This window comes from Ornithorhynchus anatinus, chromosome 3 (assembly GCF_004115215.2).
Source record: "Ornithorhynchus anatinus isolate Pmale09 chromosome 3, mOrnAna1.pri.v4, whole genome shotgun sequence".
In the NCBI taxonomy this organism is placed as follows: Eukaryota; Metazoa; Chordata; class Mammalia; order Monotremata; family Ornithorhynchidae; genus Ornithorhynchus; species Ornithorhynchus anatinus.
Window position 1 is genome coordinate 85,324,820 of NC_041730.1, and position 60,194 is coordinate 85,385,013.

General features: G+C 47.8%; 1 protein-coding gene and 1 non-coding gene across 2 annotated transcripts; both read right to left on the reverse strand.

Annotated features, from left to right (window-relative positions):
* Positions 1-289: 289 nt before the first annotated feature.
* Positions 290-54,872, reverse strand: CHST3 (carbohydrate sulfotransferase 3). The gene is made up of 3 exons (XM_029060996.2): positions 54,572-54,872; positions 7,335-7,588; positions 290-4,136 (listed from the first exon to the last, which is right to left on the reverse strand). The coding sequence occupies exons 2-3, from the start codon at positions 7,469-7,471 to the stop codon at positions 2,897-2,899; spliced, it is 1,377 nt and encodes a 458-aa protein (XP_028916829.1). The 5' UTR covers positions 7,472-7,588; positions 54,572-54,872; the 3' UTR covers positions 290-2,896.
* LOC114810910 lies at positions 14,317-14,454 on the reverse strand. The gene has a single exon (XR_003758600.1). It is a non-coding gene; the product is annotated as a small nucleolar RNA SNORA7 (small nucleolar RNA).
* Positions 54,873-60,194: the final 5,322 nt, after the last annotated feature.

A 60,194-nucleotide genomic window follows, 5' to 3' on the forward strand; every position in this document is an offset into this window, starting at 1 on the left:
AGCACTTAGTACAGTGCTCTGCACATAGTAAGCGCTCAATAAATACTATTGAATGAATGAATATAGAAGATGCTTAATGGGTGTTTTAAGACACCTAAAACCAAATTCAATACTACATTTGGGGAAGGTTTGAGGTGCTGTGTAGGTGAAATAAAAAGTTCTTGTGATGACACATGATTTCACATTTGATTACTGAAGGTTCATTGTTTGATGATGACTTCCAGACAAACAGACGGAAACAAAATAGAATGTCTCAAAATGATTCCACAATTCATTTTTTTTTTTACTAAATTATTGGCTTTGCTTTTATTTTTACCTCTTTTTTCACGTCTTTGTTTTTGGTACAGCTTTGAATCCCTGCAAATAAAAATTTTCTCTTCATAAAATAAATAAGTTAATTCCCCTCATTTACAATTTTTTTTAAGAGGTAACATTACTTCTCCAAAAGGCCCAAGGAAGGGGCTACAGCCCTTGGGACTTCTAGAAGCAGACACATAAACTGTATCCATGGAGAAAGTAGGCAACAGCAAAAGAGGGAAAAAGGGGCCAGGGACCAGCCTGCCACCCCTTGGTGCCATGGTCAGAATGGTGCTGGCTGGAGCTGCTATAGCCCGGGCATCTCCTGGGGAAGAATTCCTCAAGGGGCACCATTTCCCTTTTGAGTTCGAGCATTCCTGGGCCTGCCAGACACGACTCCGAGACGACCCCTGAATCTTGGACGTGGGGAGCAAATACAGGCAAGCTTCCCGGCTCAATGACTTACATCTTTGGACCGAAAGTTTTCATACTTTAGACAAACCTGGCCCAACTCTTCACGCCCCCCATATCTGGGGTGCCATGACATCCTCAAATGAAAGAACGTCAATCTGCAATGGAAACAATGTAGTAGAGAACTTCAGTTTCTTAAAAAAATACAGTCTTATATAGTGCATCAGGTAACAGCTCGCAAGCTCCATGAGGACCCAGGTACCTTCAAAAATAAACCTCCCCTCCTACTCTTTGTCTCTCTCTTCCTCTCAAGGTGACACTACTGTTTCTAATCAAGAACTTATCTGCTCTGGGCCTAGCCTGGAGATCATGCCGTGCAGGTGTGGGGGGAGGGGATGAAGAGGGAGGGGAGGATGGCAGGTAGGAAGGGAGGTAAGGTGGGGGACATGGGTCTTGGGTGTCAAACAGGACAGTTACAGCTGATTTTAGGCCTCTACTGGGCATGCTGCACAAACTGCTCTCAGCTGCATTGGTGGGTTGCTGCTTCCCCACACAAGTGAGTACCTCGTGGGTAGGGAATGTGTCTGTTTATTGTTATATTGTATTCTCCCAAGCACTCAGTACACTGCTCTGCACTCAGTAAGCGCTCAATAAATATGATTGAAATGAATGAATGAATAAATACCTGGGTGGTATTTTCTGGGTCTAGGACTGGCTAGGAAGAATTTCTTGGACTTTCTGCTGAGCTTGAGACCAGGGTAGATTTCTAGGAAATTGGGGAGGCAAAAAGGGAAAGGATGGGGTACTTCGGGGGTGGAATGAAACTAGTTCTATCGAACCCAAACTGAGGCAGAGGAGAGTGTATTCCAGCCTCCGTCTGCCCTGTCTCTGGTTCCCAGGGCAGCTCTGCTTGGGTTAACTCCCCCTTCTTTTTCCTGAACAAGCTGGTCGCCTCTGGCCACATACACTGCCCTTAAAGTCCTCCCCCTTCCCCCCTTTGAGTCAGGGCTCCTGCTGAGATAAAAGCAGAACAACAACAAGAGAAAAAAAATGCCATAAATTATTCTCCAGCCATAAAGAAGTTTTGCTGGAGGTGCTGGAAGCAGGCACTGGAAGGAGGGGAGTAAAGAGGTTGCCATAGAAACTAGTATTCAGCCAGCCTGCAGCATGGGGCCTGGGGCAGGGGAGGGAGAGAGGAGGATGGATAAGGACTGGGATTAGGTCTCAGGGGTGAAGGACTGTGTGTGTATGGGGGTGTTGGGCGGGGTGGGGGTCCTCTCCGGATGATCCTGTGGGCTTCTTCCTGGACTGAGGAAGCCTTCATCTGTCTCTCTGGGGCCCAGCTGCCTAAAGTTCCTCACAGAGCCAAATCTGAGGGGGCTCTGGAGGAGGAAGATGCTCTCTAGGTTTGGCACAGGCTAGAGGCTTCGGGGAAAGGCCCATATGATACCAGCCTGGGATCGGTTGGTTGGCCACCGAGGGAGGCGGCAGGCAGTCAGATTAAAGGTAGTCATCTCTGGAGGTTGGATTGTCTTATGGCTTCTGATTCAACTTTCCAGAGACCCTCAGGGTGGTCTCAAATGAGCATGGGACAATTCCAGGCATTTCATCCACTTTGGGTCATCTAGGGTTCAGCTTGGGCAGCAGGGTTGGGGAGGGAATTCTTGTGGGAGGTTTAGTGCAGAAAAACCATGAGCTTGGAAAGGCACAGAGATTTGGGGAGTAGGGGAAGACCCTGTGGAGTTGAAACAGTTATAGGCAGGCCCACACCAGCCCTGATTTGTTGGGGGAGAGGGATGGGGGAGGGTCTCACTCTGCCCTGTCAAGTTGGTGTCTGCAATGGCCACATTTGTCCCCTTGCAAGACACTGGGGAGCCTAGTGTGTGTGTGTTGTGTGTGTTGGGGTCGGGGGGGGGAGGACGGGGGCGGGTGTGACCCCAGCTACACTGCTATAGAGGAAAAGGATGTCACCCTGCACTAACCTCTTCTTGCCTAGCGACCCACTATCTCCTTATCCTTGCAGTTTGGATTTTCTTCCCTTGTCTCCAGGCTACCGCACCCTCAGAGAGGAGGTCAGGGGGATGGTGGGGAGTTGTATTTTTAAGGGGATCGCTTTGGGGGGTCTCCCCTCCAGTCCTTCCTTCCTACTCCCCTGTCCCCCTTCCCTCCATCCATCCTCACCACTCCACTACGTAACCCAGAAGGTGCCCCGCTCCTCCAGCAAGCTGACAGAGCGGTTGGTGAGGGTGGCCGGGGCCAGAGCCAGCTTGTAGCCGAAGAGGCGCATGGCCGGCCCACACGCGCTCTGCACCACCTGGGCCAGCTTGAAGGGGATGCCGAAGCGCCACTTCTCGAACTGCTCGGAGGAGTTCTTCTGGGTGGAGTAGATGCCGCTGCCGTCCCTGGCGGCCTGTGTGTTCCGCACGATCCAGTCCTCCACTTGGGGTGTGAGGGCGATTCCGGCAAAGCGGTACATCTCCCGCACCCACTGTAGCGGCTGGCGGGCCACGTCCTCGTAGCGCACCAGCATGTAGCGGCCGCGTAGCCAGGCCGGCCGGCTCAGGCCCAGCTCGGCCGAAAGCCGGATGCTCTCGCAGTTGCCCCGCAGCCTCTGCACCTCGTCCTCCCGCAGGCGGGCCTCCCCCTCCGCCGCCCACCTCTTCCAGGTCTCGTACTTGCCCGCGAAGGCCACCATGCGCGAGGCGAGCACCGCCCGGGGGTCCCGCACCAGCTGGATGATGCGCAGGTCCAGGCGGGGGTCCTCCACCAGGGGCCGCAGGAAGTCCAGCTGTCGGACGCGCACGGCCTTGAGCGCCATGTGTTCCTTGCGGCGGCAGGCTTCGGCCGCCAGGGTCAGGTTGAGGGGGCCGCAGCGGCGGTCCCTGCAGTGGTACTTCTCGAAGACCTTCTTGACGAAGGGCGTGCAGACGGGATCCTCACAGAGGGAGCGGCTGGACCCCCGGCGGAACAGGAACTGGGTCAGGTGGTCCTCGGGCGGCGGGGCGATGAAGGGCTCCAGCACGGACAGGTCGCAGAGGAACAGCTGCTTCAGGACGTCCCGGTAGACCAGGGCTGAGCCGGCCGCGTTGGCGCCTCCGGGCTCGAAGGTCACCGTGCGCTCGATGTGCCACAGCGGCTCGAAGAGGTAGAAGATGTTGCCCTGCTGGTTGAAGAACTCGCCCACGAAGGAGGAGCCCGTCCGCGTGGTGGCCATGAGGAGCACGTGGCGCCGGGGCCCCGGGGTCGGACCCCCGGCCTCGCCGCCCAGCTGCAGGCTCACGTTGCGGAGTTGCTGCTGAATCTGGGAGAAGGCAGAGTCCAGCTCGCTGAGGGACAGGAGGGATCCATTCTCTGGGAGGGCCAGGACCGGGTCGGTGCCGTTGGCATCCGCCAGGGGCTGGGGGACCTGCTTCAGCTTGTCCGAGACTCTGGAAGCACAAAGGTAGGTGGCGTGTCACTGCGTGGGCCGGAGGGGAGCCCTCCTCCCTCTGGGGAACCCACCAACCGGACTAGAAAAGAACTAGTCCTGTGGGAGCGCGGCGGCTGGAGGGGGCAGCGGGGCCTAGTGGAAAGGGTACGGGGCTGGCGGGGTGGATGGTTGGGTCCCAGCCCCGGCTCTGGCCCTTGCTCGATGCTGAGGGACCTTGGGCAAGTCATTTAACCTCTCTGAGCCTTGGTTTCCTCATCTTTAAAATGGGTACCAAATACCTGTTCTCCCTCCCTCTTAGAGATGAGGGGAGGATGTGGGAAAGGGGTCGGGTGCAAGATTAGATCAGGGCATAGTGAGTAACCTGGCTCTAAAGGAGTCAAGTGTGTGGGCTGGACTGTAGTAGGAGATTAGGGAAGTAAGATAAGAGGCGGTGAACTGTTTGAGTGCTTTACAGCCAACGGTAAGGAGTTTCTGTTTGTTGCAGAGGTGAACAGGCAACCACTGGAGGTTCTTGAAGAGTGGGAAGACATGGACTGACCATTTCTTTAGAAAAATGATCCACTCAACAGAGTGAAGTATAGACTGAAGTAGGGAGAGACGGGAGTCAGGGAGGTTAGCAAGAAGACTGCTGCAGTCGTCAAATCAGGATAGGATAAGTGCTTGAATCAGGGTAGTAGCAGTTTTGGTGGAGAAGAAAGGGTGGATTTTAGCAGTGCTGTGAAGGTAGAATAGGCAGGATTTGGTGACAGATGGAATACGTGGTTTGAATGAGAGAGATGAATCAAGGACAACACCATGGTTATGAGCTTGTGAGATAGAGGGGATACTGGTAGTGTCTACAGCAATGGGAAGGACAGTGGCTTGAAGAGGTAGAAGATGTTGCCCTGCTGGTTGAAGAACTCGCCTATGAAGGAGGAACTCGTTCGCATGGTAGCCATGAGGAGCATGTGGCTCCTCATAAATATGGTTTATGAATCGATTCATATGATTCATAAATCCAATAAATATGACTGAATAAATATGATTGAATGAAAGGGGGAGGAGAGGATTTGGGTGGGAAGATGAGGAATTCTGTTTTGGACATGTTATGTTTGACGTGTCAGCAGAACACCCAAATAGAGATGTCCTGAAGGCAGGAGGAAATGCGAGACCTCAGAGAAGGAGAGAGATCAGGGCTGGAGATGTAGATTGGAAATCATACACATAGCCATGGTAGTTGACGCCCTGGGACTGAATGAATTCTCCAAGGGAGTGTTTGTATATGGAGAATAGAAGTGGACCCAAAACTGAACCTTGAGGGATCCCCCTAACTGTCAGAGAGTGGGAAGAAGAAGAGTACTCTCTCTCACTTCTTAACTGATTTTTAAATTTTTATTTATTTATTTTAAAGCATTTGCTGAGCTCTTACTATGTGGCAGGCACTGTACTTAGCTTAGATGCACATTAATCAGGTTGGACACAGTCCATATGCCATGTGGGGCTCAGTCCTAATCCCCATTTTAACAATGAGGTAACTGAGGCACAGAGAAGTTAAGTGACTTGCCCATGGTCACACAGCAGACAAGTGGAGTAGCTGGGATTAGAACTCAGGTCCTCTGTCTGCCAGCCCCACACTCTAGTCATTCATTAGGTGATGCTGCTTATAATAATAATAATAATAATGTTGGTATTTGTTAAGCACTTACTATGTGCAGAGCACTGTTCTAAGTGCTGGGGTAGATACAGGGTCATCAGGTTGTCCCACGTGAGGCTCACAGTTAACCCCCAGATTAGGTACAGATGAGGTAACTGAGGCACAGAGAAGTTAAGTGACTTGCCCACAGTCACACAGCTGACCAATGGCAGGGCTGCGATTCGAACCCATGACCTCCGACTCCCAAGCCCGGGCTCTTTCCACTGAGCCATACTGCTTATTGTAGCGGATGCTCTTCCTTTTAATATTCTTGGGCAGAAGGGGAGGACAGCATGGAAAGGGGAATTTCAGCTGAGAAAGTGTGAGATCACAGGGAGAGAGTTTCTCACAGAGGAGGAAGCTCTTTGCTCTGCCATTGTATCCTGCCCACAGGCAGCCTGCACCAAAAGAACCCAGACACCAGATAATTTCTTCAGGGACAGATTCCTCCCCACCCAGCTCTGCAGGATTCTCCAAGAGCCAATTCCCTGAGGGGAACCGGGTTGGGGGATAGAAAACCAGCAGCTTCCCAGTTTTAGTTTGTGAAAAAGTTTCTCCCATTCCCCTTTTCCCCAGGCACCCCATTTGCCAAGAGACCAAGAGTGCATACAGGGAAGCAGTCTGGCCTAGTGGAAAGAGCACAGACCTGGAAGTCAGAAGACCTGGGTTCTAAACCTGGCTCTGCCACGTAACCGTTGTGAGACCTTGGGCAAATCAGTTAACTTCTCTGCGTCTCAGTTAACTCATCTGTAAAATGGGGATTAAACCCTACTCCTGTCTACTTAGACTGTGAGCCCCGTGTTAGACAGGGACTGTCTCCAACCTGATGAAATTGTAACCCCAGTGTTTAGAACAGTGCTTGTTACATAACACTTAACAAATACTATAATTATTACATAAGACCCTATCCTTGCCTTGGGCCATTCTCATGGCTCTGGGTAATTTCTGAAGACCTGGGGCATCCTGCCTGGACCTGTTAGGCTCAAACAAAGAATGAGAGAAGCCGACAGCTGAGGACATTTTTCACCCTTCCACCCAATCAATCAATCATATTTATTGATCCCTTACTGTTTGCAGGGCACTGTACTAATTGCTTGAGAGAGTACAAAACAACAATATAACGAACACATTCCTTGCCCACAACGAGCTCACAGTCTAGATGGGGAGACAGACATTGATATAAATAAATAAATTATGGATATGTGGGGCTGGAAGGTGGTAAATAAAGGGAGCAAGTCAGGGTGACGCAGAAGGGAGTGAAAGAAAAGGAAAAAAAGGGCTTAGTCAGGGAAGACCTCTTGGAGGAGATGGGCATTCAATAAGCTTTTGAAGGAGGGGAGAGTAATTGTTTGACTGATATGAGGAGGGAGAGAGTTCCAGGTCAGAGGCAGGACATGGGCGAGAGGTTACCGGCGAGATAGGTGAGATCGAGGTACGGCGAGTAGGTTAGCACTAGAAAGCGATAAGTCGGCGGCGAGACAGACATCCCCAAAAGTAAGGATAACTGGCGCTCTCATTTCCTACCTTGATATGATGTTGTTTTCCTTCTCAATGATGACAAATGCTACTACCACAACCAGGAGAATGGCATATTTGCTCCTCATTCTCATGCAGTGGAGAAGTTCCCAGAAATAGCGGGACCACCTGTGTCCTTTGTCCATGGGGAGAGGTGGAGTGACCCTCGGAGAGCTCCTCCCAGGTGAGGAGCCCCGGGAGGCTATGGGGAAGGCATCGCTCAGGACTTAGCTCGTCATTTACTGAAGGATGTCACTCTTGACCTGGAGAGAGAAAGGGAGGGCCGGTCAAGCCAGTCTTGTCCATTCACACAAAGAAATACGGCACACTGGAATCTGCCCAAGACACTATCCTTCCAATGATTTGCTAGAACCCTGGTTCCTTTCTATCTGGGACTGAGACAAATCTACCAATGGGAAAGATCTCTCTGATAGATTGAAGGATAGCAATAATAAAGTTTTGTTAATCGTATTTATTAAGCACTTACTTTGTGTCAGGCACTGTTCTAAGTGCTGGGTAAATAAAAGGCAATCAGGTTGGCCACAGTTCCTGTCCCACATAATAATAATAATAATGATTGTGGTATTTGTTAAGCACCTACTATGTGCCAGGCAATGTTCTAAGCACTGGAATGGATACGAGCAAATCGATTTGGACCCAGTCTCTGTCCCATGTAGGGCTCACAGTGTCAATCCCCATTTTACAGATGAGGTAACAGAGGCACGGAGAAGTGAAGTGATCTGCCCAAGGGCACATAACAGACACAGAGAAGCAGCTGGAGAAGCAGCATGTCCTACTGCATAGAGTACAAGCCTGAGAGTCAGAAGGACCTGGGCTCTAACCCCAGCTCTGCCACTTGTCTGATAATAATACCACATTGAATTTAGACCATCCTTTACTTTTCCAAAGCACACTAACAACACTGCTAATCATTCTTTCACAGTATCCCAGTGATGTAGGGAGAAACGAGCATTTTAATGCCCACCCCTCAGATGAGGAAACAGAGGCCCAGAGAGAAGCAGCATGGCCTAGTGGATAGAGCATGGGCCTGGGTGTCAGAAGGACCTGGATTCTAAACCTAGCTCTGCCACTTGTCTGCTGTGTGTCCTTGGCAAGTCACTTCACTTCTCTGTGCCTCAGTTATTTCATCTGTAAAATGGCAATCAAGACTCTGAGACCCATGTGGGACTTGGACTGTTTCCAACCTGACTAGCTTGTAGCTAGTAAGCACAACCCCAGCACAACTTAGTACAGTGCCTGGCACGTAGTAAGCACTTAACAAATACCATAAAAAAGTGACTTCCCCAGGGTCATATAGCACACCAGTGGCAGAGCTGGGGCTAGAACCCTGGTCTCCTTTTTTTCAGCCCCTGACTCTTCCCACATCATCTTTTAAGTCCAGACTTCTCTGAAATCCCAGGCTCCAGAGGCCAGATTGGGCTAAAAAAAATGGATCAGAGCAGGCCCTGGAGGGAGGAGAATAGGGAACAAGAGAATTAAAGAAAAACATGCTCAAATGGGTCCAAGAACTATTTTGCAATTCCACACCCCTCCTTCAGCCAGCCTCCCCCTGGGTCTTACTACAGAGACAAGTGAAAACCAGGACCTTAACTCTGAGCAAATTTCCCCACTTAAACTGACACAAATGGTTCCCCCTCTAGATTGTAAGCTTGGTGTGGGCCAGGAATGAGTGTGTTATATTGTTATACTGTACTCTCACAAGCTTTTAATACAGTTCTCCGAGCACAGTAAGTGCTCAACAAATACGATTGACTAACTGACAAATGGCCTGAGACTCAGTGTGTTTCTTGCATGCAGCTATCAGGCTAACTCCCCAAAATACTCCATCCTAGCTGCCAGAGCAATCTGCTCTGCTGTACATATGGAAGGCTGGTGAGCTCTGCACCCTGGCTCTATCTTAGAAGACATGGATTTCCTAGCTTCATTGCACATCACCCAGGAGAAACTACTTCTGCAAGTCCTCTCTGACTTCCTTCCATAAATAGGGCACGGGCTTGGGAGTCAGAAGGACCTAGGTTCTAATCGCAGCTCTACCACTTGTCTGCTGATAGACCTTGGGCAAGTCACTTCATTTCTCTGTGCCTCATTTACCTAATCTGTTAAATGGGGATTGAGACTGTGAGCCTCACGTGAGCCTGTATCTACCCCAGCGCTTAGAACAGTGCTCTGCACATAGTAAGCGCTTAACAAATACTAACATTATTATTCATGTTCCACATGGGGCTCACAGCCTTAAGCCCCCTTTTACAGATGAGGTAACTGAAGCACAGAGGAAGTGAAGTGACTTGCCCAAGGTCTCACAGCAGACAAGTGGTGAAGCTGGGACTAGAACCAAGTTCCTTTTAATTCCCAGACCTGTGCTCTATCCACTAGGCCATGCTGTTTCCCTATTACCCGTCTCCCCTTGTCCCCACCTCTCAGAGGCGACAGGCAGAGGGGAGAGATGAAAGAGGCGTCAGTGGAGGTCGGGAGGACCTGCGTTGTCCTATTAAGTTTTGTGCCCTGGTCTGAGGGCCCCAAAGCTCTCCCATCCCAAGGACAATCTGCTCATCTGAGTGGGCCTCCCTTGCCCTTGGAAGTAACAAGCTAATTGTGGGTACGGAATGTGTCTGTGTATTGTTATACTGCACTCTCCCAAGCACTTAGTATAGTGCTCTGCGCATAGCAAATGCTCAATAAATACGACTAATTACATTTCCCTTCTAGGTCCCTATTCATGGAGGCACCACTTTCATCATGGACTGGGCTCTTTTACATTTCTAGCCACCAACGCCCTAGCTGACTCACACCTCACTGGAGTACTATCTGAAGCCAGCCCTGAATGGCTGCCTGGTGGAAAACTGAACAAATTGGACTCACTGATCATCTACTCTACTGCACTCTCCCACGTGCTTAGTACAATGTTCTGCACACAATTGGTGCTCAATATATACTACTGATGGATCGATGTTTCCACCTATATTTCCCCCCCAAAAAACTGCTAACTCTCTCCAACACTGTTTTGTTCTACCTCTCCTGTTAAAACATCAGTCTTCTGGCCTAGAATGTTTCCTCCTATCTTTTTTGCAGTCCCTATCTACATTACTGCTGTTGGATAAATTTTAATGATAATGACACCAATGACCACCCAAGTGAGCCTAAAGCTGTCTGGAGGACAGTGGCACTATGACTCCATATAAAAGGGAGTTCTCTAGAAGTGGGCTACCCACACTTGAACTTCAGGGTCAAGGAAGAATTTCAAGTGGGACTAGGTAGAGGCAGAAAAATGAATATGGCATGTAGTTTTGAAATGCTTTTCTTATTTCCCGAAACACCAGAAGAGCTTTGTCCTTTCTGAAGAAATGTAGCTGGCTTATCGCTTGCTATGAGCCAGAATCCCTGTGGGGATTTGACTCTCTCACTATTAAAACAGCTTATTAGCATTTGCAAGGCTGTGCATGGCTCAAACACACACACACACACTCTCTCTCTCTCTCTCTCTCTCACACACACACACACACACCACACACACACCCCCTCCCCCCCACCTTGCATATTTGCAGGGGGATTTTACACCCGAAGCTCCAGGGGTTGTGTTTGGAGGCCAACGGGTAGGAGCAGGGGGAGGGGAGGGACAGCATGGATGGCAGGAAAGTCTAACAAAGGGCTGAGAGCTATGGGAGTGGGAGAAAACACACGACTGAAGGCCAAAACAGAACGAGTTCCTGGAGGTTTTTTGTTGTTGTTGTTGTTGTCAAACGCTTACTATGCATCAAGCACTGTTCTAAGCATTGGGGTAGATACATGTTAATCACGTCAGACAGTCCCTGTCCTGCATGGAGTTCACAGTAGGATGGAGAACAGGTACTGAATGTCCATTTTGCAGATAAGGGAACTGAGGTGCAGAGAAGTTAAGTGACTTGCTCGAGATCACGCAACAGAACTGCCTCTGACTCCCAGGCAGTACTCTTTCCATTAGGCCATGCTGCTACTCTGGGCAAGGGTTGACCTGGGGTTGGACATGCTGGCCTGCCTTTTGGAGCTGGGGTGGAACCCAAGCATCCAGCACAGCTCAGGATGTACTTCACCATTTCCTTTTGGAAGAACTGGCAGCCTCTCTAGTGGGAGGCCGAGAGGGTGGCCAAGAGCAGATTAAGAAGTGTAGGGACACACGTCTGATTTAGGAAAGTTCCTAAAGGGTGGATCCTGCAGAGTCCCCCAAGCCATCCCAAAATGATTCTTAAAGCAGGTGCCATTTATAAAGACTCCTTCCTGACTGGCTGTAGAATTTCTGGGCTCATTAAAGAGCCCAGTTGCTGAGAAGCGGTTTGCTCCAGATCATGCCAGGAACAGATCCTGAGACTAAGCTTACAAAGCTTACTCCTGTGGCCTCTTACTCTGGAGTTCCAACCCATCACTTGGGCTGAGAAGACTTGGAAAGTTGCAGTGGAAGAAGAAAATCTCTCCCCGCCCCCACGTAGGACATGCTTTGAAGAGATTTCTGTCCTAGCACAGGCCCTTCCCACTCAGGGACTGTTTCTATTTTAATAATTATGGTACTTCTTAAGCACTTATTATGTACCGAGTACTATTCTAAGCACTGGGATAGATACAAGTTAAATAGGTTGGACAGAGTCCCTGTCCCACATGGGGTTCATGCTCTTAACCCCGATTTTGCAGATTAGGTAACTGAGGCCCCGAGAAGTTAAGTGGCTTGCTCAGGGTCATAAAACACACATGTGGCAAGCCGGGATTAGAACCCAGGTCCTTTTGACTCCCAGGCTGGTGCTGTATCCACTAAGATGAAGCCTAACAGCAGAACTCCCAATAGTCTTTTCCTCTCTGACTTCCAACCAAGAGTTAATAAGTTATTTCCCAGGACTGCCAAAAGAAGTAAAAAGATTCCATTCAGCAACACACACACACACACACACAGATGCAGTTCTCACTTTTGTCTGGGGCACACTGCCCTTATATGTTTAGCTGGGTTTCTAACTGAAAGGGAAGTAGAACTGAAAGAGTCAAAGGTCACAGACCTGAGGCATTTGGAATTTAGAATCCCCACTTCCAGAGTCTGGCATCTGCAGCATGGGAGCTGAGTGTGGGGTGAGGCTTGGGGCAGGATAGGGAAGGAGGCAGTCTGGGGCTGTTCTGTTTCCTTATTATTTAACCCTCTCTCTCTCTCTCTCTCTGTGGTATTTGTTAACCACTTACTATGTGTCAGGCACTGTGCACTTGGGGCTCAGTCTTAATCTCTAGAGGTAACTGAGGCACAGAGAAGTTAAATGACTTGTCCAAAGTCACATGACAGACGAGTGGCAGGTATTAGAACCCAGGTCCTCTAACTCCCAGGTCTGTGCTCTTTCTACTAGGCCCATGGTTTCTCTCTCTCGCCCCTAAATTCCAGACAGGTGTTGTTTCCTCTCCTATCTCCCAAGACCTCACCCACTGAGCACCTTTGCATTCTCCCAAACAATCCCCACCATGAATGGACATTTTCCTCTAAACCGTAAGTTCGCTTTGGGCAGGGAACATTTTTGTTATATTGTATTCTCTCAAGCACTTTGTACAGTGCTCTGCACACAGTAAGTGCTCAATAAATACGATTGACTGACTGTTCTTCATCAGTTTCCTCTTCCTACTCTTCCCTCTTTCCTAGAAATCATGGACTCAGGACCCACGTCTGAACCTGCCTACTTGTTTGCTGTTGGATGAAGAGTCCAGCAAGCTTTCCCCAATTAATTCCCAGTACTCCAGTCATGTCAAGCCAACACCCACTCTTAACACTTCTACGTTTAATTCTGATCTTCAGGACTTACTATTTTTTATAAATTCAGTTATATATCCATCCCGACATACTCAAACAACTACTATGTCATTGTTGTTCCTCCTGCTTCCTCTGTTTGTACATCATTTTTGAAATGCCTCTCCCATTAGATTGTAAACTCCTTGAGGATAGGGACTGAATGTCTTGCTTCTTTTGTATAATAATAATTGTGGTATTCATTAAGCACTTGCTGTGTGCCAGGCATTTTACTAAGCGCTGGGGTGGATACAAGCAAATCGTTTTGGCCCGGTCCCTGCCCCACATGGGGCTCACAGTCCCAATTCCCATTTTACAGATGAGATAACTAGGGCACCAAGAAGTTAAGTGACTTGCCCAAGGTCACAGATCAGACAAGGGGTGGAGCTGGAATTAGCTCCCATGACCTTCTGACTCCCAAGCCCATGCTGTATCCACTAGGCCATGCTGTTTCTCTGACCTCTAATGCAGAGTTGGGCACTTGGTGAGTGCTCAATGAATGCCAGTGATTGACTGATTCAGTATCCCTCAGGCAATTTCTACAGCTCTGTACTTCAGCAGCTCCAAGAAAAGGTGACTGAGTTGGCTGGCCTGTGAGAATCTGTAGGACAGAGCTAGCAGTCATTTTGATGGTGGGTTTGTAGCCCATGGGACTCATCCACCCATCAGAAAGAGAAAGATTAGCCAGGAAGTGCTGAGCCCAATTTTTTATCCTTAATAAATTCAATCCTGTCCCCCTGTCTCTTCTCTCTGTTCCCCAGACCTGCTAGATGTCCCTCTGGACAGCTGCACTGCCTTGCTGGTACCCGAAATGGGCCATTCCCTGTCATTCTAGGGCTGCTTTCCCATCCTGCCTTACTCCATGATGGGCAAAACACAAGCAGTGAATGTCAACCTCCACAAAATATAGGACATGGGGAAGGCTGTGGTGGCTGCTCCAGCTGTGCCTGTAGCCATGACTGTTGGACTCTTATGCCGTCGAGTCGACTCTGACCCATTGCCACCCCATGGACCCATCTCTCCCAGAACGCCCCACTTCCATCTGCAATCGTTCTGGTAGTGGAGCCATAGAGTTTTCTTAGTAAAAATACGGAAGTGGTTTACCATTGTCTCCTTCCGCGCAGTAAACTTGAGTCTCCGCCCTCGACTCTCTCCCATGCTGCTGCTGCCCAGCACAGGTGAATCTTGACTTGTAACAGATTGCCTTCCACTCACTAGCCACTGGCCAAGCTAGGAATGGTATGGAAATGCCTCTGCTTGACTCTCCCTCCCGTAGTCGAGACTGGTAGAGCACTGGAAACCCTCCAGGTGCGACCTGGAGAGGCATCTGAGCCATGAGGAGCCCGGAATTCCACTCCTCTTGCCCGAGAACCCAACTGCTTTTATTTCATTTTGTGTACTTATCCTGGCCTTCTATGTTGTTTTAGTGTTTTGTTTTATGTCTCTTTATGTGTCCACAGAGGGACTGGGTATATGAAATGATACAGATCAGAAGACACCCAATGAATAATTAAAAAAAAAATGATTGAAAGAATATTAACCTTCCAACCGATAGGTGGGTGAGAGGGGAGGAGATGGTGGATGAGGGCCAAATTATCCTGGGAGTTCAAATGAGGAAGAATTCAAGAAGCAGTTAAGGGCATTCCCTTGCCCAGTGTGGGGAAGTAACTTGGGCAATGGATGACAGACAAAAGTCAAACATAAAATTCACCGATCTGATGATTACAGATTTGAATTAGTGCAGTGTTCTAGATTACTTCTCATTTTGTTTTCACAACAACCTTGTGAAATAGAGGGCATTAATATTTCCAATTTACAGCTAAAGAAATTGAGACTCAGAGCTACAAGTGTTTTGTGCACATCTCACTGCCTACTAGGGGCAGCATTAGGACTAGAACCCAGGTCTTCTGACTCCCAGACCTGAACTTTTTTTCTTCTAATGGTATTTATTTACTGCTTACTATGTGCCAGGCACTGTACTAGGTACTGGGGTAGATACAAGCTAATCAGGTTGGACACAGTCCATGTCCCACAGGGGGCTCACAGTCTTCATCCCCGTTTAACAGATGAGGTAACTGAGGTACAGATAAATTAAGTGACTTTCCCAAGGTCACACAGCAGACAAGTGGTAGAACTGGAGTTAGAACCCAGGTCCAGCTCTTTTCACTAAACCATGCTGCCTCCAGTTTCAGGTCAGTGAGGGGAGAGAGGCAAGATCAGGAAGGAAGGAAAACAAACCATTGAGCATTAAGAGGGAGGGATTTTAGTCCCAGAGGAAGACAGGAAGGGTTCTGAGCCTTCATCCCGGCTTCGCTCCTCTGGTCTCTCGTCCCAGCTTGGGTTGTACATCTCAACAGGCTGCCACCAGAACCTCCGTTAAAAAGTCACTTTTTCATTTATGAGCTCTCCTAAGGGGCCACTGAAAGCCAGTTGTGGCTCTCAAGGCAGTCTGCGCTGCATTTGAGTCTCCAGCCTCTTTTAAAGTTGTTTCTCACTTTCCCATTTCACTTCCCTCCAACACCTTCTGCTGGCACTGTCACCCAACAACAGACGAATGCCGAAGATAACTGGCCCACCGGGACCCCCTGGGCCTCATTGGGAACCTTTTTCCCAATTTATGGTTCTTCCCAAGAACAGCTGCATTTGATACAGCCTCAGATTTGTTCTATTCGTGCTCTCCTACAAAAAAGCAAATTCCACACCCTAAGCACTTCTCCATTATCTCCCACCCAAAGGCCTTTGCACTCTTTCTACTCCTCTGGTACTGTTGAACTGGGATTCTTTACTTTGGGAATATAGATGCCTGGGTAGAGAGTCCATGGCTGTTTTTTCCCTCGGTGAGCCGGGAGCCCAAGTGGCTTGGGGTTGCCGTGGCTGAGAGGAGACTAGTCCTGTGGAAATGCATTCAGGGAGAGTAAGACGGATATGCTGAAGAAACAGCTGCATTGGCAAGGGTGGGAGCTGTCTAGTCAGGCCTCGATCCCCTTGCAGCTTCAGAGAAGGGGTGTAATAATAATAATGATAATAATACTGATGGTATTTGTTAAGCACTTACTACGTGCCAAGCACTGTTCTAAGCACTGGGGTACATTCAAGTAATCAGGTTGTCCCATGTGGGGCTCACAGTCTTAATCCCCATTTTACAGATGAGGTAACTGAGGCCCAGAGAAGTTAAGTAACTTGCCCAAAGTCACATAGTTGACAAGTGGCGGAGCTGGGATTAGAAACCACCACCTCTGACTCCCAAGCCCGTGCTCTTTCCACTGAGCCACGCTGCTTCTCTATGCAATGTGGGCAGACTGTAAGCACCCCATAGGCAGAAGCACCGTGGACTAGTGGAAAGGGCACGGGCCTGGGAGTCAGGGGAACTGGGTTCTAATCCTGCCAATTGTCTGTAGTGGGACCTAGGGCAAGTCAGTTAACTTCTCTATGTCTATGCCTCATTGACCCCATCTGTAAAATGGGGATTATAACTTTGAGCCCCATTTGGGACATGAACTGTGTCCAACCTGATTAGCTTGGATCTACAGTCCCCTAGACTGAAAGCTCGTTGTGGGCAGGGAATGTGTCTGCCAACTCTGCTGTATTCTACTCTACCAAGCCCTTAGTACAATGGACTGAACACAGTAAGCACCCAATAAAAACCATTGATCCTAATAAAGTGCCTGGCATATAGTAAGTGCTAAACAAACACCATTAAAAAAAAGTATCGCATCTATCAACTCTGCTGTATTGTACTTTCCCAAGCACTTAGTACAGTGCTCTGCACACAGTAGGTACTTAATAAATACTATTGATTGATTGATTCTTTGGCTTTGGGTGGATCTCCCAAAGGCGCAAGAGATACTAATACCCTCCTTCCTCTGAAACCGGCCCACCTAGGAGAGGTAAGGGCTGGGTACAGATGAATCTACATATTTTTAGTAAGAAAGAGGCAAAATGGAAAGAGAAAGCACCACATAGCACATTAATGCATGAACCATAGAAATGCAGGAAGAAAGGTCATTGTCCACAGAGGAGAACAAAGGGGAAATGTAGAGAGAAGGAATTCCTCAAGCTTCTTCTCAGGGAACCTGAGTCCTTTCCCCTTTCTTCCTCCAAATGCTGGCGGGGGCCGATTTCCAGCTTAACTTTCCAGTCCAAGCCTCCCTTTGTGAACTGGCATTCTCCTGTTGGTAAGGAGAGCCTTAATTGCACTGTGCTTCAGAACGACAAGGGCTCTTAAATCTAAACTGCTTGCGGTCCGCAACTGGCACCTGCAAGCTCGCTTTCAGGCTCTTGAGCCCTCAAAGCCACTGCCTAAAATATAAGGCCTCTGGCTTATCTCTCGGGATCTGGATGGTTCAGGCCTTTTGCTTGCAGGGTTTATATTGGTTATATACCAAATACCAGTTCTTTCACCGTTCAGATGGGTGCAGTTTGAGTCTCTCTGCAAGTGGCTGAGACGGGAAGTTAGAGGTTTTTTAACTATTATTGTTTGAACACGTCCCAAAGCAGAACACGGAGTCCGATAAAACCAGAGGAACTCTGCCAGACGTTGCATCAGGCGAGAAAATTCTTGAACTTCGAATGAAAGCCAAGAAATACATCTTGGATTTCTGTGTATCAGCAGTCGCTTGCTATGTACATTCCCCTTGGGTGTGGGAAAAATAGTGCAGAGAACAAAGGGTTGGGAAGAAGGTAGAAGTGATGGAAGAGGAGAGGTTTAACAGATGTAGAAGGAAGCGAGAAAAGCTCCCAACATACAGAAATTGAGAAAGGCAACAACAGAACCATCTCACAGCACTGAGAGCCACAGATGGGGAAGGTGGGGAGAGAGTCATTACCCTATTGGCTCCATCTCAAAGGAGCTGTGAAGAATCGATTTCCCTAGTTGTGAGAAGGAGACAAGTTAATGAGCATTTTCAAGATCACCATGTCAAAAGCTGAGTGGATGGAAAACAATGTGTGACCAGGTGGCTTGCAAACGGGAATGGAAAATGGTGTCCCAGAATCCAAATCCTGTCTCTGCTTCGCTTTTCTAGGAAGGCGGGAAGCAGCGTAGCACAGTGGATAGAGCACGGGCCTGGTAGTCAGAAGAACCTACGTTCTAATCCACCGGGTCTGCTGTGTGACCTTGGGCAAGTCACTTCACCTCTCTGTACCTCAGTTGCCTCATCTGTAAAATGGGGATTCAGACTGTGAGGTCCATGTGGGACAGGGACTGTGTCCAACCTCACTACCTTGTACCTACCCCAGAGTTTAGTAAAGTGTCTGGCACTTACTACATAAAAAAAGAAAGGTCGGGGCCAGATCCCTCCTGGGCCTCAGTTTCTTCATCTGAAAAATGGAGATAATCTCTGGAGGACCTCAATGTTTGTGGGGGAAAAAGCAACGACTGACAGCTCAGCAACCATCTAGTACAATTGCACAATCTGCTGCAAGTAGGCCTTCCAGGCAACTCTGTAGGAATCCCAAGAACTTTAAAGATAGGGCCATCACCATCAGCCCCAAAGCAAAGCTGGGCAGAGGTTAAGTTACAGGCCTCCAAAGTTGAAAGTTAGGGTTGTGTTAAGAATGTCAGAGAAGCAGTGTGGCCAAGTGGACAGAGCACGGGCTTGGAAGTCAGAAGGACCTGGTTCTAATCCCGGCTCCAGCACTGATCTGCTCTGAGACCTTGGGCAAGTCACTTCACTTCTCTGTGTCTCAATTACTTCATAATAATAATAACTGGTATTTGTTAAGCACTCACTAGGTGCCAGGCAGTGTACTAAGTCCGGGGTAGATACAAGATAAACGGGTTGGACACAGTCCCTGCCCCACATAGGGCTCACAGTCCTGATTCCCATTTTACAGATGAAAGAACAGAGGCACAGACACAGACACAATTCTTGCCCATGTTATGTGCTAAGCAATGTACTAAGCACTGGAGTAGTTATAAGATAATAACAACTGTAATAATTGTGGTATTTGTTAAGCGCTATGTGCCAGGCACTGTATTAAGTCTGGGATGGATACAAGGAAATTGGATTAGATACAGTTGCTGTCCCATGTGGAGTTCACAGTCTCAATCCCCATTTTACAGATGAAGTAACAGGCACAGGAGTTAAATGACTCGCCCAAGGTCACACCGCCAACAAGTGGCAAGGCCAGGATTAGAGCCCATGACCTCCTGACTCCCAGGCCTGTGCTCTATCCTCTACTCCAACCCCCACATGGGGCTCAAAGTCTAAGTAGGAGGAAGAACAGGAGGTACTGAATCCCCATTTTGCAGGTGAGGGAACTGAGGCACAGAGAAATTGAGTCATTTGCCCAAGGTCACACAGCAGGTAAACGGAGGAGAATCTGGCTCCTCTGACTCCCAGGCACTTGGACAATGCGCTAAACTGCTTCCCAGTCTTACTTGACTCTTCACCACACAGGGTCAATTCCCTTTGTCCCCAAACCCTCAGAGTGATGGGCCAGAAAGAGTCTTGAGTTCCCTAGAAGAAAGGGGCTAGACAACAACCTCCAACACTGCATTCTCAATCATACATCCTCTAGTTTATTCAAGTCTTTCTGGAGGCTACTGACTGCTTACTCCAAAAACATCATCACCAAGGAACATTCATTAAGCACACCCTGTTCACATAGCACTGTTTAAGAATGATAAGAACAATTGTGGTATTTGTTATATACTTATTATTATCTTTCACTGTACTATATGCTGGGGTAGATAAAAGATAACCAGGTCAGATATAGTCCCTGTCCCTCATAGTGTAAGTAGACAATTAATCCCCACTGTACAGATAAGGACATTGAGGCAGAGAAGTTTAATGGCTTGCCCAAAGTCACACCGTAGACTAGACAAGTGATAGAACCAAGATTAGAATGCAGGTTTTCTGATCCCCAGGCCCATGTTTCCCTGAAACCTCCTAGAAAGCAAGATTGCAAGCTCCTTGAGGGAAGGGTTTATGTCTACCTACTCAACAGTAATCTCTCAGGTGTTAAATACAGCACTCAGTGTAAGTGCTCAATAAATATCACTGACTGGTGGACCAGGGCTTTATTTTTTTTCATGGTATTTGTTATTTACTATATGTCAAAAACTGTTCTAAGCACCGGGTAGGTACAAGCCACTCAGGCTGGACACAGCCTATGTCCCGCATGGGGTTCACAGTCTTAATCCCCATTTTACAGATGATGTAATTGAGACAAGGAAAATTTACGTGACTCACCCACGGTCCCACAACAGATGAGTGGTGGAACTGGAATTAGAACCCAGATCCTTCTGACTCCCAGGCCATGCGTCCTTCTGACTCCCAAGCCATGCTGCTTCTCTACATTTTAGCTGTGCATGGCTTCCTGCCCAGAATACAGCAGTCCCGGTGGACAATGAATGCTATCTGAAGATGAGCAGGGCAGTTCTGTTCCTTGAACGGTGAGCAGAGAGAACTCCTTCGGGGATATGAGAATGTCAGGACCAAGATTTTGGGAGCTTGTGCTCAGACTCTGTCACATAGCTTGAATTCCCTCCATACTACTCCCCCCTCCCTGTCTCCAACTCTACCTTATTCTTTCAACTTTGGTGTTGCTCTGTACTGAAAGAGCCATGCAGTGGTTTGTGTTTCTTGGGTTTATGTTAGTTTAATTTGTCAGCAGATCTTTAGATGGCATGTGTGTCCTAGGACAGCTGTCTTTCCTTCTGTGGGCCTCTGGGGATGCTGCATTTTGGCATTCAATCTGGGCAGTCCAGCATTTCACAGCACGGCGCAGTGTTTGCAAACTGACAGCTGAGATTCAGAGTTTTTACAGATCCAGGTAGAGGGAAAAAAAAATCAGTAAGACAAAGCAACCTTATAAATCCCTTCTTTATATCCTTGCAACTACCACTTCCTTCCTGCCCTGATCTTTTTGACAATGCTTTTCCTTTGAGCCTCCTCTGGAAGGAAAGGAGGAAGAGGAATTGGGGGGGGGGGCGGGGGAATCAGTGGCAGGAAGGAGGAGTGTGTAGAAGAGAGTGGGCTTTTGTCTTCTCTTGGTTTTCTTCAACTACGGCTTCGGTTAGCTCCTCATTTCTTCTGGCTCTCCAAATCAAGGCCAGGCAGTCCAGGTTACATTAGGCAGACAGTGTGTTTCTGTCCTCATAATTCACAGTTCAGTCAGGAGAGAAGACAGTTGCGAGGTAAACAGAACTGGGATGTGGTCAGGCAGAAACTTTAAATGAAAGAGCATTTCAGTGAAGTATCAGATTTGGGATTTCTTTGATGGGTAAAGGGAGAAGTGGAAAGATCCCTGTATCTTTTGTTTTTATTATTCCTGTTTAGGTCTGACCTTCCCGCTTTAGCATGGAGAAGAGATCTGAGATCTGAGAAGCAGTGTGACCTAGTTGAAAGAGTACAGGACTGGGAGTCCTGGATTCGAACTCCAGCTCCTCCACTTGCCTACTGTGTGACCTTGGTCAAGTCACTTAGCTTCTCTGCACCAGCAGGCTACCCAACCTGGTGGTGGTAACCCCTGTCCCCACTTTCTTGCTCAAATCCTGGGTCTGCTCACATGGCACAGCAGATGCCCTATGTTTGCAAGAAGGAATGAGGCCTCCTGAGGTTCTCAGAGGTGGGACCGCCCCCTAACTGTCCTAGCTCCAACGGGAAGGCAGGCAGCACCCTGGATGGGGAATTAGGAGTCTTTAGACTCGTGGCTCAGAGAAGAGTGGCAGGGTGAAGTCTGCTCCAATCATTCAATGATATTTATTGAGTGCTTACTGTGTGCAGAACATTGTACTAAGTCCACCTCTAAGATCCTGCTCTTCTGCTTTTTCCTTGAGAGCTCAGTGGGTCTGTGGAGAGGGATGCTACCTAAACAGAATCAATCAATCCATCTATGGTAATTATTGAGCGCTCACTGTGACAGGATAATACAATGCATGATCCCTGCCTTCAAGGGGCTTACAATCAGTCAGTCAATCATATTTATTTAGAGCTTACTGTGTGCAAGCACTTGGGAGAGTACAATATAAAAATATAACAGACATATTCCTTGCCCACAATGAGTTTACAGTCTAGAAGGGGAGACTGACATTAATATAAATAAATCAAATTACAGATATATACATGATAATAATACCCATGATAATTGTGGGGTAGATACAAGTTAATCAGACTTAGTCCCCATTTTACAGATGAGGTAACTGAGGCCCAGAGAAGTAAAGTGATTTGCCCAAGGTCACACAGCAGACATTGAGCAGAGCCGGGATTAGAACCCAGGTCTTTTTGACTCCCAGGCCTGTGCTCTATCCACTAGGCCATACTGCTTCTCTGGTGACTTGGTGCTGTCCCACGGCCTGTCCTGTCCTGGGCCAGCTGTTGGGATTTTTGACTTGCCTCCCCAGGAACAGCATAAAGGGCCTACCTGATAGGGCGAGGCCCAAAATGGGGCAAAATGAAGCCCAGGGGGAGTCAGGCCAAAGCTAGTAGGCCCCTGCCTCAGATCCAGCACCTTGGAAATGGCTGACCAATGATCCCAGGGCTGGCAACTCGTGCCTCGTGTCCCCGCTTTGAGGGAGAGGGAGCAGGAGAGGCTGGAGACTTACATAAGTTCTTTAGGGCTGGGGCAGGGGAATGAATACAGGGAGTAAGCCAGGGTGATGCAGAAAGGAGTGGAAGAAAAGGAAAAGGAATAGAGGGCTTAGTTAGGGAAGACCTCTTGAAGGAGATGTGTCTTCAATAAGGCTTTAAATGGGTGGGGGGAGTAATTGTCTGTCAGATATGAAGAGGAAGGGTGTTCCAGGCCAGAGGCAGGATGTGGGCAAGAGGTCGGTGGTGAGATAGATAAGACTGAGGTACAGTGAGAGGTTTATCACTAGAGGAGTGAAGTGTGGGGCTGGGTTGGAGTAGGAGAGGTAAATTAGGAGGGGGCTAGGTGATTGAATCCTTTACAGCTGATGGTACGGAGTTTCTGTCTGATACAAACCACATAGGATAAGCTGCTCTTACAAGTTTGATTCCTAAGCCAACCCCGGCCCAACGATTTCCCCAAATAACAGCTTTTGCTGCCATTGCCTGGTAAGGAAGAGAACTCAGTATCTCTGCAGATAATAAATGCTCAATAAATATAACTGATTTATTGACTAATCAAAATAGGAGGGCGGCAGCCAGACTGGCAGCCTAAAGGCATTCCTGATGCTCAGAATAAGCACTAGAGAAATGTGATTCCTTACTGTTTCCTTAAGCATTCCACAAATACAACATGACCCATATGAACCAGGGCCCACCTATAGGCATGCTTCATCAAATAGTATCTGATTTAAGTGGGTTACCACATCAACCAGAGTTGGCAGAAATTTCTGTACTGTGTCTCCTAAAGGCCTACTGCCAAATCACCATTCTACCCATCCCCACAATGGTGATCCTTGAAACCATAAAAGTGGGAAAATTAGGGTGGTGAGGCAGGGAATGTATTTACCAACTCTGTTGTATTGCAATCTCCCAAGTGCTTAGTACAGTGCTCTGAATTCAATTCAATTCAATCATATTTATTGAGTGCTTACTCTGTTCAGAGCACTGTACTACGCTCTCGGGAAAGTACAATACAACAATAGACAGAAACGTTCAGGGCATGTCACTCCCCTCCTCAAAAATCTCTGGTGGTTGCCTATCAACCTCTCTATCAAACAAAAGCTCCACACTATTGTCTTCAAAACTCTCCATCCCCTTACCCCTTCTTACCTCACCTCCCTTTTCTCCTTCTACATTCCAGTCCGCACACTGCGCTCCTCTGGTGCTAATCTTCTCATCGCGCCTCGTTCTCCTCTATCCTGCCGTTGACCCCGGCCCATGTTTTACCGCTGGCCTGGGAAGCCCTCCCTTCTCAAATCCTCCAAACTAGCTCTCTTCCCCCCTTCAAAGTCCCACTGAAGGCTCACCTCCTCCAAAAGGCCTTCCCAGACTAAGCCCCCTTTTTCATCAGATCCTCCTCCCTTCCACGTCACCTCAACTCGCTCCCTTTGCTCTTTAACCCCCTCCCCACACCACAGCTCTTTTGTATATATATACAAAAGAGCTGTATATATATATAGAATTATATATATATATAGAATTATAGATATATATATATACCTATAATTCTATTTATTTATATTAATGCCTGTTTATTTGTTTTGATGTCTGTCTCCCCCCTTCTAGACTGTAAGCCCGGCGTGGGCAAGGGTTTTTTCTCTTTATTGCTGAGTTGTATTTTCCAAGTGCTTAGTACAGTGCATTGCACATAGCAAGCGCTCAATAAATACGATTGAATTAATGAATAAACAGTGGCATTCCCTGCCCACAAAGAGCTTACAGTCTAGAGGAGAGGAGACAGACATCAATACAAATAAAGTTACAGATATGTACATAAGTTCTGGGGGGCTGGGAGGAGGGAGGAGCAAAGGGAGCAAGTCAGGGCAATGCAGAAGGGAGTGGGAGATGAGGAAAAGTGGGGTTTAGTCTGGGAAGGCCTCTAGGTAGAGATATGCCCAGTAAATACTCAATAAATATCATTTATTTCCAATTGATTAATTGGAAAAGTTTCAACTGAGAAGCAGCGTGGCTCAGTGGAAAGAGCCCGGGCTTGGGAGTCAGAGGTCATGGGTTCTAATCCTGACTACGCCGCTTGCCAGCTGTGTGACTTTGGGCAAGTCACTTTACTTCTCTGGACCTCAGTTCCCTCATCTGTAAAATGGGGATGAAGCCTGTGAGCCCCATGAGGAACAACCTGATCACCTTGTATCCCCCCAGCACTTAGAACATTGCTTTGCACATAGTAAGCGCTTAACAAATGCCAACATTATTATTATTAGTTAACTTCTCTATGCCTCAGTTACCTCATCTGTAAAATGGGGATTAGGACTATGAGCCCTTTGTGGGACAGGGGCTGTGTCTAACCTGTAATCTTGTGTCTATCCCAGCATTTAGTACAGTGTATGGCACATAGTAAACGCTTAACAAATAAATACCCTAAAAAGACCTGGTTGAAGAGGGGGCAATTTTCCTGCTGGTCCTTCTGCCTCTTCTCCCCCATCTCACGCATTCCCAGCTGCCTACCCAACCCTTATGAACCTCAGGAATCTAACGTCCACCCCATCTCCTCTCAGATCCTTCTCGATTCCACCACCACGATGAACCCTTGTGCTGTCCTGATTTCCCGCTATGCAACATGTCAGAGTATCAAAAACAAACCACAGTGTAGACTCCAGGGAACTGCAGGTGAATCGACCTGCAGATGAATTCTTCCCCAGCACCAAGAAATGTACATCTGGTGGTTATTGCAAATCTGAAAAGATGAGAACAATGGCAAAACCCAGTGAAAAGAAATGGGGCAGTTTTAGTAAACTTGGTTCCCTTTTCCATTTTGCCACTGGTTTGCTGTGTGACTCTGGGCAAGTCTCTTGACCTCTCTAGGTTCAGTTTCCATCCCAGTTAAGTAAAATGGACAAATGAAAGGATATTTGTGAGATGCAATTAGAGCTCAGGATGAAGCCTTACCACCCAAAGGAATAACTTTGGGAAACAGAAGCCAGTTGGCTGTTGTAGACTTGGCCTGAATTGGTAATAGCGCTGACATCACAATCTGCTCTGGCCACTGCCCCATGACACCCAGCAGTGAGAAACTAGCAGACCAAAGGTTCTTGCAGAAACAAAAACATAAACACAAGACATTTTGAAAGTCAAAGGAAAACCAGGCATCTAGCATCTACTTGCCCAATGCCCAGGCTCCTATCAATCAATGGCATTTATTGAGCGCTTACTACATGCAGAGCACTGACCTAATATCCTTCCCACCCTCACTGTCACAGTGGTGTCCTCCCAAGAGTTCTGAGCAATCATCCCTAGAGCTCCAGGATGTCAGGGAAACCTCCTAGGGCTCTGGACTGCCAACAACTCTTGGGCTAGCAGGGAAAAGTCTTCTTAGTCACAGCCAGAAGGCCCAATCAGCCCAGTCAGGAGAAAGGAGAACATCAGGAACTGACCAAAGCATCTTTCACCCACACGCCAGCATCAATCTCACACCTCCCCCTGCCACCTGAGAAGACTCACTCCCTTTCTCCTTCCCTGAAAGCCAGGCCCAAGCCCGAGTGCCTGGTGGACTGGTGACGAAGCAGAATTAACTCATAAGCAGCCCATTGTTAGTGGAAACAGAGGGTCTCTGTGCAACATTTAACACTTCCCTCCTTGGATAAACTGCTCCCAGCCAACAACCACCGCCTTAACTGGGCTGCTTTTGGACGCTAGAGTCGACTGGGGAGCGGCTGGGTCCTGGGTTTGGGCAGAGGGAGGGGTCAAGATTAGGAGCTGGTTCCGTGGTTCCAAAAGTGAGATTGCTGGGCTGAGTTCTGGCTATCCTAAGGAGTCTGGTGGAAAGCTAAGAAACAGCAGCATATGAGCTATTGAAACAGGTCTGCTCAGCAAAACACAGCTGTACCCAACTACCAGCTGATAGCAGAGGGTTACGGCTCAGATCTGGCTATATCCTGTCCTCCTCTTGAAAATAAAGGGTTCCTCTTTATCACATTATCTTCAGAGAAACAAGCTCTAAGGGAGTCCTTTTTTGGCTCTTTGTCAAAGAGCTACTGGGTCACAGGGACTGAACCAAGTTAACTTGAAATGCCACATCATTCTTACTTCCTGGATGAACAGCCTGAAGGCTCTTTGAGAGGAAGGGCTTGAAGCTCAGCAGGGTATAGTAGGTAAGACCAACCAAGAGGGGTACTGGGATCGGGGAGAAGTCACCTGTACCAAGTTGGGGAATAGGAAGGGTTAACAGAGTGAAACTACTGGTTGATGCAACAGCTTGACCTTTAAACTGCTCCTCCCTGAAATGGAGCCTGGAGCCATTGCTTCCTTTGCTGATTCGGACTCTCTCCAAGGTCGGGAGATGTAAGTCTTTTTTTCAATTTTTTTTTTTAATGATAGAGAGCAAGAGAAGGGTGGGAGGCTTAATCAGGACCAGTAAAGAGTGAAGTCTGGAGTGTAGTAAGGGGAGAAAGAGGGAGCCAGAAGCTTGAAACTCTTGCTGGGTGAGAATATTGCATTTTATCCCTGTCAGAGCTTGGCTGGGGGTGATGAGAGTGACAGTGATGGGGACCAGATTGGCACCTCTGGAGTCAGAAGCTATTTGTGTGTCTGCAACACAGGCAATGGGCCCAGCCTGGGCATTGATGCTGCTGCTACTGAGCCTTAGAGCTCAGCCAGAGGGCTGGAACTTTTCAAGAGCAAATAACCTTGTATGCAGTAAGGCCCAGGGAACAGGCTGCCCACCTCCTCCAGGAAGGTTTTCCTGATTAATTCCCAACACCCCACACATGCCAACCCAATTCCAACCTTAGCACTTACAGATTATATTCCTATCCTCATCACTTTTGAGTCTCTTTATATTCTTATTTGTATACTCATATTTCTGTTCAGTGATTTATTCAGCTATTTCATCCCGATACATTTGTTCTGCTTCCTAGAAGAGCCTTGATTTTCCTCTTGCTCTTTTCTGTCTGTCTCTCTGCTAGAGGGCAAGCTTTCAGAGGGGAGGTACTATGTATTATGTACTTAGTTGAGTACAGTGCTGGTACTCAATACTACTGGTGCTGGTAGTCAATAACTACCATTGATGATTATAAAGACAATGATGGTATCCCTCACCCCCTTTTTAAAAATGGTATTTGTTAAATGCTTAAAAGATGCCAGGCAATCGTATTTACTGACTGCTTACTTTTTTATAGTATTTATTAAGCGCTTACTGTGTGACATGCACTGCTCTAAGTGCTGGGGTAGATACACGTTAATCAGGTTGGACACCATCCATATCCCACATGGGGCTCACAGTCTTCATCCCCATTTTACAGATGAGGCAACTGAGACACAGAGAAGTTAAGTAACTTGCCCACAGTCACACAGCAGACAAGTGGCAGAGCCAGGGTTAGAACCCAGGTCCTCTGATTCCCAGGCCTGTGCTCTATCCAGTAGGCCACATTGCTTCTCATGCTGCTTACTGTATGCAGAACAGTGTACTAAGAGCTTGGGGGAGTACAATATAACAGATACATTTCCCGCCCCCAATGAGTTTACAGTCTATATGTGCTTACTATGTGCCAAGCACTGTACTAAGTGCTGGGACAGACACAAGGTTGCCAGGTTGCACACTGTCCCTGTCCCACATGGGGCTCATAGTCTTGATTCCCATTTTATAGATGAGTTAACGGAAGCACAGAGCAAGACTTGCCTAAAGTTACACAGTAGCAACTGGCAGAGCTGGAATTAGAACACAGGTCCTTCCGAATCCCAGGATTGTACTCTATTCCCTAGGCCACCCCATTTCTCAAATGTTTTCCAAGTTCCCAGGGCTACAAGAAAGATGAGAGGCAAACACAACCTGTTCAGTGCTAGATGTGGTCAAACTAGAGCCCCATCCCAGCCCTAGTGCTGGGTGCCTGATCACAAGCACTGGCGCTCTGAGTTCACCCTGTTTCCCTCCAGGCCAAAATAAGAGACTGAGAAGAGGCAAACCAGCTCAGGGGAGCTGAATGGTGAAGGGTTAAGAAAAACCGTCGGAAGAATGCTGGGTTTGGAAAGCTCAGCTGTGTGCGTCTGCCTATACTGTTGGCAGCTACGGTGAGGCTGGCAGCCACCCGCCCCTTAACATACAGAAAGAGGGGAGTGGGACGAGCAGGGAGATCATGTGAGCATGAGAAGATTTCCAGGCCCACGGGGTCTCTCTCTAAACTGGCATTTGGCAAACATGGGAGCTGCAGGTTTGGGCTGCCTGGGCAGAGTGGGAGATAGCTGTTATTTCTTCCCTGGCAACTTTCACCTTCAGCAATCTCACTCAGCGAATGGCCAGAAACTGATCCCTGAATTCTTTCTACCTATGGGGCTTCATCGACCCCCTTTCTTTAAGTAGCAACTTCCACTTTGACAGCAGGGGCAAAAAGAGGGCTGAGATTTTACGGGGGGTATGTGGACTGGGAAGGGGTAGGCTTCAAAGAACTAGTAGGCCAGAGAGCACCATTTTGGGTCTTTTCAGCCTTTTCATTCAATTCATTCATTCGATCATATTTATTAAGCCCTTACTGTGTGCAAAGTACTGTACTAAGCGCTTGGGAGAGTACAATATAATAATAAACCGACACATTCCGTGCCCACACTGAGCTTACAGTCTAGAGGGGAAGACAGACATTAATAGAAATAAATAAATAACTCCCAGGTGTCTCCCAGGCCGGTTGTCCAGCTCACCACCTCCATTACCCCCGTGGAGTGGGCCCCTGGGTCCCTTTCTGCCCGGCTTCTATGATCTAGTGATCTTAGTAGCCCTAGCCCCTTCCTCCCTTTCTCCTACCTCTTATTTCTTTCCCTTCCACACGTTGTCAGAGCCACTGCCGATTCTGAGACCTTTCTTCTTCTTCTTTTCCTCCCCTAATTCCAACCCTGCCAGCCCCATCAACTCCTGGCAGAACCCACCTGGATTACGATTGACTCTCCAGAGCCTCTGGACCCCCTTTCGAACAAATTTGGGCCAGGAGTGTCAGGAGAAGAGTAGAGAAGTGAGGAGTTTCAGCAACAGCTACCACTAAGCCAGGGATCAGACCCGAGGAGAAAAGCCTTTCCACTCTGCTTGCCAAGGGCCATGAAACAATTCATTTCCTCCCAGATGGCCCCAGATGTGGACGTGCAGCAGAGACTTGTGATTGCAGCTCAGGCAGAAGACCTTGGGCTCCATTCCCAGCTGCTTCATGGGATTCTTTTCCATGCTGTTCCTCAGTTTTCTCATCTAAAAAGTGGGGCTAATCGTACCTGTCCCCATTCCCCCTCACAATGGAAATGTGCTTGTAAGACCACATTGGTGACAGCCTGGGAGAACTTTGCCACCCCCGCCTACCCACTATCATCAGGGAGAGGTCATATTCTGAGCTAGTGATAGTAGTAGTAATAATATTTATTAAGTACTTAGTGTGTGCAAAGTGCTGCACTAAGCACTGAGAAAGAATATGCATGTGGGAATTAGACATGGTCCCTGACCCTCAGTTATAAATAAAAAGGCAAGAGAGGACAGGCAACAGACACGTAAGGAATGATGAAACAAAACACCAAAACAACATGCTAGTGGAATAGAAGATTGTGATTATGGACTTAGAGGTGATTCTATTGGATGAGCTTGTAAACTTCTTCCTCATGACGGAACCACAGCTCTTGTTTATTGTCATTATTTCTTTATTATTTTGCCTTTTTAATGTTATTTCTTTCCTGGTGGATCTGTCACTACTCCCACCTTCCTCTTCATATGAGAGCCCCTAACGGCAGAGGTTATGTTTGAATTGTAAATCTCGGCACCTTTATCCAGCACTTAGCAGAGTGCCTTCATAATGTAAATCCTCAAAAAATTGCAATTATTATTATTAAGAGGAAGAAGGAAGAGGAGGAGGAGAAATAGGAGAAGGAGAAGCAGCATGGCTCAGTGGGCGTGGGAGTCAGAAGGATCTGGGTGCTCATCTTGGTTCTGCCAATTGCTTGGGAAATTCACTTAACTTCTCCGTGCCTCAGTTTCCTCAACTGTAAAATGGAGATTTCAATGGCTTTTCTCCCTCCTACTTAGACTGTGCGCCCCATGTGGGATGGGGACTCTGTCTGACCTAATTAACTTGAACCTACCCTAGAGCTTAGAAAATAATTTGACACATAGTAATTGTTCAGCAAATACCATAAAAAAATAGCACCTTCAGGCTCCTTGGTTGAAAGGTCTGTATCAGTCATTAATAATTAAACAGGCCCGATTCTCTGGGTCATCCTCAGTCCTGAGCTGCCAATAGGGCATCTGATCTCAAGCTCTGAAATGTGAACTTTTGGCTCCCTGGGCTGAGGAAGAGAATGGAAGACTCCATGGAGAGGAGAAAGGTGCCCTTAGCAAGATGGGTCTGCATGTTACCAACCCGTCCAGCCACACCTCCCTCCTTGCTGGAATGAAGCAAACGGGAGAGGGTCTGACGAGTTGTAACAACAGTCTGGCATGTTGGATTCGAGCCCTCAGCTCACGAAATGCTGGCACCGGTCCCTTAGCCTGAGTCACGTACCCTCTTTGGAGCCAGAACCAGAAACCACAGAGCACCCCTTCCCAACTTCCCCGGTCTCTTTCCAGGTGTGGTGGCTACCCACTCCCCAGGCTTGCATAGCTATCCCAAGACCAGCACAGGGCTGGTCTGAAATCTTCTCAGCCAGTCACACCCTCAGCTGAAGGCCACGTGTCTGTCCCCACCCACCTTTTAGACTGAGCCCACTGTGAGCCAGGCACCAGGTCTGAATCAATGCCCTTGTATCTTTCCTCAGCGTTTAGTACCACACAGTGCTTTACACAGACAGTGTGCCTAATAAATATTGAAAATATACCAATAACAGTCTGACGACTACCCGCTTAGGGAAACCGGGTAAATACCTGAGGTGGGCTGCATGAATGCCTTCCCTATCTCTGGTGGTCTTTCCTCACCCAGAAAGTAATGTGACAAATGGGATCAGGCCATACGACCAAGAGAAGCTCTCCAGGTCGATGCTCGGAGTGTCATTCTGGGCTGGCAGTCAAATCTCAGCGTGACCTAGTGGAAAGAGCCTGGGCCTAGGAGTCAGAAGGATGTGGGTTCTAATCCCACCTCTGCCACTTGTCTGCTGGGTGACCTCGGATAAGTCACTTCACTTTTCTGGGCTTTCGTTATCTCATCTGTAAAATAGGGATTAAGATGGTGAGCCTCATGTGGGACAGGGACTGAGTCCAACCCTTGTATCTAGCCCAGAGCTTAGTACAGTGCCTGGCACATAGTAAGCCCTTAACAAATAACACAATTATCATATTATTATTATTACTATTATTATTATGATCTCTTTATTATTATGCCCCCAAATCCAGTGCTCTCAGAAAACAGTGCTGGCTTTTAGGGTTCCAGACTTGGGCAGTAGAAGTAGAGCAGGACTCAGGGATTGATTTAGTGGCCTGTGGGCCAACTGTGGTACCTCAAACCTAGCCCGGGGCTTCCACCCTCCCTCCCACCCCTTCACCACTTATAACTCACAGGGGCACTTCACTGTCCTCACCTCATCTCTATGACCTCTGCCTTGGGTCCTGCTGGATGGAAACTGTCAGGGCCTGAGAGGACAGCGAGCATCCTTGAACCATGGAGTCACAAATGTGAATCCCTGGCCTTGACTGCAGGTCAAAATTCAGGCCAAAGCTCTACATTAAACTTCCTTCTAAAATAGATTTTATAAAGGGAAAAGCACATAGTTGAAAATCAGGGGCTCACATTCTAATCCCAGCTCTGTCACTAGACTGCTGGGTGACCTTGGGCAAGTTACTTAATCTCCTTAGGTCTCAGTTTCCTCATCTGTAAAATGGGTATTAACTACCTGATCTCAGACCTTCTGGGCTTAGCATACACTAAGTACTTAATAAACATCATTAATGTTATTACTAATAATGGCAATAACAATAATAATCCCAGGGTGAAACTCGAGAGAGCAATTGCTCTCATCTTTATATTGACTCTGCCAAGCCTCTTCCTTTATATCCTAGAGCAGCTGGTTCAAATTATAATTTCCTCAATACATAGAGCCTTCTTCATCCGAGAATATTTGATTATCAATTGTTCAATCCTCTTTCCACTCTCAAAAAATGGGTGCGAGGTGTGGTTGACTTTTACTTTCTGATTCTTGGCTGGAGTTCCTTTAGACGTGACCTGTTATTCCAGAGGGGAAAATGAGAATCAAAAGACATCTGCAATACATCTACACGTTTAGAAAATGACTCTGCTAGTTTGAAACAGATGTTCTCACTGAACTGCTAGGTAGACTTCCTGACTGTGGGCTTCGAGGCATTACACCAACTGGCTCCCCCTCACTCAATGTCCCTCTTCTTTTCCAATGCCCTAATTCACTCTGTCCCAGCCATCTTGCTTGCTGTCCCCCAAACACAACTCTCCTACCTCTAAACTTTGCGTATACCATTTCTCCATCCTCTGCAGAACCACATTCCTCTGCAAAAAGCCCACCTTCTCTCCGAAACCTTCTCAGATCAACTTCAGCCACCTCCATTCACTTATCTCAGTACTCCTTATGAGAATCAACTGAAATCTTGGTTTTCCAACAGTCAGTCCATTGTATTTATTGAGTGCTGTGTGCAGAGCACTGTTCCGAGTGCTTGGGAGAGTTCAATAAAACAAGAGAATAAACACATTCCCTGCCCACAATGAGTTTACAGTCTAGAGGGGGAGATGGACATTAACATAAATAAATAAGTTACAGATATGTAAATAAGAGCTGTGGGACTGGGAGGAGGGTGATGAATAAAGGGAGCAAGTCAGGGTAAAGCAGAAGGGATAGCGAGAAGAGGAATGCAGGGCTTAGTCACCGAAGGCCTCTTAGAAGAGATGAGGTTTTATGGAGCTGCTTTTTATAATTTTAAATTTTATAGCTACCACCCTTCACCTTTAGGTCAATTTTTATGTCTCTGTAGTTTGTATCTCCTGATTCCCCCATTAGATTGCACATTCCTTGAGGAGAGGGACCAGATCTTACTTTTTCTTTGCAATTTCATTTATTTATTTATTCATCTATTTATTTATTTATATTAAGGTCTGTCTCCCCCTCTAGACTGTGGGCTCGTTGTGGGCCAGAATGTGTCTGTTATTATATTGTATTCTCCCAAGCACTTAATACAGTGCTTTGCACACAGTAAGCTCAATAAATACGAACAAATGAATGAATGAGTTCTCTATGAACTCCCTGGGTACACCTAACTGGATACACCAATTGCTTTTCCCTAGGGTGGCAAATCCAGGATTCCCAGTCTTTTCATTCTCAAAATCTGCCCAGGTGAGTTTCTTTGATGTGGCATGGAGCAAAAACCCTTCTCATGGCCACTGACCCTTACCTCCAGTAACATAACCTACAGTCCCATTCTAACGCTCACCTCATTAATTTTTTTTTCATCCCACTATAAATGCTGTGGCAAATATAACTCTGTAAGAGCAAATGGCCCAATGAGACAGGAAGAGGCTCCCAGGGCCCCTTGGCTAACAAGGCCCAGCTTATCTGGACTCAAGCTTAGCCTCCTGACTTATGGGACTCAGTATGACTAGGAATAGAGAAGCAGACTGGCCTAATGGTTAAGAAGGGTCTGTGAGTCCGAGGACCTGGGTTCTAATTCCAGCTTCACCACTTGCCTGTTGTGTGCCCTGGGGTAAGACGCTTAATTTCTCTGTCCCTCTGTTACCTCTTCTGTAAAATGAGGATTAATACTGTGAGCCCTATTTGGGACATGGACTGGGTCCAACCTGATTAGCTTGTATTTACTTCAGTGCTTAGTACAGTGCCTGGCACATAAGCACTTCACAAATACCATTAAAAATAAGAAGGGGGGATTGTTTCCAATAGCCACTCCCTAGAATGCACTCCCCAAAGAAGCCTCTAAGAAAACAAGGCCCACTGAGTGACATTTCCGTACTGGGAACCCAGCTCACCTTCATCTTCATCATCATCACAACCATCAACAGCATTGAGCGAATGTCTTCTATACTGACAGAAAACTGTACTGAATGCCTCCTGGGTGCTACACAAGCTGCTTGGGGACATAGAGCAAAAGTGAATGATGAAATCTCTGTACTCAAAGAACTCACAATCTAATCGGGGAGACAAGTGGATACGTATTGCCAACCATGGCCAATTCTCCCCTAAGCCAGGAGTTGCATTGTGGCAGAGCCCCGTATAATGGAAAATCTGCATCTGTAGCACACAACCTTGCTTCTGACACTACACTGTGCTGCATCCAAACAAACTCACATTGTCAGTTGAATGTTTCCTAATTAATGCTCTAGCCAAAACCCACAGTGAAATCAAGTGTTATGGCAGAACTGGGTGCATACAATAGGTAAATAAGAAACTAGATACAAATGATAAAAGCACATAAGTTTCACAGTATGTAAATAACAAACCGATAAACTGATACACAAGAGCACTAAGGGAGGCGATGGCTGGCCTTACCAGGAAAGAGGGGGTTAATCTGGGAATGCTTCCTGGAAGGGATGGTTTTTTATGGGGACTTGGGAGGAGGGGAGGAATGTGGTTTGGCAGAGCTGGGAGAGGGAGTACCAGGCATAAGCAACAAGCCAGAGAGGTGGGCGAGTCATGAACAAGGGCCCTTAGAAAGTTGCAGCCTCCAGCCACGTCCCTGGTCTTCCCTGCTATGCTCTGAGAGCTGCCTTCTGGACTACACAGTCACAGCTCATAGGCCTCCTCTATCCTATAGCTGATTCTCTCCCTCCCTCTTTCCCTGGCCTCCGGGACTGAGAAAGAGACTGCAGCAGACTTGGCTCGGTTGTGGGTGAGACTGAGAACTGAGAGCAGCTGCCCTTAGAGAGGAAGGAAGGCCGAGTAAAGGGGAGGATGCGTGATAAGGCCGGGGGAGGAGTGGAGAGACATAGTGAGCCTGACACCTGTCACAGAATCATCTGTACCCTTGCCTGCAAACCCACTGAGAGCAGCAGAGCAGCAGGCTGGAGATGACACATAGGAAGTGAAAGGAAGCTCTGCCCTCAGTTACCAGGGGAAACCAAGAGAAGGCATGAATAAATGAGGTCATGTTTTCCCCGAAACGGAAACATAAGGAGGTGTTCAAGGGTTCCCTACTGTGAGCAGTCCCTCCTTCCCCTTCCTCTTTCTCTCTTTGGCTTAATTCAACCCGGACAGACTTCTCTCCTCACCAGCCCCTCCGGCTAAAGCAGAGCTCTGAGGCCCATTGATCCAGAACTCTGCTCCGGTGGCTAACTACTTGCAGTCCAGTATAACTTCTTTTCCCCGACAGGGAAGGTGAGCACCACCTACTGTGCAGAAAGAACAATCAATCTAGAACTTCAGATCACTCTCTTAAAAGATCACTCTCTTAAAATCTGGTGCTGAGGAATGGAAAAAGAAGTCACACCACCTGTCATCTTTTCCTACATTCTTGTTGCTTGTTTCCAGTCTTTAGAAGACACCCCATTCGTTGGCCACCCTCCTTCTCAACTTTTCACCTTTCCATTTGGGGACTGATGTCTTACTTCCCATTTTTGGTGTTCGCGTGTGTTACAGTAGACTGGGTAGGAGGCAGGGTAGCTGCTCAATTTGAGGAGGCTTCAGGAAATGAGACAGGTGCTCTAAGATACAGACTCCAACCAAGTGAAGCAGGCAGACTTTGAAGGGACAGGTGCCATAATAATAATAGTTGTGTTATTTGTTAAGCACTTACTGTATACAAAGTGTTCTGCCACTTGTCTGCTTTGAGACCTTGGGAAGGTAACTTCACTTCTCTGGGCCACAGTTACTTTATCTGTAAAATGAGGATTGAGACTGTGAGCCCCAACTGGGACAGGGACTTTGTCCAACCCGATTTGCTTATATCCATTTCAGTGCTTAAGCACATAGTAAGTGCTTAAAAGATGCCATTATTATAATTATTATTATTAAGCCCTGAGGTCAATAAATGCAATCAGGTCAGAAACAATCCCTGTCCCTCTTAGGGCTCACAGTCAAAGGGAAAAGAAGAACAGGTTTTTAATTCCCATTTTTACAGGGAACTAAGGTCAGAGACATTAAGCGGCTTCCCCATGGACACACAACATGTAAGTGGTAGAGCTGGGGTTAGAATGCAGGGCTTCTTGACTCCCGGCCTGTGCTCTTTTCATGAGGTCACATTGTTTCTCAAATCCATATAGAGAAGGCAAAAAAGAAGCAGTATGAGAAGCAGCATAACATAGCAGAAAGAGCAGGGGCCTGGGAGTCAGAGGACCTAGGTTCTAATCCCGGATTTGCCAACTCCTTGCTGTGTGACCTAGGGAAACTCATTTAACTTCTCTGACCCTCAGTTTCCTCAACTGTAAAATAGGGATTTCAATGCCTCTTACTTAGACTGTGAGCCCCATGTAGGAAAGTGGCTGTGTCCAATATGATTAGCTTGTACCTACCCCAGTGCTTAGAACAGTGCTTGACACCTAGTAAGCACTTAACAAATGCCATTAAAAAAAGAGTGCACAGCTTTTGGATTTGCTCTCTCAAATACTCCTGGTCTAAGACTGAACCCAATTTCTAGCTAGGGAGAGCCACTGATTGGTACTCAGGAATACACAACATTGATGATGACACAACGTATGTCACATACACAGCATAGTGAGATGACATTAGATGCACCATTTTGCAAATGTACACTAATTGCTTCAACAGAGAGTTGATTTCTTGGGGAACCCTTGGTTCCCCCCAAACACTTGCTCCAGAGCTGGTGCCTGGTTCCCCTTCCAGGTCCCTGTGAACAGTCTCTAGATCCGATCCACAGGACTCGGTGGCTGAGCCATGGTGGAGGGAACCTAATAATAATAATTATAACTATGGTATTTGTTAAGCACTTTCTATGTGCCAGGCACAGTACTAAGCACTGGGGTGGATACAAGGAAATCAAGTTGGACACAATCCCCATCCCTCATGGGGCTCACAGTCTTAATCCCCATTTTACAGATGAGGTAACGATGCACAGAGCAGTGAAGTGACTTGCCCAAGCCACACAGCAGACAAGTGGTGGAGCCAGCATTACAGCCCATGACCTTCTGACTCCCAGGCCCATGCTCAATCCACTATGGGGGCAATGAAAATATAAATACCAGATATAAAAGCATCAATAACCAAATTCACACCCAACAGGGTCAGTCCAGGTGAAAAACAGTGTCCAGTATCAAAATGGACTCAGGGCCGCCTTAGACCAAGCACTTTCTTACAAAGGTGGGAGATGTATGTGTTGTGGGGAAGACAGCAGTTGCTTCAGGTGCAAGAGGCCTTGAGTGCAGTTGCTGAGGTGGTAAATTTAACGTGAACCATTGATCTTTAGCACTGAAAGCAACTAAAAAAGTCTCCTCTTGGTTCTGGGGCACTTGAGAGCTGGGGAGAAGATGAAGGCGAAGGGGACTGGGGTAAAGGGGACAGATACCTCCGGGATCATTCCCGCTGGGCTAAAAGGAGAATCAATCCAGGATTTAGTCTGGTGAAGAGGATGTGTCTATGCAGGACTCTGAGGGCTCCCTCAGAGTGGGAGCAGGGTAGTGTGATGGTTTGTTTCACTTCCTCTCCCTGGAAATGAGTCAGAAATAAATAACCTTGAATTTGGGGCTGGGACCTTTCTGGATTTTGACCACAGTTTCTGGAATTAGAACCAAGTCTCCTGACTCCCTAGCTTCTATGATAAATGTCTGGACTTCTGGGGTTGAGGCTGACATATACTCATTTATATGTTAGGTTCGCCAATCCTATGGGAGGACTGCAGATCTGAGGTCATCTGGTCCAATCCTCTGCCTCCAGGCAATGTTGTACCTACTAAGCCCCGCAAGATGGACTGCTTCCTTTCTTGTTGGCAAAGACTGCTTCTCCCCCAGAACAATACCTGTGCCAGAGATTCTTCTATCACCTTCATTACCCAGCTTTTCTAGCACCTGGCAGCCCTTACCAAATCAAAGCTCTTTTTCATGAGTTTATTCTGTCTTCTTCCACATTATTTCTTTCTGGTCTGCCTTCAGTGAAAACAGCAGGCACCGGCTCTTGCTGAAGGCTCAGCTCTAACTCTTGAGGAGGCATGTTAGCAGTTCAGCCAGGGACACACTTGTCAGGCCCAGGGGATGTTAGGGTTCAGCCACCTTGGCGGCCTCCCTCAGGATCCTCACCATTTTCCCAGTCCTGGCCCAAGCCTCCAGCTCTCTTGGTAGCCCTCCACCCTAAAGAGCTGTAGCTCCAGCTATATCTCTGGAGGTCTCTCCCACTGGAACTAAGAAAGACATCTCCCTCCCCCACCCCCGTTTAAAGCAAATGCACCGTTTTGGATGCACCATTGTAACCTGCCAGTCCCAGCTGTGGCCACAGAAAGCGTTTCCTGACAGAAACATTTTCTCTACCCAGCGGGAGGGGGTCATCTTCATTCCTGTTTACAGTGCTTTTATCTCACCCATCTCCTCATTCCGATAAATCTCCAAAGCTCAAAAGAAAGAAAGGAGAGACCTTAACATGGACAGACATGGAGATAAAGAGACAGAGATAGAGATGGCAAGAGACAGAGACAGAGAGATGGAGAGAGACCAAGAATGAGAAAGAGACAAAAAGACCTAGAGACCCAGAGACCAAAAGAGGCAAGAAATTACATTTTGGTTGTGATTAGTGATTTTTTTTCTCTCTATATCCCTTGCCCTAAGAAGACTGTCCAGTCCCTGAATCACCGCCTCTAATCTTAGCTATTAACTCCTTCAGTCCTGGACCTCTCTCCCGCTCCTGTAAACAATGCAAAGTCTTTTCCCACTCTGACCGATCCCTTTCCACAGAAAGCTTATGTCCCAGCAGAGCACGTTTACTGGAATTGTGAAAACCCAAACCGAAAATAAATAAATAAAAGCCAGAAGCACGAGCGTGGTTTGTTTTCAAAACATTTCCTCAGATAGCAAAGCTTCGGCTCAGGCACGTTAGCACACTGCTCGGTCTTCCCGATGTGGGGGTGGTGGTATAGACAGAAAGATTCTCCAGTGCATTTTATTTGGGTGGGTTTGCACGTATGAATCCAAGGGTGTGCATATGCATAGGTATCCATGTTTGGTTAAGAAAGATGGACGAAAGAAAAAGGGCTGAATGCCTGTTTTCTTCTATGCCTGAGTTATGTTATTTTAAGTTCCTTTTTGACGAGGTCTGTACAACCTCAAGCACACAGCTCAGCTCAATAAATATTGGGGTGTTCTTCTGGTTGGGACACAACGCCCCTTTCACACTCCCCTCTTCTTCCCACACTTTTCTAAGTGTCCTGGCAAAATTCTGTATACTGGATATCATCTACGTGCATACACCCAGTTCTTCTCTAAGGCAGAGACTGTGTTCTTGCAGAACCCCGTGTCCTGAAAAATATCACGTTATAGTACCCAGGCCGTGTCCGACACCGCACACTTTTACACGACTGTCTCTTCTGACACCACACTGTACTTGTATTCAAGTAGACACATATTTTGGAAGAATGTTCCCTAATTCTGCTGTTGTGTTCTGCCCAAGACATGAAGTGAAAACATGGGGTTTTGACCAAACTGACGGTTTTAAGCTACAGATCCGTCTTTCCTTCTGTCCTTCCTTCTTTATGATTGTGAGACCTGGACATACCACAGACACTGTATCTGACTCCTTAAGCAGTTCCATAAGCACCAGTTTCATTCCATACCCCACAAGGGGAGAGTGGGTGATGGGAAATGATGACCCAAAAGCTGTTGAGCTGTGAGCTGAAAAGGGGTGATCCAAAACAACAGGGACTGAGGAAACATCTTCAGGACCCACTAAATCTCAAGGACTTGGTCTCAGGCAGTATGGCTGAGAAGCAGCACGGCCTACTGGCTAGAGAAGCAGCATGGACTAGAGGATAGAGAGCAAGCCTGGGAGTCAGAAGGACTTGGGTTCTAATCCCAGTTCTGCCACTTGCTCCTGTGTAACCATGGGCAAGTCGCTTAAATTCAATGGGCCTCAGTTATCTTACCTGTAAAGTGGGGATTAAGATTGTGAACCCCATGTGGGACAGGAACCGTGTCCAACCTAATTTGCTTGTATCCAATCCAGAGCTTAGTACAAGGCCTGGCACACAGTAGGCACTTAACAAGTACTACAATTATTATTATAATCATGGCTATTAGCTGAAAACTGAGACATAACTGCAGCAGATGCCCAGTGGCTATTCTGTAATTAAAAATGAACAACACTTTGTGAAGAAAAACTCTAAGAGGACAAGCTGGCAACAGCAAAAACTGTGCCTGGCAATCTCAACAGCACAAAAAAAGAGATTTTGTGAGTCCGTGGGATGGTTGAGTGTTTGAGCTGACTGTTGGTTGTAAACTACGCCTAAACTATGGTGAAATTCAAATACAGATCACAACTAGAATTACACACGGACACACACACAACATGCCTTTGGGTATACATCTGTGAATGCTGTAAATTTTTTGTTATTCTTGCTGTTCAGTCTCGTCTCCCATCAAAGCTCTTATTATCCCTGAGAAATTCTTCAAGAGAAGTGGGCCAAGGGGCAACTCCCTCACCCGGCTACAATGAGTCAGTCAGTCAGTCCTATTTATTGAGCATTTACTGTTTGCAGACCATTGTACTAAGCGCTTGAGACAGTACAATATAACAATCAATAGACATATTCCCCGCCCACTAGTTTACGATATAGCAACTCTCTCAAGCAAGTAGTACAGTGCTCTGCACATACCAGGTGCTCAATGCATGCTTTTGACTGACTGATTGATTGATTGAAGGCAATTCCCTTGCCTGGATACACTTTGCAGCTGCATGACCGTGGGGCTGGGGAGCCCGGGAGCCAACTAGTCAGCAGAATTTCAAGTGGACTGGTGATTACTGGGCATTTTCTGGCCAAGCCATGTGGAAGCAGTTTCTTGTTGAACGAGCAAAACAAAAAAAAAATTACCTTTGTCCCTACCAAATAAAGCTTGGAACGAGAGGATACAATTCTCCGGACCTGGAGAGGGAGTCTCGCAAAGCCCCAGGATCTCTCAAGTCAGGAGAACAAGGCTGGAATTTCTACAGGAAATTCAGGGACATGAATTCAGAGAAATGCAGGGACAGGAACAATTGCCGGTTGGTGCTGCTGCTTCCGACCCATCAGCAATCTCCCCACAATGAAAGACAGGTCAGGGGGCTAGTCTCCTGTGGAACTGGAGACCACCCCCCAAACCCTCTGCTGACACAGCCCGACCCCTGGCACCCCCTGCCCCATGGGTTACCTCCACCCATCAAGTTGAGAGGAAGCACCGGGTAACAGAGAGGACTGAAAGGGGAAGCCCGCCCAAGATCCTCAAGCTGGCAGCATCGAGGAGGTTAAGACAGAGGAAAGCTCAGCAGCTTTCTAGACGCTTAGCCGACCATCTACGCCCCCAGCTAGGGGCTGGCTATTTCCAAGAAAAGTCCCGGGCACCCTTGAAGGGAAGGAAAGGTTATTCCCCAGGCTCCTTAAAGTCCAGATGAAGCTTTTCCATCCCCTGAAGCCCCTTGAAGGCAAATTCACAAACAAACACATAAGACAATCATCCATCCAAGCAGCAGATGATGGGACTTACACAGAACACTTCCCAAGGCGCGGTTACCCCCTCCTCTACTCCCACTTCTCTTCTCCCTCGGCGGACATACGGGACAGATGGATAATTGTGTCTCCAAGCAGGTGGGGCCGAGCAGGAGGGGAAGTGGGGAGAAGCAGGGGTAGAAGCTGAGGAGCAAGTAGTCAGGGCCCTACCCTAGGAGGCAGGAGTGGGTGGGGGAGATGGAGGGGGAGAGAGAGAGAGAAAGAAAGAAAGAAAGAGAGAGAGCAGCTGTGGGAAGAGACGTGGCTACTTGAAGTCTGGCAAAAAAGCAGAGCTCCAACTCTGGACTCTGAGGTTTTTCTCCTCCGACTGTTTATTTGCAGAGTTCAGAGGAGGTCAGAGTTGGGACGGGGCTTATTTATTTTCCACCCCTTTCCTCCAAAACTTTTCCAGAGAGCCTTCCAGAGCCCTGTGGGAGGAGGGTTTCCTGGGGTCTGGTTATGGACACAGAGGGAAGCATCCACGGGCTTGATAGAGCTTTCAGACATGCACCTGGGCTGAGAAGAAAGGTTGAGAGGGCAACTCTTCTGCCTCCCTCCTCCTGGGAACAGGACGCATAACCAGACATACGGCCACACACACTCCGTGCTTCTCTTGAGGAACTGGGATCCCCCCTGGCCAGACACGCTCCTGATGAATCAATGGCATTTACTGAGTGCTTACTGTGTACAGACCACTGTTCTAAGTGTTTGGGAGAGTCCGATACATCAGAGATGATAAACACATTCCTTGCGGCAGCCAGACAACAGTAGTGTTAGTAGAAATAATACTGTTATACTGTACTCTCCCAAGTGCTTCGTACAGTACTCTGCAGACGGGAAGCACTTAATAAATACGATTGACTGACTAGTGGTACAGAAGCAGAGAAACAGTATGGCCTAGTGGCAAGAGCATGGGCCTGGGAGTCAGAGGACGTGGGTTCTAATCCTGGCCCCTCCACCTGTCTGCTCTGTGACCTTGAGCAAGTCACTTCACTTCTCGGAGCCTCAGCTTCCTCCGCATCTGTAAAATGGTGATTAAGACTGTGAGCCCCTCATGGGACAGAGACTGTGTCCAACTCGATTAATTGTATCTACCCCAGTGCTTAGAACAGTGCTGGGCACATAGAAAGCGCTTAACAAATACCATAATTATTAATTATTAGTAGTAGTAACAGAGTGATAGTATAGGAGCAAGTGGGATAAATTGGCTTGCTATGCCCACTAAAGAATCAATTAATGATATTTACTGAGCACTTAATCGGGGCAGAGCACTGTACAAAATTCTTGGGAGATTACACTAGAGCTAATAGCATAATCTCTGCCCTCAAGGAGTTTACAGTTTAGCTCTCTTTAAACTAAAGGCATCCCTCCACCCTGTAAATTTACTGTGAGCAGGGAATGTGCCTACCAACTCCATTGTATTGTACCCTCCCAAGCATTTAGTGCAATGGCGTACAGGTAGTGAGCATTCAATTAATACCACTGATGGATTGATTGACCTCTTAAATGGATTGTTTGACCTCTTCTAGATTCCAGGGACAAGAGCTGGCCTGGAGCTGTTTGCCTTTCTCCTCAAACTGCCCTAAGAGGGAGGCCGGCCCAGCGGTAACGACAAGTTCTCTACTGAGAGTGACACAGTTTGCCTTAGTGGAAAGTTCATGGGCTTGGAAGTCAGTGGACCTGGGTTCTAATCCCAACTCTGCCACTTGCCTGCTATGAGATCCCGGGCAAGAGACTTCACTTCTCTGTGCCTTAGTTTCCTCATCCCTAAAATAGGGATGGAATGTCTCTTCTCCCTCCCCCTTAGACTGGGACTGGAACTGTGCCTGACCTGATTATCGTGTATCTACCCCAGTGCTTTACACAGTGCTTGGCTGTATTTTTTAAGAATTTAAAAAATACCACAACTCTTATTGCTGTAATTCTGAGAGAAGAACTGAAAGGAGGGCGTCGCTGAATTCTGAGAGAAGAACTGAAAGGAGGGCGTCGCTCCATTTGCCTTTCTGTCTTCCCAAGAACCCACCCAGGAGAAAAATGGGGGTGGAGGGTCTCCATCCCATTCTCAGCCCCACCCACTGCAACCTCCTTCCAGAGACCTTCCAAGGAGGCAATGCTCCCAACTCAAAAGGATTCAAAGGGCAGTAGGGACAGGGTCTCCTCTACCCACCCCACCACCACTGCTATGGAAACACTTCCCAGTTCTCCACTTCTGGGCAGGGCAGTGGAGGGAGGAGCTAGGGCCTGTGGGTGGTAACAGCAAGGCAGAGTGGCCTAGGAAAGAGGACATGGGCCTGGGATAAGGGAGACCCTGCTCCTAGTCCCAGTTCCCTCCCTTGCCTGTTGTGTGACCTTGGGCAAGTCACATCACCTCTCTGTGCTTCAGTTTCCTCAACTATAAAACAAATAAAAACTCACTTTGCCTCCTTCTTCGACACTGAGGAAAAGGGATGGTGTTTGAGCTGATTATCTTGTATTCAGCATAGTTCTTGGCCTATAATTTGACTGCTTCATAATTAAGAGTGGTAAGGTTATAGGTCAATAGTGAATCCTAGTCCAAGAGTTTGGCAACGTGGACTTTTGAGGCCTAAAATCAAACCAGATTTTATCCCAGTGAACGGGACAGACTAATGAACTCTGGGTGCATAAATCCGACAGGAAGGTAGAGGAAGGCTGTTCCAGACAACCTGGAAGCAGGATAGAACCCGCAGGATCTGGGAGCGGATTGAGACGCAGTTCAGCCGATGCAGCGTGCCCCGCTGGGATTGGAGAAGTCAGCCCATATTGCTGGTCAGTCCAGATCAGCCTCCACCCCACCCCACCCCACGACTTCTCGACACCAGATAGGAACCTTTCGGGGTGTTGAACCTATTACCTAAATAAGCTACAGAAGAAAAATTGCATTTTCAACCAATGGAGTCTCCCATCAGGAGTGACAGATGAGCTTCAGTCTTGAGACTATCAATCAATCCATCAATTAATCACATTTATTGAGGATTTACTGTGTGCAGAGCACTGTACCAAGAGCTTGGCAGAGTACAATAGAACAGAGTTGGTACACAATCCCTGGCCACAGTGAGTTTACAGTCCAGACCTCAGAACCAAAAACCTACACAGAGGAATTTGACTCTAATAATAATAATAATAATGTTGGTATTTGTTAAGCGCTTACTATGTGCCGAGCACTGTTCTAAGCGCTGGGGTAGACATAGGGGAATCAGGTTGTCCCACGTGGGGCTCACAGTCTTAATCCCCATTTTACAGATGAGGGAACTGAGGCACAGAGAAGTTAAGTGACTTGCCCACAGTCACACAGCCGACAAGTGGCAGAGCTGGAATTCGAACTCATGAGCCCTGACTCCAAAGCCCGTGCTCTTTCCACTGAGCCACGCTACTCTACGTAAGAAGACACAAGATTTGCCATTAGATTGCGAGTTGTTTGAGGGCGGGGATGATTTCTTGTAACTATTCTGTAATCTCCCAAGAGCTTGGTACAGTGATCTGCCCAGAGTGTGCGCTCAATAAATACCATTGGTTGATTGATTACTAGTGGTTTAAGCAGCACTACCCACACTCTTAGCCCTGACAGGCATTATTCCTGCTGGGCACAGAGTGCCATGAGGGGTACAGAACATTACAAAGTGTGTGAGCAATCTTCATCCACATTAGAAAGCTACAGGAAGGGCCAGGTCTAGAACCCAAGCCTCCTGGTTCCCAGAACAGGACTCTTTCCACTGGACCAACATTTTCAAGTACTCAATCAAAGAAGGACACTGAACTGGCTCACAAATTGGAGCCAAAGGGCAGGACTGGACTGTTAGAGTTCTATGGGTTTAATGGTACAGAACCACAAGCCCAGGGAAGTCACTGCTGCTCAGGAAACCCTTCAGGAACCATTATGGAAAATCAATCAATCATTGGTATTTGAGTGCTTACTGTTTGCTGAGCATACAGTGTTGGGGAAACTCAATATAACAACCAATCAATCATATTCATTGAGCATTTACTGTGTGCAGGGCACCGTACTAGGGAATCAGGATTGCCTAGTGGGTAGAGCAGGGGTCTGGGTGTCAGAAGGAACTGGGTTCTAATCCTGCCTTCACCACCATTCTGCTGTGTGACCTTAGACAAGTCACTTAACTTCTCTGTGCCTGTTACCTCATCTGTAAATTGGGAATTAAGACTTTGAGCCCCATGTGAGAAAGGGTTGTATCTAACCTGATTAGCTTGTATCAACCCCAGCGCTTAAAACAGTGCTTTACACATAGTAAGTGCTTAACAAATACCATCATAATTGTTATTATTACTACTAAATGCTTGAGAGAGTACTATATAATAGAGTTGGTAGACATGATTTCTGTCCATAAGGAACTTATAGCAAAGCAGAAACTGAAGCGCAGTAAAGAGATTCAGCTCAACGCAGAGAAGGTGAATGAACAGATAAGCTCTGTGGGGGGGGAGGTGGCGGGGGAGGAGAAGAGGGGTTTGGGTCCCCTCCTTCTGCTACATTTAGGGAACAAGGACAAGGTAGGATGTTTCCCCTGCCTTCCTCACTCCTCTTCAGTCCATTAGACTGTAAACTCATTGTGGGCAGGGAATGTGTCTACCAGCTCTGTTATACTGTACCCCAAGCACTTAGAACAATGCTCCACACACAGTCAGCCCTCCATATGACCGATGGATTGATTAATTCAGGTCAGAGCTCTACACCAGTGTGGACAGCCGGATCCTTTGATTTGTCTCCTAGGAAACCCAATGAGTGGCAGCAGCAGGTTGGGGTGGGCCAGTTCCAATAATCCAGGGAGGGAATTTCCCCATCTGGGCCTGGCTGCTTGAGAAAGGAAGACAAAGGCAAGACTCAAGCCTGTCTGTTGTTAAGGAAGGACCGGGAGCACAAGAGAGGTTCCTCTCCATTAGTGTTTGAACAGGGTATCGAAGCCTGGACCGGGGCCACATCTCAGCCCCAAGGCAAGTTTGGAAATTTGAAGCTTGGGAATAAGAACTCTTCCCCAGAGACACATATTTCTTTCTATTTTCTTCCCCACCCTCCCACACACCCGGGAACCGTTCTCTCCCATGCTGGGAAAGTAACGCTTCCAAGCCTATTGCCCAGGCTCCTGAGAATGGAATGTTTCTGTGTCTCGATCACCCTTAACCCCTCCCTGCACCGAGGGTAAGGGAAGCAGATCCTCAATGCGAGGTCTGTTTAGTGTCCGGAGCCACGCCGGCTGGTCCAGCGCTCCCAGGTGTCCCAGGACAAACACGGTAGTGCCTTTAGCCAATCCAAACGTCCTGTCTCCGGTTGGCAGCCAAGTTAGAAGGGCTGAAAATTCCTCACAGAAAATCCCAAGGGTACAGTATGTCCACAGATATGTTCCCAAGAGGCACCTGTGCACACCTAATATACATCCCACAAACCCCAGAGTGTGTGTCGCCATCCTGATTCTTCTCAAAATATGAAGTAGGATAGGAGGGACTGATAAAGCTGGGCTGTGGATGCTATAAATGGCAGGAACAGAAGAGCAGTATTCATGAGGGATGCCAACCGCAGCCTCTCTCTCTCTCTCTCTCTCTCTGTCTCTTCCCCTGTCCATCCTCTCTCCAGGGGTGGGGTGAAATTCTGCGGCTAGCAAGCAGAGGGGTCTTTTCTTGTCTTTTAGTAACTGCTGGATTTATGAGGATCACTCCCAAGTGTACCAACTGGACCGTTCCTCCTAACTGTGGTATTTGTTAAGCACTTACTATGTGTAAAGCACTAGGTAGATGCAAGATAATCAGATAAGACACAGTGCCTGTCCACATGGGGCTCACAATCTAAGGAGGAGGGAGATTAGGTGCTTAATTTCCATTTTTCAGTTGAGGAAACAGAGAAGTGCTCTGCACACAGTAAATGCTCAATAAAGACCATCAATTGATTGAGTGATTTGTCCAAGGTCACACAGCAGGCAAGTGGGAGAGCCAGTATAAGACCCCAGGTTCTCTGACTCTGCTAGGCTGTGCTGCTTCTCAGAAAGGTTTTTCAGGAAGCTGGAAGAGTGAAAATGCACGTCTGTCCCCCGAGCCCTGGAGCCCGGCTCTTCAGTTAATCTAATAAGGGATCCTGGGCTTCATGACCCTGCTGCCTCAGCTTCTCAGCCCTCTCCCTCAACACTTACGTATATATCCATAATTTATTTATATCAAGGTCTATCTCCCCCTCTAGACTGTAAGCTTGTTGGGGGCAGGGAACATGTCACCAACTCTGTTATACTGTACTCTCCCAAGTTTTTAGCTTAGTGCTCTGTACACAGTAAGTACTCAATAAATAAAGTCAACTGACAAAAGTCCAGGACAGGGCAGCCAATAAGAGAGCTAGGACCATTCGCTGTATTCATTCATTCAACTGTATTTATTGAGTGCTTACTGTTTGTCAACCACTGTACTTAAACACTTAGTACAGTGCTTGGCTCACAGTAAGCGCTCAATAAATATGACTGAATGAATACTAAATGCTTGGAAGAGTACAATATAGCAATAAAAAGACACAATTCCCTGACCACAAGGAGCTTACAGGTCTGGGTCCCAGAATGACAACCTCCTTGAGTCATTCCTACCTTGGATTTATCAATGTGGGATAAGAACACATTGTGGACTCTAGTAAAGGGGAAATAGAAGATGGGAGGGGAAATAGGAGATGGGAGGGAGAATAAAGGACAGGGCAGTTTCCAAAATTCAAATGAGAAAGTAATGTTTTATGAAGCTTTTCTTTCACAGGGTGAAACTAATATATGTGACTGAAGGTTCCCCCCACCTCCACCTCACAGCACTTATTTCCCGCCCCCCATCCCAAGGACTTGTGTATATATGTACATATTTATAATTCTATTTATATTAATGATATGTATATATCATAATAATCCGACTGGATTATTGTGTCAGCCTTCCCTCCCTTCCTCCTGTCTCTCCCCACTCCAGTCTATTCTTCATTCGCTGCCGGTATAATCTTCCTGCAGAAATGCTCTGGGCATGTCACTCCCCTCCTTAAAAATTTCCAGTGGTTGCCCATCAACCTCCACACAAACAAAAGTTTATCACTCTGGCCTTCAAGGGTCTCCATTACCTTGCCCCCTCCTACCTCATCTCCCTTCTTTCTTTTTACTGCCCACCCCGCTCCGCTCTTCTGCTGCTCACCTCCTCACCATCCCCCGTTGGCGCCTATCCCTCTGTTCCCCCGTTGGCGCCTATCCCGCCGTCGACCTCTGACCCACGTCCTACCGCTGTCCTGGAATGCCCTCCCTCCTCACCTCTGCCAAGCTAACTCTCTTCCCCTCTTCAAAGCCCTACTGAGAGCTCACCTCCTCCAAGAGGCCAGCCCAGACTGAGCTTCTCCTTTTCCCTCTGCTCCCTCTCTGCTCCCCCTCCGCCCTCTGCTCCCTCCCCTTTCCCCCCTTCACCTCCCCTCAGCTAAGCCTCCTTTCCCTCTGCTCCTCCCCCTCTCCCTTCCTCTCCCCTCCTCTCCCCTCAGCACTGTGCTCATTTGTATATATTTTAATTATCCTATTTATTTTGTGAATGAGGTGTAAATCCCCTTGATTCTATTTATCAGGATTATGTTGTCTTGTTTTGTCCGAACGTCTCCCCCGATTATTCATTCATTCAATAGTATTTATTGAGCACTACTAAGCGCTTGGAAGGTACAAATCGGTAACAGATAGAGACAGTTCCTGCCCTTTGATGGGCTTACAGTCTAAATGGGGGAGACAGACAGACAAGAACAATAGCAAAAAATAGAATCAAGGGGATGAACATCTCATTAAAACAATAGCAAATAAATAGAATCACGGTGATGTACATCTCATTAACAAAATAAATAGGGTAATGAAAATATATACAGTTGAGCGGACGAGTACAGTGCTGAGGGGATGGGAAGGGAAGGGGGAGGAGTAGAGGGAAAGGGGGGAAAAGAGGGCTTAGCTGAGGACAGGTGAAGGGGGGGGGTAAAGGGGGAGCAGAGGGAGCAGAGGGAAAAGGGGAGCTCAGTCTGGGAAGGTCTCTTGGAGGAGGTGAGTGTAAGCCCATCATTGGGCAGGGAATGTCTCTATCTGTTGCTGAATTGTACATTCCAAGCGCTTAGTACAGGGTTCTGCACATAGTAAGTGCTCACTAAATACTATTGAATGAATGAATATCTATAATTCCATTTATATTGATGCTACTGATGCCTGTTTACTTGTTTTGATGCCTGTCTCCCCCCACCTAGACTGTGAGCCTGTTGTGGGCAGGGACTGTCTCTGTTGTTGAATTGTACTTTCCAAGTGCTTAGTATAGTGTTCTGCACACAGTAAGCTCTCAATAAATATGATTGAATGAATGAATGAAGGTACCTGACTCCAATGGGGCCCCTAGATGGAATAGTCTATGCCCCCCTCTTCACTTCCCCCAGGCCTTTCCCCACAGAACTGACCTGAAGCCGGGGTGTCTGACGGGGCAACAATGCCAAAGAAGCGCTGGAGGAGGGAGGGAAAGAAGAAGGAAAGGAGGGGGGGAAGGAGAGGAGGTGCCCGTCTTACCTCTGGGGCTGAGGGGGTGGACACGTGTGCGAACAAGCCTTCATGATCACATCCCACCCTCGGCCTGCCATTCACCCCAACTTGAAAATCAGAAATCAGTACCCACATCTGCCTGGACTTCACCTGAACAGTATCCGCGCCTTATAGGCAATCGGAACACACCCTAGGGCAGTGGGAGGCCGGCCCCAATCTCTGAGCCTCTTTCTCCGAACCTAGTGCCAGATTCAGTGACATGACCCTCACATAAGTAGCCAGTTTGCAGGGCCTCCACCATGCTGCTCTGGTAGCAGATATCGAGACGGGAGGATTGAAAGCTGGCAAGGTGAGAAATGGGGAGAGGTTAGGAACCCAGGGATGCAACTGTGTGAGTCTGGTCCATCTAGAAATGACAGGTAGTATATACTTTAGTGAAGCACTGTGTGTGTGTGTGTTTGTGTGTGTGTGTACATGAAAGAAATTATTTGAGTGGGCACAGCGGCTACAGTTAGACTCGCCATACTTAAATGACCAAAGCAGCCATCCTTTCAGAGGCCCACTAGCAGGACCTAGTTTACACTAGAACAGAGAACTGGGAGTCAGGAAACCAGATTTTTTGCCTACTCTGTGACCTTGGCCAAGTCACTTAGCTTGGAGAAACAGCATGGCAGCATGGCCTAGTGGAAACAGCACAGGCTTGGGGGTCAGAAGACCTGGGTTCAAATTCCAGCTGGCTGAGTGACCTTGGGCAAGTTGTTTCACTTCTCTGTGCCTCAGTTACCACAACTTTAAAACGGAGATTAACAGTGTGAGCCCCATGTGGGACATGGGCTGCATTCAACCTGATTAGCTTGCATTTATTCCAGCGCTTAGTACCATACAAGTTAATACAATCACTCATCCTATCCCGCCTGGATTACTGCATCAACCTCCTTGCTGAGCTCCCAGCCTCCTGTCTCTCTCCACTCCAGTCCATACTTTATTTTGCTACCTGGATCATTTTTCTACAAAAATATTCAAGACATATCACCTCCCTCCTCAAAAAACTCCAATGGTTGACCATCCACCTCCGTAACAAACAAAAACTCTTCACCATTGACTTTAAAGCATTCCATCACCTCACCCCTTCCTACCTTACCTCACTCTCTCCTTCTACAGCCCAGTTTGCTCTTCTAGTGCTAACCTTCTCACTGTGCCTCGATCTCGCCTGTCTCGCCGTATTCTTTAGCCCATGTCCTGCCTCTGGCCTGGAATGCCATCCTTGCTCAAATCTGACAATTACTCTCCCCCCTCTTCAAAGCCTTACTGAAGGCACATCTCCTCCCAGAGGTCTTCCCATACTAAGCCCCACTTTTCCTCAACTCCCACTTCCTTCTGCATTGCCCTAACTTGCTCCCTTTTCTCTTCCCTCGCTCCCAGCCCCAGATCACTGATGTACATAGCTGTAATTTTATGTATTTGTATTATGTCTGCCTCCCCATCATCTAAACAATAAACTTGTGGAGTTCAGGGAATCTCACTGTTTAAGTACCTTCTCAAGGTAGTGTAGTGTACCTTCTCAAGTGCTTAGTACAGTGCTTGGCACACAGTAAGCGCTCAATAAATGTGATTGAATGAATAAATGAATTAATACCATGCCTGGCACATAGTAAGCACATAAATACCATTTAAAACCAAAACCAAAACAAACTGGTCATGATGCAATTGGTCCGAGAGTTCAGAGGACCTAGGTTCTAAACCTAGCTCTACCACTTGTCTGCTGTGTACCCTTGGGCAAAATCACTTAAACTCTCGGTGCCTCAGTTACCTCAATGGTGAAATGAGGATTAAGACTGTAAGCCCCATGTGGGACAGGGACTGTATCCAAACCCATTTGCCTGTCTCCACCCCGGTGCTTAGTACAGTGCCTGGCTCATAATAATAACAATAATAATAATGATTATCATTATTATTATGGCATTTGTTAAAGGCTTATTATCTACTGAGCACTGGGGTGGATACAAGCAAATCGAATTGGAGGCAGTTCTTGTCCAACGTGGGGCTCACGATCTCAATTCCCATTTTTGACTCACGATCTCAATTCCCATTTTAGAGATAAAGAATCTGTGGCCCAGAGAAGTGAAGTAACTTACCCAAGATCACACAGCAGACAGTGATGGCGCTGGGATTACTATGCATGACCTTCTGACTCCCCAGCCCTTGCTCTATCCACTGCACTACGCTGCCAAATGCTAGTTAAACAAGGAAACAAACAAACCGTGCTCTATCGTGCTCTATCCATTGTACCGTGCTGCACAATTGCTATTTAAATAAACAAACAAACCAACCTTGCTCTATCCACTGCACCCTGCTGCACAAATGCTATCTAAATAAACAAACAAAAAAACAAACGTGTCTACGCCTGTTTCCTTATCTAGCAAAATGGGGTTAAAATAGCTGTGCTCTATCCACTGCACCACAATGCACAAATGCAATTTAAATAAACAAACAAAAAAAGCAAACAAACATGTCTACCCTCTTTCCTTATTTAGCAAAATGGAGATAAAATAGCTGCTCTTCCCTCTTAAACCGTGAGCTCCGGGTGGGACGGTCCCTGTCCAATCTCCCTACTATCTTGTATCCCAGCTCTGCCCCTTGTCAGCTGTGTGACTGTGGGCAAGTCACTTAACTTCTCTGTGCCTCAGTTCCCTCATCTGGAAAATGGGGATTAAGACTGTGAGCCTCACCTGATGACCCTGTATCTACCCCAGCGCTTAGAACAGTGCTCTGCACATAGTAAGCGCTTAACAAATACCAACATTATTATCTACCCCAGCGCTTAGCAAAGTGAGAGAGCACGGTGCTTGGCCTATACGTCTTTAATACTCATGATCCCTCCATCCTTTGGCAGCTCCTATCAGCAGCTTCTCAGCAGATGGGCTCGGGAAGAAACTTGTTTCCAGATTCCCCCATTGTCGGTCGGATTAATTAAGAGAAGCATGTGGGTGGGCGTATATGCCGACTACCGCTGGCACCCTGGGACCATGCAGGCTTTCTTGGGGTGGGGAAAAGAGGATTCCCTCGGGGTCAGGCCTTCTCCTCTCCCCCCAGATCGGGTCTCTGGGGTACTTTGAATCCAGGAAAAGTTGAGGACCGGCCCCTGGACACCCGAGCTACCCTTAGCCACCCTGTCTGTGCCCTGCGGAGGGAGCTTCCCGATTCCTGGCTCTTGGGATGGGATGAATCACTCCCTCCAGCCATCCCTGGAAAGGGCCGCGCACACATTTCCCAGGCGCCGAAATTCCACCCCATTAAACTTCTCTCCCAACCCGGTCTCCCCGGCCAAAGCCTCCTCGGCATCCCGTCCCCATTCCTAACTTTCCAGTATCCCATTCCCTCTGTCTCCTCTCTCTGCGCGCCCCTCTGCCTTTCCCAAAAGGGTGGGCAACCGTCCAGACAAAGGAAGGCTTGGCTAGATTAAGGGGTCCGTTGGGAGCCTGGGGATTTCTGTCGCTCCTTAGAGGGGGAGAGGGGTACCCCCGGCCCCAGGGCAGACCCTCGCACTCGGCTCCCGCCCCCCTCGCCCGGGGGTTTTGCCCACTCCCAGGCTGGCATGGATGTTTTGTCCTGTTTGGCTTTGCTGTCCCTCTCCCCCCTTTAGGCTGTGGGCCCGTTTGGGGGCAGGGACTGGTCTCTCTCTATCCGTTGTCCCCTCCAAGCGCTCAGTCCAGTGCTCTGCACATAGTAAGAGCTCAGTAAGTACGACTGAACGAATGAACGATCGTGTGTTAGGGGGGTCCGTCTTGGGGCAGCCTTACCCAGGGTCTCTCCGGCGCGGGCGGCATCGACTTCTTAACTTGTGTCCGGCCGCGGGCGCCTCCTCCAGGAAGTCCTCCGGGGATGGAGCGGCGGGTCGGGGTGCGGTGGCTCCTCCCCCCTCCCCCCCCCCAGCTCGGCTTCTGCGCCCCCCCTGCCCGGACCCCGGGGGTGTCGGAGGCAGGGGGCTGCCCGGGAAGGGGGGAGAGAAGGACCGGCCGGGGCCGGGGATGTCCTGGCTCAGCGGGGCAGCGGGCAGGCTGCGAGCCGCGCAGCGCTTAGAGGAGGAGGAAGAGGAGGAGGAGGAGGAGGAGGAGAGAGGGAGGGTCCCTCCCTCCCGCCCCCAGCCCCCCGCCCCTCCCCCGGCCTAACAAGGCCCCCTCTGTTGGCCTTTGTTCCTTCCTTCCATCCCTGCTCCAGCCTGGACCCCTCCCCTTTGCAGGGAATTGGGCCGGGATGGGGGGCAGGAAGTTAGGGAGGAGGGGGCCCATAAATGCCCCCCTCCCAACATCCCAACACACACTGACACACACAAACTCACACCCACCCACCCGGAGGGTGCCCCCCTCCCAACATCCCAACGCACACACTGCCACACACACTCACACCCACCCAGAGTGTGCCCCCCTCCCAACATCCCAACACACGCACTCACAATGTGCCCCCCTTTTCTCCCCGGGTTACAGGGAGGGCGGTGGGAGGGGTCCGGAACTTTCCCCCACCCCTCCCAGGAGATCTCCTTTTCGGAGGACGGGGCAACACACACGCACAGACACACACCCTTTAGAGATCAAACACACACATTCATTCACTCCGTCGCATTTATTGAGCGCTTCCTGTGTGCAGAGTTCTGTCCTAAAGGCCTGGGAAAGTACACTGCAGCAATAGAAAGGGATAATCCCTGCCCGCAACGAGCTCACAGTCTAGAGGGGTAATAATTGTGAGACACACACACACACACACACATCACATTTAGTGATCAAACATACACATTTATTAATTTAATCGTATTTATTGAGCCATTCCTGTGTGCAGAGATCTGTCCTAAGGGCCTGGGAAAGAACACTGCAGCAATAAAGAGGGTTAATCCCTGCCCGCAACGAGCTCACAGTCTAGAGGGGTAATAATTGTGAGACACAGACACACACACCCTTTAGTGATCAAACTCACACATTTATTCACTCAGTCATATTTATTGAGCGCTTCCTGTGTGCAGAGATCTGTCCTAAGGGCCTGGGAAAGTACACTGCAGCAATAAAGTGGGTTAATCCCTGCCCGCAACGAGCTCACAGTCTAGAGGGGTAATAATTGTGAGACACAGACACACACACCCGCTTTAGTGATCAAACTCACACATTCATTCACTCAGTCGTATTTATTGAGCGCTGCCTGTGTGCAGAGTTCTGTCCTAAGGGCCTGGGAAAGTACACTGCAGCAATAAAGAGGGATAATACCTGCCCGCAACAAGCTCACAGTCTAGAGGGGTAATAATTGTGAGACACAGACACACACACCCTTTAGTGATCAAACTCACACATTCATTCGTTCAATCGTATTTATTGAGCGCTTCCTGTGTGCAGAGTTCTGTCCTAAGGGCCTGGGAAAGAACACTGCAGCAATAAAGAGGGTTAATCCCTGCCCGCAACGAGCTCACAGTCTAGAGGGGTAATAATTGTGAGACACAGACACACACACCCCCTTTAGTGATCAAACTCACACATTCATTCACTCCGCGGCATTTATTGAGCACTTCCTGTGTGCAGAGTTCTGTCCTAAGGGCCTGGGAAAGTACACTGCAGCAATAAAGAGGGATAATCCCTGCCCCCAACGAGGTCACAGTCTAGAGGGTTAATAATTGTGGGTCACAGACACACACACACACACACACACACACACACACCCTTTACAGATCAAAACACACACATTCATACATTCATTCACTCATTTATTAAGCGCTTCCTGTATGCATAGCACCGCCCTAAGGGCCCGGGAAAGTACACTGCAGCAGTAAAGAGCGACAGGCCCTGGCTGCAACGAGCTCACAGTCTGGAGGGTAATAATTGTGGGACACTGACACACTCACCCTTTACAGGATAATAATAATAATAATAATGTTGGTATTTGTTAAGCGCTTACTATGAGCAGAGCACTGTTCTAAGCGCTGGGGTAGACACAGGGGAATCAGGTTGTCCCACGTGGGGCTCACAGTCTTAATCCCCATTTTACAGATGAGGTAACTGAGGCCCAGAGAAGTTAAGTGACTTGCCCACAGTCACACAGCTGACAAGTGGCAGAGCCGGGATTCAAACCCATGACCTCTGACTCCAAAGCCCATGCTCTTTCCACTGAGCCACGCTGCTTCAAACACACACATTTATTCAATCATATTTATTAAAACCTTCCTGTGTGCAGAACACTGGCTTAAGCGCCTGGAAGAGTACACTGCAGCAATAAAGAGCGACAATCCCTGCCCGCAACAAGCTCACAGTCTACAGAGATAATAATTGTGGGACATAGACACACACACACACACACACACATTCATTCATTCAATTGTATTTATTAAGGGCCAATGAGCTCACAGTCTAGAGGGATAATAATTGTGGGACGCAGACACACACAGACACCCCCTTTACGGATCAAACACACACGTTCATGCACTCATGCACTCAATCGCATTTATTGAGCGCTTTCTATGTGCAGAGCACTGTCCTAAGCGCCTGGGAAAGTACACTGCAGCAATAAAAAGCGACAGTCCCTGCCCGCAACGAGCTCACAGTCTAGAGGGATAATAATTGTGGGACACACACACACACACACACCCCCTTCACAGAGCAAACACACACACACACATTCATTCATTAATTCATCATTAATTCAATCGCATGTATTAAGAGCTTCCTGTGTGCAAAGCTCTGTCCTAAGGGCCTGGGAAAGTGCATTGCAGCAATAAAGAGCGACAATCCCCACCCACAACCAGTTCACAGCTAAAGGGAAAATAATTGTAAAACACAGACACACACACACACACACCCTTTACGGGATCACACACACGCATTCATTCATTCAACAGTATTTACTAAGCCCTTCCTGTGTGCTGAGCACTGTCCTAAGGGCTTGGGAAAGTACACTACAGCAATAGAGACAATCCCCACCCACAACGAGCTTACAGCCTAGAGGGATAATAACTGTGAGACACAGACACAGGCACAGGCACACTCATACACACACCCTTTACAGGATCAAACACACACATTCATTCATTCAACTGTATTTACTAAGCCCTTCCTGTGTGCAGAGCACTGTCCCAAGGGCTTGGGAAAGTACACTACAGCAAAAAAGAGAGACAATCCCCACCCACGACCAGCTCACAGCCTAAAGGGAAAATAATTGTAAAACACAGACACACACACACCCTTTACGGGATCAAACACACACATTCATTCATTCATCTGTATTTACTAAGCCCTTACTGTGTGCTGAGGGCTTGGGAAAGTACAGTACAGCAATAGAGACAATCGCCGCCCACAACGAGCTCACAGCCTAAAGGGATAATAACTGTGAGAGACAGACACACACACACAGGCACACTCACACACATCCCCTTTAAGAGGACCAAACACACACGCACACCCTTTACAGGATCAAACACACACATTCATTCATTCATTCAACTGTATTTACTAAGCCCTTCCTGTGTGCAGAGCACTGTCCCAAGGGCTTGGGAAAGTACACCACAGCAATAAAGAGAGACAATCCCCGCCCACAACTTGCTCACGGCCTAGAAGGATAATAACTGTGAGACACAGACACACACACAGGCACCCTCACACACACCTCCTTTAAAGGATCAAGCACACACATTCACTCATTCAATCGCATTTATTAAGCTCTTCCAGTGTGCAGAGCACTGTCCTAAGCGCCTGGGAGAGTACACTACAGCAATAAAGAATGACAATCCCTGCCCATGACGAGCTCACAGTCTAGAGGGACAATAATTGTGGGCCACATACACACACACACACACACACACACACACAATTAGAGCTTTACAGGATCAAAAGGGGAAAAGAGTGAAAGGTAAGAGTGACCCCTCCCCCTCCTCCTCTTCCTCCTCGTCCTCCATCCTTCGTCCCCTGGCTGCCCCGTGCCAGCCCTGTGCTGCACAACAAACTTTGCCAGGTGGCGGGTCCCGCGAAGGCTGCTATGGGGGCAGCTTTTAGAACGAGCAGGACAAGGGGCAGCGGCAGGATTAGAACCCACGTCCTCTGACTCCCAAGCCCATGCTCTTTCCCCTAAGCCACGCTGCTTCTCTTGTCTGCTGTGTGACCTCGGGCAAGCCGCTTAACTTCTCTGTGCCTCAGTCACCTCGTCTGTAAAATAGGGATTAATACTGTGAGCCCCAAGTGGGACAACTTGATTACCTTGTATCTAACCCAGAGCTTAGAATAGTGTTTGTAGTATTATATAGTAAGTGCTTTAAAAATGCCATCATTATTACAAGCGCTCAACAAATACCATCATTATTATTATTCTGTGGGCCTCAGTCACTTTATCTGGAAAATGGGGATTAGGACTGTGAGGACCACGGGACTGTCTCTATCTGTTGCCGACTTGTTCATCCCAAGCGCTTAGTACAGTGCTCTGCACATAGTAAGCGCTCAATAAATACTATTAAATAAATACTATTGAATTAAAAAAAAGAAAGAAAGAGTTCCCAAGTCCCAACCTGTCCTCTGCCAGGGTTCCGGGTCTAATCTTGTCCAGCTGTACTCCCAAGAGCTTCCCTGACTCGTTGGCATTGCCCCCCTCCTGACTCCTCAGTGCCAGAAAGACAAAGGGAAACTTTCAGCTGGAGCCTGGGATCCTCTGGGCTCCGGTTGTATCGTTCTGATTTACCTTTAATGGAGTTGAATAGGGGCCCTCTCATTTCAAAGGTAGTTTCACAGGACGGTGCATATTTTCCCCACATTTTCTACCAATAAACACAGTAGCAGTAATAATTCCTTATATTTAGAATTTTTGTGTCCAGAGTGTCAAAGCACCCTAGAGGCACCTTAGTCTCTCTACCTGTAAGCTTGCTATGGGCAGAGAACTCAACTGCTAATTTTGTTGTATTGAACTCTCCCAAGTGAAGCCACGTGGCCTCTTGGAGAGAATGCGAACCTGGAAATCAGAAGGACCTGGGTTCTAATCCTGGCTCTGCCACTTGTCATCTTGGGCAAGCCACTTCACTTCTCTGTGCTTCAGTTCCCTCATCTGTAAAATGGGGATTGAGACTGGGAGCCCTATGTAGGACAAGGACTGTGTCCAACCCGATTATTCTGTATCTATCTACCCCAGTGCTTAGAACAGTGCCTGGAACATAGTAAATGCTTTAACAAATGCCACAATTATTATTATTATTACACTGCTCTGCACATAGTAAGCACTCAAGGAATACCATTTAGGAATAGCGGATAGAACATGGGCCTGGAAGTCAAAAGTTGTGGGTTCTAATCCCAGCTCCACCACTTGCCTGCTGTATGGCCTTGGGTAAACCACTGTACTTCTCTGTGCCTCAGTTACCTCATCTGTAAAATGAGGATGAAGACTGTGAGCCCTATGTGGGGCAGGGACTGTGTC

Bases quoted from the DNA above. Each gene is read 5' to 3' on its own strand.
- CHST3 (XM_029060996.2), bottom strand. From the start codon at position 7,471: ATGGACAAAGGACACAGGTGGTCCCGCTATTTCTGGGAACTTCTCCAC. The intron at 4,137-7,334 runs GTAGGAAATGAG...TTGTGCTTCCAG, and splicing joins GAAAACAACATCATATCAAG to AGTCTCGGACAAGCTGAAGC.